Raw genomic sequence first — 72,089 nt, 5'->3', positions numbered from 1 at the left:
CTAAAAAGGGGCTATGCTTTTCAGCAACCAGAGCTGGGGAAGGGCCAAAATATTCAGAAACAGCAACAGCAAAGAGTAAAAGAAAAGAATTTGGAGCAAGGATGCTATAAGATCTTAAAAATAGTAAATTATCTTGCATCTAAATGACTGTAATATGTGTTTCTTATTGTGTCTACTGCTGTGCAAGCAAAGCTTAATGTGATGTTTAGATTACTTTAATAGCTTTTGTTAATAAGGCAGTTTTCCCTGCATTTTTTATTTCATTTTAGAATGAAAGCAGTCCAACCAGTGCAAAGGGGATAAAATCATCTCATGGTTGTATTTCTTATGTCTTTTATATAACTTACATATCTGTTCACTAGTAAATTGTGGAACATTTGTGCATGGAGCTGTAGATGGAACCTTAGAAATGAAGCACTTTAGTCTGACCTGGGCTGAAAATACTTTCCAAAACTTAGGCTTCACCCTAGCCTGGATTGCCTGGTCCATTGCAGAAAGAGCTTATTTTAGCCAGTGTTTTACAGCTTCTTGTCTCATTTTGTGGTGTTCTGCTGTATGTTTAATATCCCAGGCCCTAGTTACTTAAGTCTGCTAGAGAAAGAGTCTGTGGCTGCTGGTTTGGATGTCAAGAGTGAAACCTGTATGAAATGAGATAATGAGCATCACTTAAATATGCTTACAGACTTTCAGTTACATGAAGGAGGAGTATCTTTCTTCTTCTCCTTGAATATTCTATTGACTTAGCCCTTTTCTTCTTGTCAGTAGTATACTTACTAGAAGAGCTGATTTTCTACCCTGACCACAGGTCTGAGAAGTCAATTTGTTTCAGTAGCTTTGATTACTTCCAGCAACCTGCCTCATAGAAATTCACGGCATCCAGTGAATTTCGGTAAAACACATCCTGAGCTACGTTTATAGCGTGCAATGTTGTGAATCTAGAATTAAAGCGCTACAGACTATCTAAGAAGCATTTCCAGATAGGCAAAAGCATAAACTTAAAATGACACAGGTTTGATCATTTACTCAAACATAACTTGATAGTAAATGTAACATCTACTGATGTTCTGCTAACATGAAGACTGTGAATTGCCTTAGGAGGCAGAAGTTCAGGTTTCTATGTCTAGCCTGGAAGTCAATGAAAGTCCCTCTGCTAAAGCTCCCGGCAGGAGGCATATTTCCCCAGCTTTTCTGTTAACTTCTTGGTTTCCCTACCTGCAAAGGGAGTCTGAAGGTGCTCACCCATTTGTGCAACATGCTTTTGTGGGTGAAGGTGAAAAACGGGATGTGTTAGATAGTAGACACCACATAATGGTTTAAATTAGTATAAAATGTGAACTAGAAGAGCCACCACCCAGTCGTGGGAAAAGAGATGGAGCTTAACTTCTTTTCACACAGTTATGCTGGGTCCTTTGACCCACAGAAAAGTAATAGGTAGATGATCATTCCCAGCCAAAGGTGCATTATTAATAGTGATTTTATATTAATTTAGCTTTTGCTTGGAAAAATTAAGAAGCCATAGATTTGTCTGGAGGACAGAGGAAAGCAGGAGACATTGTAATGCCAGCTCTACATTGTGAAACTCGCTTGCCATTGTCTTAATGCCACCTTAGGTAAGCACAAGTCTCTTTTCTTTATTTTCTCTTTATTAGAGAAAGAAAAATCAGACTTTCTACACTACTGTGGGGCATACATGTGAGGGCTAATTAGTTAATATCGTGAAAATGTAAGCAACACTAAAACAAGTGATGGTAAGGAGCCTGAAAATGTTACCAAACAAACGTGTTATATCAGTGGCTGAAACAGTGAAATTCCAGAGACATTTTCTGGGCTCCTTCTGCTTTGAGTAACATGAACACAATCTTCCTAATCCGCCGCTCCTGCTCTGACATTCCAGCCTCATGCATAGCCATTGGCAAACTTGGAACGTGCATCCGGTGCATTTTTTTGGTTGAAATGCTACATCTGGCTTAGCTGGCAAGTGTTACTATGCCTCTAGAAAGTAAGCCAAAGTGAAGAAAAAAAAAAAAAATAAAGGAATCTTAACTACATGCAGGAAAGGATTACTGAAATATACTGTCCTCTTTGTTTCCTGGAAAACTGAAACTGCATTTATGGCCTCTGACCTTTGGAAAGATGGCCCCAGAAGAAAACCAGCTACCTAAGAGTTAATGTATGCAATGTACTGTAAGTATTTCATTAATTTGCTTATTAAAAACATGAAAAGCTTTTGCCTCTTTGACACCCAAACAAAAGGCAAGCAATTGGGAGACTTTTGACCTGAGCTTATCAGATGACTGGTGTAATGCTGTCAAACCTTCCCCACTGCATGCAAGTAAGGTCACATTTTAGAGGTGTTTATGACATTTTAAGGTTCATAACGCCTATCTTTGTCAACACGAGAATGATGCAGGTCAACCGGACGGGTTAATGAGGCCAAGCACATAAGGAAAAACATACAAAAGAGATGAATATCTAAATTAAAAATCACAATTTAAATAACCTGTAAAGCAAACATGTTCTACCAAAAGCTAGAAATTTCACGAGTTGCTTATACTTGATCTTAAGCTTTGGTGCCCACTGGCATAATATAGACTTGGGTGCTGACTATTTTCAATTGGGAGGCAATATTAGACAGCTTTGAAAACCAGAGGACAAGTGTTGTGAAAAACCTCTTTTAGTTCTTGCAATTTCCTTTCACTGTTTTTGAGAGCAGGAATGTATATCGTCTTCTAAAATATCTCCATAAAGAGCAATTTCAATGTAGGTTAGAAAAAATTTCCCCAAATCGTCCAAATGGTTTCACAGTGCAGCATGATCTTTTGGGGAGAAAAAAAAAAAAAAAAAACTAGGATGATCTTAAATTTTGAGACAAAAAATGGGCCCAAGCTCAGATCATTTAAAATTCATTTAAGAATATTTCCACCATATCCAAGCAACAGAGAAGTGAAAAATAACTAACATAACACAGAAAATATTTGTGAAATCTGGAGTACTTTCAAAATGTCATAGGCTACATCTACTTTCTCATGGCAGTTGCAGCCACAGAGGCAGATCAATAGGTTGGAGCAGGTGGTGCTGAGGCTTCTTTATCTGCACTACAGTGGAGATGGAGAGACAGGATTGTTTCAAACTTGATTTAGATCCCTGGATCCCTGAACTGAAACATCCCAGAGTGTGGTTCCAGGCTTTCAGGATGCCTACTCATTGGTTTGGCCTCTTATATCCCCAGTAGGAGTGGGAACGTTTTGCACATGCCTGGATCAAAGCCTCCAGTTCAGTTTTCTCCAAGCAAAATCCAGCTTATGTGCTGCAAAACCACTCCGCGAACTGAACCACTGCACAGTAGATGGGACAGTCTGGGGGATTTGCTTCAAAACTGCATCACTGCCCTGAATCACAGCACTGATGTGGATCTAGTCATAAAAGCCTCCCAAAAGGCAATTTAAAAACAAGCATCCCAGAGGAGGCATTACTGGCAATTCCTGATTCAGTGGTAAGCCTGTTTTTCAGGATGGAGAATTTTTCTCTAATAGCCTGATCTCCTGAATGCATATATTCTAAAACACTGGACAATGTCATTAGCATCTAGGCTAAGTAAATGGTCTACTCTTGTTTGACTTTTCATTCCAAATTTCAGTCCACTGTTTTTTTTTTCTTCCTGGTAAGCATCAGATAAAATATACAGGGAATAACAATATTCTTTGTGCAAACATTTTAGGGATTTTACATATATTAAACACACATGTATGTACATACACAGACTATACTGGAGGGCTAGGAAGTACACAGCGGTATGACATGCCAACATTTTCTCTGCCGAGAAAATGTAATGTAATAGGTGTATACAGGGAGTTTTCCCACTCTACTGTATCAGTGCTTCTAAATATTCAAGAAAGGAGCCCTGAATTTAAACTACTAAGCACAGCAATATTTTGTTCAATCCAAATGTGTAAAGCACTCTGACTGAGCGGTGAGACTTTTCAGAGAGCCTGGATGAAGTGTCTAGGATAGGAGAAAGCTAATGTGAAAAACAAGATGTCATGACAAAATCAAGACATATATTTTTGTAATCTTTTTTTTTTTCCTCAGAAAACACCAGTGCTTTATGACAATTGAAAATTCAGAGAGATTGTTGTAGTCCCAGATTCAGTGGTGGTTGCTTGGCTGATGATTTCTCTTCTTTTTTTTTTCTCAAGATAAAGGTGTTATTATGATGGTATTATTATAATGATTGTCTTAAAAGCTTTCTTATTCCCACCTAGCACTTTCACAAATTCCTTCCCTCTCCCCCCCAGCATTAGGGCTTCTTCGAATTTTTAGCATTATTTCAATTATTTGTAAGAAAAACACAATGTCATTACATTCAAGTTTTCCTTGACAGAAGTTGCAGAGATTTTGGGCTGCAATCATTGTTTAGCTGAATAAATGCCAAAAATAAAAACAGAGACCATCTTAAAAGATAATAATAATAACAACTTCTAGGTAGTCTGATCATATTGTACGAGCTATTTTTCAGCATCTTTTTGATGATGAAGGTGTCTGCATGATATCTTCTGAGATGACAATAGATCCACAAGGAAGGAAATTTAGCTTTGAGTTTAGGATTAGCACACATTGATCTAAATTTAGACATTCTACAGGTATCCACAGAAGAGTGCAGAAAAGCCCCCAAAAAGGAGGAAGACTCGCCCCTGCTTCAGCCTCTCCCATAGGTCCTCAAAGCCAACTGAGGAGATAAATGCTGGAAGTGTATATGGCTTTTAGAAAAGCTAAAAGTAAGATTTAATTTTGTCACCCTTATCTCCTGGCTCTACCATCTCCTGCCATAATATTCATCATAAGCATCTTTACATGTGCATTTTATTAGCAATTACCAGCATCCCAGGGATATCTTTGGGATCACGACTAATGACTAAGATGGATGGACACACCTTCACATGCCAAACAAATTGGTACCAATATGCTACACTATATTTCTAGTCAGGAAGCAGGGTCAAGCAGGTATCTATATTGATAAACTTAAGTATTCATATCTATATTTCTTAATTTCTGTCTTGGTTACTGAAAAAGTAAACTGTACCCATTTTTTTTTTAGTTTCTCTTTCGCAAAAAACAAGCTCAAGGAGGTGATTTTAGTTCTTTACTTTCATTAATTTTGCATGTGCATATTGGGCATTTTCAGAGCAAAGCCTGAATGATATCAAACAAAGCTGACCGTCACAAAGTGAGATTAATACGGACCAGTGGAAAGGTATGGAAATTCACTGAGTTAATGGTGAAAGAGACCATATGTCCTCTGACACCTTGACTTGATGGAATGCCTCTCCATAAATGCTTCCTTAATGCATCCCGTTGTGCTTAGGTGTGGGATGACGTATGGTCTGCCTCTGTCCTTTCATGAGCTTTCATCCCTTTCATTTACAAGCCGTGTGTTCTTATAATGAAGATTTTTCTGTTCACCAGAATATTAGAAGAGGGCAATTAGGGGTAATTGTTCAAAACCTTTGTTTGGTGCACATGCAAGCCTATGAGTAGTATTTGGATATTGGCAACTTTGGGAATGGTTTTGCCAGGGCCTTCTACAAATCAAAATATAACTCTTCTCCCTTCCCTTTTCTTACTGCTAAGGTTCAAAGCATTTGCAAAGATGATTACTACTCTACAACCTCTTTTAAGCACCCTACTCTCTGATATGTTCTGATAACAGAAGTTGCACATTTCTTCATCAGGACAAAAGAATTTCTAGCAGTCTTATTCTTATTATTACAATCACCCCCAGTCAGTTCGACATCCACAACAGTAGGGCCTAAATAAACAAGCAATATACAGGAAGACATGGTCCCTGCCTCAAAATGTTTATGATCTAATTTAAGACAAGACACAACAAGTGAGTATAACAAATGTTCAACACAGATTCAAAATGTAAACATACGGTAGATAGGAAAATGGCCATAAATTCCTCTATCAAAGATAACACCTCTCAAAGTCTCTCGCACAGTCTCTGTAACATGAAACATGTCAAGCAAGACACACACAGGGAGGGGAGTGCACATGTTGGTGTTGCTGCTGAAAATTCAAGTGAAAACTAATGCAAACTAAAAGCTTTTGTGTGTTATTTAGGAAATATATTCAGGCCTAAGAAAATAAAACATCCAAATGACTGGGATTTTTCTAGTGTGGACACTCATATAGAAACATTTTGCAGTTGTAGCTGATACTAAAACAATAAATAGAAAAATGTGTGTGTATGTGGCTGTTCTTTAGTTTTATGTTATCAAACATAGGAAAGACATCTGGAGTGTTGGTTTTATTGTTCCTTTATTGCTTTATTGTTTTGTTTAAAAAGGTAATATTGTCTCCTTTGGATCTGGTAGTGACTATAAGCATAACAAACTGTGATCGTGTGATTAGAACAGTGGGGCTGGATGTATGTGGCATCTGAGGAAGGGACACTTCTGGACTTATCCATATTCAGAGCTGTTTTGGGGCCACGCTCTGAGTCAGCCCCATGGACAATGCCAAGCGCAAGCATCTAAGCTCTCTCCAGCCACCCTCATGCAGGCTTTTGCACCCAGATATGCTCAGACGGTTGGTCCACAACCAGGTCCCTGTTTCATCCAGGACCTCTGAAAATGAGCATGACACACCTAATAAATGTTTTTAGCTTACCTCAAGTCGTCTGCTGCAACGAAACTCAAAGGTCGCATCCTAAATTGGCCTCAGTAAACAAGCTCAGGGGACGTTGCTGTAGATATGGCACTTTGCTCCAGCAGGGTATTTGGGCCATATGCTTTCTGTGTGAGTCACCTTTGAAGGACTTGGAATAGCTGGTTGTTCTGTGATCACCCTTCCCTCTCCCCCTTCCCCTTGTCTGGTGAACAATCATAAGCCTCAAAATCAATAATTACAGAGTTAGCTTTACCAACAGGTAATATTCAGGCACGCAGGTTCAAAATGTAAACATAATGTAGGAAGCAAAGCAGCTGTAAATTTATCTCCTGAAGATAACACCTCTCAAAGTCCCTTTTGCAGACTTAATAAAATAAAACACGCTGAACGCCAAAGGGATTGTGTAGCAGCCTAAACAGCGCATTGGAAATATCCAGGCTGACTGGGCTTAGCTCTGACGACCGGCAGGTTTTCCTTGGACCTCCCCACTCCCAAATTAGATAAAGCGAGCCCCGCTCCCTTTCCCGTGAGAGTTCACTTAGCCGAACCCTGAGATGCACGATCTTTGTTAGGCTGGATAGTGAGATTACAGATTCTGCAGCTTTTTTACTGCAGGGATTATTTCTGCTCTTGGGCTGGACTAAATTTCCCCTCTGCTGTTACCAGGCACTCCGCTGTGAGGCAATTCTTTGCTCAGCTTCCCTCGCCTGCCTGCGAGCAGCCTTTACCACACGGTGTTTCATATATAGATATAAAACCCCACTGTGCAAAATACTCTTATTCATCCAGGCACTTGCATGCTATTTGTTATTGATAAATATCAATATTATCATCATTAGAAGAGCAGAAAAATTACCATTATTATCCATCTAACTGGCTGCTCGTACAAAAGGGATTTGTTTGTTGGTTTGCTTTTTTTTTTTGCTTTTTTTTTTTTCTGGTTTTGAACTTTATTATAAAAAGACTGTGAAGGAAAAAAGGAAGAAAAAGGAGCATTCTACCATATGAAAAAATACATTCAGTGTCTACAAACAAATTAAAATCAGCTATGGAAAGACGTAGCTCCCAGAAGAGAGGATTAATGAACACACACACTGGCCCGAGTTCTGCCCTTAGGTGAAGTCAATGAAAAAACAGCAAGTGTGTATTTTTGGCCCATTACATCTTTTCTTACAATGTTTTCTTAATATAAACCCAAATCCAGGGACCAGATCCACTCCAAAAATCTCTCAAGTTTTCTCTTGAGCAATATGAAATCTTATGGAAAATGATTTCTAATATCACAGAAAACAGAACACATTCAGTACAACTGGGAACACACTTATTTCACACAAATGAAAGAAATAATCCCGCTTATTCTAATTGGAGAATATTTTTCTGGGGCAGTGATTTTGTCAGCTGTAAAAATGATTAATGCTGTAATTCAGCAGGATACTTAAGCACATGTTCAGTCAATTCCTATTCAGCAAAGCATTTAAGTACTTAACTTTACGCACATGCTCAGGAATTTCAGCATGTGCTTATGGGCCAGATATGGAAGCGTAGAGCATCAAATGACACAGAGTGGTACCGAGCAGGTTTCCAGCCATTGCCCAGCAGTCATGGGGTGTGATACACTGACTGCAGCAGGATTTTCACTGAATTTCACTGAATTTTTTAGAGTTGGAAGGGACCATAAAGATCATCTAGTCCAACTCCCCTGCCGAAGCCGTGGGATGCTCTAGGTGCCCTGTTAAATAAGGGTTGACCATGAAATGGACCCTAAGGCGATATTTTTGTTACAGACCTAATGCATGGCGTTTTCAAAACCAGTGACCAAAAAGACAACCCAGTCCCGTTGCTAAGGGGATATTTTCCCATCCAGCTGCATTCTATTTAAAGGCAGCATCAATGCGGGGACAGGAACAAGTTTGCCACCCTGCACCTCCCAGCCTCCCTCCCCTTAAACACACCTGGGCAGCCCCTCTCCCTCCTTGCACAATCCCATTTCCTTCCCACAGGGATTGCCTGGTCGGAGGCAGCTTTGGTTTGAGTCCTGCAGCCGGCAGAGCCCCAGCCGGCAGGATGGATGTGGTTGGGAGAGGCTGGGGGAGGCGAGTGAATCGCACGTGCTGCAAGCACAGGCATGAGGAAACACGTTTCCTTCTCTTGCTAGGGGACCTGTGCAGACACATGCCTGTGGCTGCAACGACAGTACGATGTAAAACAACAGAATTTGCACATCCCCTATGGAAAGACACTATTTGAGGAGAGCGTGGCGAGCAGTGAGAGCAGTACAAGGGTTGCCGTCACTGGAGGAGAGGAAAATCTCCGCTGGTGGTGATGGAGAGCGGGGGCAGAAAGCCAGAGCTGGAGAAGGATGACCAAGCATATTATTAGGCAAACAAAAAGCTCTGGATCATCCAGAAAGAGCTAGAGCAGGGGTAAATCTACTCTTTGCCAAACTGATTGATGGTGGTTACCATCTTATCCAGATGTCCAGATGATCATAACGTTCCACATCTAACCAGATGGGTCCAAATGTTTCTCTGTGGTTTTTTTCCCCGGTTTTCTGGGTTCAAAAACAGGTGTTCTCAGTGCAAAAAAGTAACTATTTTCAACTGAAAATCAGCCAATACTGAGAGGGCAGCAGCAAACTGCATAAGGGAAAAATGAAGCCTTTTTAAAAAGATAAGCAGTTTTTACAAAAGCATGAGAGAAAAAGACATACATGTTACCACTGACCACCATAAAAACTTTAGCATGGAAGCAGACTGTTTTATTACAGGGTGGGGGGGGGGTTGCCCAATTGTTCAGACATCTGTTGAAATCAGAGCTGGATAAATACTTTCAAATAAGTTATACAGTCTAAGCATTTCACCACATTTTTATGAATTTTTGAGGAACAATAATTCCAAACAGTACCCAGTTTTCTCTTAAACTGTGCATATCCACATGTATATGATTGGAAGTCATCTGATTTCTTTGAACATGTATGAAAACAGTTCACTGATGATGTCTCTAAACCTTGCTGTGAGCAGAATTGTAGAAATCTGAAAACACACAAATATATGTCAGTTTATCAATCAAAAATCAGCTCTGTAGGCAAATTTCTTACAACTGAAGCCACAACCTTTTAGTGAAGACACAAGAGCACTTCTCTGACATGATGGACTTATCTAAGAGTGGCCAACAGGTCCTTAAAAAAAAATGCTTTTGATTAGGAATACAGTTCAGCTTTCACTTTTTAATAGAAACACGTAAAATAGCACCTGTAAGTAACCCAGAGAAAACGCAGCATGAAATTTAACACAAGAGACTTTTGGCATGAAAAGCTGAGCTACATACTCAGGATGGGTGGCCCAAATACAGATGCACATAGAAATATTTGTCTTTGACATGCCTGATGGAACACCAGGAATGAATAATTTCCAGTACCTGAGAAAAAAAAAAAATAAAAAAGATGCAAACTGCCTGGTTTTAAGGGAGCAGCTACAGATTAATAAAGTGTGTCATTGTGATAGAAACTTTATGAAGTACCAAAACTCTATCCTATAAACGGTGTCTAATCTAAACCATGGAACAGCTCGGTTTGTCTCTTCCTTCCCCCAACAATGAAAATAAAATTACTTTTTCACAGGGGACAAAAGGGTTATAGCCATATTTTTAGTAGTTCTGGTCAAACTTTGCAAATAACTTCAGGAAACATTTTTTAATTTTATTTTCAAAGAAAACCTTTCAATATATTATCTGGAAACCCTATATCATCCAGAAATATACCTAAAATTTTTCAGGATGATAATCAAATAAATCAGAAAACATTGTAAATATATAAAAGTAGTCTTCTATAGGGAAGTTTTTCATCCTTTCACCAAAAAAATGTAATTAGGCACAAAACCCCAAAATATTTATTAAAGTCAATCACTAAACAGGAAAAAAAATTTTGAACCATTATATTAAACAGAGTACGAAGAAATGAAATGGGAAAAATATACAGTCCAAGTTATCTCAGGAGGGATGGGGTGGTCAGTACTGAGGGAAGCAACAAAGATCGTGGATACAAGAGGAGATAGCGGGGCACAGTAGGTGAGAAGGGAGGACGGTCTGTGGGACAAGAGTGGAGGAGACAGGGTATGATTTCCTAGAGGGAATATGGAAAAACCACAACAGGACTTCTTTGTTTTAATTCAATTTTAAACCCACCATCATGTCTGGGTCACAAGTTAGCACACCCTTACAACTCAAACTGGCTCTACAAGTTTTTCACTCCTTTAGACTGTGTTACTGTGTTGTACTTTAAAACCAGTTTTTCCTGTGGTCAACAAAAAGTCAATGAAAAAGAACAATACAGTTCCAATTGCATTTTCGGTCTGCAGTTGATAACATTGCCTGAATACATTTGCAGAAAATAATTTCTGGTACACTTCTCTGTTGATACATGCATTCAAGTTATTGATAAAAAACTGCATCATTAATTGACCTACTAGCAATAGTCCAGTTCTTCATGATTATTATTATATTATTATCCTTCCTAATTTAAATTTGGAATTAATTTGGTTTCTTTTAGAAATCAAGTCAGGACAATTTCAAGTATATCCCAAACCTACTTTAACTGGAGATATCTGCCTGAAGTCACATAGGCAAGAGGATTGCTAAAAAGAGATTTTTGCAGCAGAGCAATTCATGTCACAGGTTCATAGCACTAACTTCTTTTTCACGATGTTGATTGTACTTGTATTAACTAGTTTCTTAAGAAGACCAATAAGTTTTCTTGCCCCCTCCCATCCTGCAAGTTGACCCAGGTGAACCAACTTGAGGAGTTTGCACAGACTGTTTGCAGAAGTGTTTGTTTAATAGACTGATTAATGTACACAGGAACTTTCCAGAGCCCACAAAAACACATAAGTCTATAATAAGTTCCATTAAAACTTAGAAAACTTTTCCCCTTCTACTGGTTATCCCTGTGTGTCCATTATTCCTTTCTTTCTTGCCCAGTGCCAGGAATGCCTTTCACTCTCTCACTCTGCACTTCATGACTATATGCCAAAGTTACAAAGCTTCATACAGCACTTCTATTTTTAGCACTTAGCTGCTAGTTCTTATTGCATTTTCTGTGCAAGATAACATCTTTGTCTGGAGTTTTGATATGGGTTTGTTATTATTTCCAAACTGATGTACGTGGCTGGGATTGGTGGAATCACCTGTGAATAACATGGACTGTAATTTTTGGCATTTGCTGTAACAGAGCAGTTATTTACAGATATTTTTTCCATTATGAGCTAGCTGTGAGTACACCTGCAACATAAGCAGATATATGGTTTACTTTCTGTGCAAGTTACAGGAGGTAGTAGTTGAACAGTGAAACACAACGGTTTCAGCTTGTTTGTACTTATTTCCCCACTTATTTCCCACCAGTCCCAACTGGTTTAGTAGCCCTCCCACATTTAATATTCTTGCTATTAATTCCATTCCAGTCAAGCAATCCTTACAAAGCTACTGTCAAGGATCATTATCCCAGTTCTCCATATTTATATACAGATGGCGAACCAAATAGAAAGCTTAGGTTCTTTGCCTGAAACCCCAGCACAGTTTAGGGCCCCTTTGAACTCTAAGGCTGGCAGTGTCAGACTGTGTCCTGACCCAATGGGGTTAGGGGCACAAGGAGCCCTCTGAGGGTGCCGCCACAGCAGGGTGCCTCCAGCACAGGCAGGTCCTGCATCTCAATAGTGGGAGTGAAGAAGGGGCTCTTTCTCTTCTATACACCTCTCATGAAGACGTAGGGCTGTTCACGGTCAACCCAACGTGAAAACGGAAAGTGATGCAGAAACATCCTGCTCCCTAAGTTAGGATCAGGACACAGAGCCCTGTGGGATAATTCCCTTTAAGAAAATTGATTTGCTTGTTAATATGTGAATTTCGCCCTTCCACACTCCAAAGTTTGAAAAGTCCTATTAGCCACTCTGACAGCTATTTTTCCTTTCTACACATTAAAACTCAAGATCTCCCTCTCCTCCCTGCCCTCTCACCTGCCACTGTCCAAAACAATCTCCTGGAGGATAAATTCTTCAAGAATAATAGACTTTAAAAAGGCCATGAAGATAAAACTTTGTAAAGAAGGAAGGAAAACCAACAGTGGGAAACTGCCCTATCTAGGTTAAATACATATTTTGGTATACATACTATTTACGCAATAGAGCCTAATGGCTTCTTCAAAAGCCATTAAGGTGTATTAAGTAAATACATAATTTGGTACGTGAGCTAATTTTGAAAGCACACTATTCTGTTTACAATACATTCTTTCAGGTCTGAAATCTACTCTTCTGAAGTGCCTGAAGAGTGACTCACAAATGGATCCTTAATCCACAGCAAGGAAATCACCTCCTAAAACCAGACCGGCTGTCTAAAAGTTTACATAGATGGTTGGAAAGAAAAGAGAAAAGAATCCAAATGAAATATTAACCAGCTGAGTGCTCTCCAGTGGACTGAGTCTATGGGATAAAACACACCACCAGTGATACTCTATCCACCTAATATAGAACATGCCATCTGAAATACCACTGCATGTGAGATCCACATGTGAGGGCATGCGCTCAGATACAGCAGGAGAAGGGTTAGAGGAATGCTGCCTTTCACTGTGAAGTAAAATAAATGAAATGAAAAGTGATGTTTCAGGAAAGATCTCTTTTGTATTGCATAGTACGTGAATTGATGTAATAAATGACAACAGTAATTTCTTCTTAGGGATTCATCCAACTAAGACTGCAGATCCAAATACTCAGACTTTCAAAAAGTTTGGATCTAGGTCTGAATTTTTCAGTTTAGGTCATCTGTAGTAACAGTAAACATGCTGTCTCTTACACAGAGGATAGTGTACCGATGCAGAGATCTCCATGCACATCCTAACTGTTTTTTTGAAGGTGAGACACAGATATCCTTTCTTTTGTGGTGTGCATTTTGCAGCAGGAATTTTTTTTAGGTAATTTTTTTTAGGTAATTTACAGTTACCTAAAGGGTGGGTTGAAGGATGATGGAGCTGGACTCTTCTCAGTGGTTGCCAGTGATAGGACGAGGGGCAATGGGCACAAGCTGGAACATAGGAAGTTCCATTTAAATACGAGGCAAAACTTGTTTACAGTGAGGGTGACAGAGCCCTGGAACAGGCTGCCCAGGGAGGTTGTGGAGTCCCCTTCTCTGGAGATTTTCAAGACCCGCCTGGATGCAGTCCTGAGTGATGTGCTATAGGAAATCCTGCTTTAGCAGGGGAGTTGGACTAGATGATCTCTAGAGGTCCCTTACAACTCTGAAAATTCCGTGATTCCGTGATTCTCATTTCATGATGAATGTGCACATCATTACAAACTTACAACTTGGCCCAATCCCCAGCTGCGCCCAATGATTCAAATGTCAAATAAAAATAAGGATAATCCACATCCATTTCTGGGGAAGGTTATGGACCTCCTTCTACTGATGGCAGCACTCACAGCAGTAGATTGTAGACTGAAGAATGAGTAACTCATCAATCTCTATTTTATGACAGAGGGGAACAATATTTGTTTTTTAAAGTCGTAATGCGGACTAAGAGATAAAATTTTAATCTCCTGATCTGTCTGAGCACAGGTTTGGGAGCCAGGAAGTTCTGTGCTCCAAATCCAATTATCCAGAAATATTGACCTGTCCTCTTATACAGATGACTCTAGCTATCTATCCTAAAACTTATCACAGTAATGTCTGATATACAGAAATACTATTTTTTCCATTCTACAGATGGAGAACTCAAATAGAAAGAGATGAAATAACTTGCATCAGGTCACATAGGAAGTTGTTAGAGGATCTGGGGACCAGATTACCTCAATTTTGCCTCAATACTCTGATTACAGGGCATTCCTCAGAAAGGCCATGCTGGTAACAAAACAGCACATTAAACCAGATGTGATTAAACTCTATATAAATGATACATACTAATAAAACCGATTTCTTTGTCTGAAAAACAGGAGAAATTTAAGACAAGGAATGGGGTAGGAGGCCTAGATTGAAGGAATAATATTCAATGTTAAGAAAATGAAGTCGTAAAATCTTTGTCAAGCATTGCTCAACTCTTCAAACCATATGGAGCATGACTGCTGGGCTTCATATAATGCCCCAAATGTTTTTCATTTTCTATTCCACCGTTCACAGCAAAGGCATAGTGCTGTAATCCCGTCCTTCCGTTAACTACCAATTGTTTCTTTTGCCAACCTTTTTGCTTTAAAATATCATTTTTTATGAAGGATAATGTTATATAGTGGAAAACTGTAAAAATTTTATGGATAGCCTTGGTGCTGAGAAAATGCATTCTTTCAACAGTTTTATTATATATATATTTTTTTGTCCATTACACATTTACAGGGTTTTCTCCGTTGTATATATGTGTGTTTTATAGTTCGTTCTAGACAAAAGGCATTATGTTAACAGTCCTATCATTTAGAACTTTAATTCACTATTATGTTTTTACCTTTTTGTGGAAGAATGATATTTTTTTTTCCTTCTTGGTAGTGCTCGCTGTTGTTAATAAGAATAATGGGAGATCCTAAAAAGGGTTAGGTGTGAATAACCACTCAATGGTTCAAATATGTCTCTGAGCCACAAGAACAAGTGTGGAGATCCAGCTCCCAACGCATCAGATGGGGTGATTTAACTCCACTCTAAGGCAGGCTTACAAGTTATGTGCCCTCAGTCAAACATTAACTGGTCTCCCAGTCTCTGTGCTCTCCCCATGTCATTTCAAGCATCTGTTAACCAACTCTAGCTCTTGTGATGTTCATTCACAGGCAAATCAAGAAGAAACATGCTCATATCAAAGGAATGAAATACATTTACTTCAACTTTGAGAGATGCCTATAAACTCTCTTTTGACATTCCTTCCTACTAACTAGCCCAGTCCACTCTTTTAAAGATTGACATTTCTTTGCTCTACATCAGGCCTCAAGCCTTTAAATGTCAGCCGGGACTCCAAAGGTCTACTTATAATCTCTGCTAGGTTCACAACCACCCCACTGCAACCCCTACCTTTCTTTGAAACTGAACTCCAAGGCCCGGCTGAATGGCTGGTGCCACTTCTCTCTCCTGCGTGCTCTGTTGAACACTCGAGTCCAATGCAACATGAGCCCATGCAGGATTTCACACCGGTAACAGAGCAACCTAGCCCAGAGACAGCTACGTTACTACAGCTAGAGTGAAGCCAGGAGATGGGAAACTGAGACAACAGAGGGTCAAGAATGCCAATCAGAGAGCATGACCTCCTGAAAGCCTCCTGTTATCCGAGTTCTTCAGCCAAGTGGTTTTGAAACTTTTACAGTGATTAATGGGGTCCAATTTGAGAAGAAAATTAAGAGCAAGTTTCTTTTTATGGTATGGGATTTTGATATGATATGGTCCTTAAGTTTTCAAGCAGCTAATCACATTCACAAGTAATTAAATACTGCAACTTGTCTTCTTTCTTTTCACCATAAATTGGTATTTGCAGCAACACAGAACAACTGCTATACTTATATGGTTGTGCGTTATTTTTAGCTCCATTGTTCATTGTCTTTCATACGTGCTAGTTAATGTGCAGTCCCTGAGCACCTTCTTTCCCCCTTTAGCAGCAAAAGAGTCCATGCAAGATAGTCATGGCAGAGAAATCCTTTTTTTTCCTTTCCTACTTTTTTTTCATAAACACCTAAGGGAAGCAAAGAACTTTCTGATCATAAAAAACACAAAGCCTTAGAATCAAAATATGATGGAAGCCAAACAGTGCACTAATAAACATAAGAAGCATACATTCATAATAATGTTGATATACTTTATTTGAGACTAATTAGCTTGAAGTCTGAAGAAAAAAGTCTTCATCAGCCCAGAGTATGAATTCATACACATAACCTTAAAAATCACTCATGGAAGTCTGTGAAAACAATTTTTACTGTCTCACAGCTCAAAATATTGCACTATTTACCAGCAGCAACTCTTCTGCTACCAGACATTGAGGCAGGCAGAAGAGGCTTGTCCAGACTCATGGACAATCTTAGTGACCAGTTGCTATATTTTCCCTAATAGCCAGAATTACCTTTAACCACTTAAGTTATCTATGTCCTCCAGTAGTCATTCCTGCTACCTGCATCTGCAGCTCTGCTTTCACAAGTTGAGTCACTCCAGCCTTCTAGAGTGTTTCTGTTCTTTCAGAAAAGATGAAGGATGTAGAATGTCCTGAATCCACACAGGATCTTTTTCACAAGGGTATTCTCTTCCATCTTCCTCTTTCACCTAAGTGCTGAAGGCTTTATTAGGATGAGTGCCTCATTACTGACACACTGGGGCTCCTCACAAAAGGTCATGTGTCTTATCTTCACCACCTTTGTAACTTAGCAGGTTGGAACAGAAGGATGCAAAGATATTATGAAATGGATGTAAACCAAACTCAGCATGTTCCACTCCAGCTCTCTGGGTCTTCAAGAGAAGTCAACAGAGTGTTTCTGCACCTATGGACTGATGACCTTCCAGCCCTTGCAGAGGGAATCAGGCCCCTTCCTACATGAACGCACAATAGCACACTGTCAGACTCCACCAGAGCAAGCTCTGGGCTTGGAGAAGGCTAATGCAGCAACTCAGAAGGTTGTGTTAAATGCCTTTCTCATTTAAATACGCCCTCGGTGACAACTGTTCTACTTGGTTTGTGAAGGCAGGAGCTATACTTTATGATGATACGTGGAGACCATACTGTCTGATAAGAGTTTCAGAAAGCTTCAGCCTCTACTAGAATAAGTTGACCATACAAGACTCAAACACAGACGTGGGAGATGTCAGTCGGATTTCCTACCTAGAGGTGGCTAGATCTTCAAGAAAATTTTCACATAATAATTAAAGTAAATGTAGCAGGCTATTTGCAAAGGGAAAACCCTAAATTTCCATTTGCACAAGAAAAGACTTGCACTACTCAAGTTGGGCCCTAGTTATATGTTCGCATCATTGAAGTAAAAGGAGTTATAAATTATGAGTAGTCACAGCAAACTGTTCTCAAATAACCTACAAGCCAGATCAGAAATTATTTAACTAATAATTTGAAGTGACAAACAGAACAAAAAAAAAAAAAAAACAAAAAACAAAAACCCAGCAGAGTATTTGCACACCATTCATAAACAGGAGAAAGAGATTAAATGTCAGATAAATGATTCATTATGGATTATTCATTCAGTCTATGTGTGAACATGTGACTGGAGAAAACCAGTTATACCCATTCCTTACTTTTTTGCTTTAAATGAGCATGCTCAGTAAAGGCTATTGTTTAGTTGGGTTACAGAAGCATTTCATAAGAAGGGCTTCCCCATTTATCACTCAAAAAAAAAATTAGAATTGAAAAAAAAAATGAGGACAACGACCCTTCTGGAGTCTGAGTGCATATGTTCAAAGTAACTCTGCTGCATAAGCCAACAGAAAATTGGCCCCCAAAATGACTTATAAAGGGATTTTGTAAGACATGAACAGAACAGCATGGGCTCTGGCTAGGCAAAGAATTCAGAGTTGTAATAGAAAACATTTATTTGGCTACAGCTAAACATCCCAACACATGTTAGCATTTGCTGCCAATATGCTTCCTAATTAAGAACAACATAAAATCATAGGAAATCCTGTATCCCTGTCTTCATGCACTTTCCTTGTATCTTCAGTGTCCTGGCTCTGTTTCTCAAGTATAGCCTGCAAAAGAGAAAGGTTAATTCAAAAGTAATGTTTTGCCAGCCATTAACTGTGTTGTCATTAACAAGATTAATGTACATTCCACTATGCATCACCAAGTGCATTCCCCCTCCCGCCCCCACCCACCCTTTAAACAACTGCTCCTATTAAAACCTAATGAGCACAGCACAATTTAAAGAATAGCACCATTTCTGCTGGGCAAAGTGTCGTCTGTAAACCATATAAAGCTGCAGGATTATTATGGATCTAATTGAAGGGCAGCTGAAAAAAAAAATCTGTTCTCTCTTGGACTATGAAGTCTTGGCCATGTTTATATATTTTATCACAATGAACAGATTTCAAGACGAAGGACAGACAAGTATCTGTTTTATTTCCTAGCCCCCTCTTCCTTCAGTCTCTACTCTTCTACTTCATCTGAAACCATTCAGAGACTCCCGCTATGCAGAGTCCCACACCCAGGTTACCTCCAACTCATCATCCAGTGATTACTGCACACATAAACAGTTGACTGGATCCTTCTAAACAATCATGGGACATTTTTTTATAAGCTGCTCTTACAGGACCCTAATTCATCAGCATGGATGGAGCCTGGACTCTCTTGCCCAGCCAAACTCACTCTGTTTTTTTCCAGCGGAAGTAGCAAACAAATTGCCAGGCAATTATACACAGTGTTCCTCCTTCGTTTTCATATTGAAGTGGTCACCAGTTTGGAGAAGGAGAGATCAGCCATGAAACACTTCCAGTTTTTCATCATGTCCTTAAGAAATTTCAGAATTATTTATTTTATTTCCAGAAAATCCATACTCTCCGCCCTGCTCTTTTCCTAGTTGGTCGCTTTACATTTCTGTTCCCCCCCACCAACTCCTTTTTTTTTAAAATCTATTTATTGCCTGTTTTTCTTGGCTCATTCTCACTTTCCATTTTTCATTATTAGTTCTTTATGATCTTCTGTTTCCTTTTTTTTTTTTTTTTTCCCTCTGTCATGGCTGCTCTCCCAGTTGTTCTCCTCTGGGGCCCTGAGTTTCCCTTAGCTAATGAAACAAGAGCTGCCTACCTCCCTTGCTTTTGCAATCCAGCTGTTTCCTTTTTAAAATATAAACTCATCTTTATTCAGTGAAGTTCCTGTGCGGGGTCTGATCCTTTAAGAGGAGATTGCATTTTGTGACAGCAAGAGGGAGGGAAAAAATAAACTTTGCTGGAGGAAAAGCCCTTTGGGTAGAAATCCAACCAGCTTGCTCCCAAAAGGCAGAGCCTTCTCCAGTAAAACTGGGTCGTTATTTTACTTAGCACCTCTTGGCACCCTGACATTGCAAAAGTCTCCTTGACAGTCTCCCCTCCCTTTTCCTCCTTTAGCTCCTAAAACCTCCCACCTTGAAAGCTTAACGTTTCCTGGCCTCTGTGAAAGTGTAGTCTAACCAACACCACAAACCTGGATTTTATATGATTAGTTAGTGAAAACTTGCCAACTTTAGGTGCAGCCTGCCAAGTCAAGTCAATTTACTGTGATGCTTTGACTGTGCAAGTAGGCCTTAATCCCCCTTTAATCTCCAGTGTACCCTTGACATCATGGAAATTACTTACAAAGCTAATGTCATCAGATGATCCATGTTAGCTATTTCAGTGAATGTTCTTCTGCACAATAGAGCAAGTTTACCTTGTAAGACACAGGCCCCAAAATATTTTCGCTTAATGAGCCCAGCAGATATCATCTTACAAATGGGGAATGAAAACTCCTTCTTCTGCCCTATAACTCCCCAGGCCTCATGTGACTTGGAATTTACATGCTAGCCAAGCATCAGGTCAGTGTATTTTATTTCATGTCTGATTGATTGGATAAAGAGATTTACATAGTAGCCACAACAGCTATGAGTTATTAGGAAGGCAAGTTTCCCTTTTCAACTCTGCAAGTCCCCTCCTGTGCCGAAAACGTTTGGCCGACATAAAAATTTCTACAAGAATCACTTTTGATTGTGTGTTCAGCCATCAAGAGCATGAAGGAAATAGGAAAATAATGCCATGTTGTGCATATGGCAACTGAGGTGAGAATCAACATGTCTAACAGCAAGGAGCTAACTCTGTTATTATTTATTTATTTAATAATAAGGACTTCCATTTATAGAGTACACTTTATCTCAAAATGACCCAAAGTGCTTCACACGCCAAGAAAAAATGATATGCAAAAAAAATGATATGATGGTTTCACCCATTGCAGGAGAATTGTTAGTGCTGGAAGAGGGATGGGACACACAGCAATTTCTTGGGCAGCCTGTGCGAAGGTCAAGACCAGGGTTTAAGACAGGGAGTGAAAGAAATACTATATCCCCTTGCATCTATAGGATGAACTCATGATTTGGAGAGGAGCAAGGTCACTGGGGTCAGCTATCTCCTGTAAAAGAAAGAAAGCCTAGAGGACTTATTTTAAAGGTCTGCAGAGATGAAGCTTGCTCTTGTGTCAGGAGGGCAGTGCTCTGCATAGACAGTTTGTGATTAAGGAGTGACTCATTAGTGTCTTAGAGGGAAGAGGAGCACTTATGAATGCTCCTTCCTGGATCACTTAAAGAGGCTTTTAGGAGTGTCTCATCCCAGCACCGTTCTACCTCTTCCTCATTTAGGTTTGACATTGCCCTTTGGAAGCCAAGGAGATGTCTAACATTCATCTGTACTGGAACAGGACCAGATACTTCACTTGTGATACAAGATGAGAAAATAACACACAGCAGAACATCTATGAGCAGCCAGACCCTGAGAAAAAAATATGTACATACTATCAAAATTAAGCTGCAAAAGATTGTACATGCTCTGTAGCTGTCTACAAAGCTGCTGCTTCACTTGCAAAGCGCAAAATCAGATGTGTGGTACCAGTATTTACATATGGTCTTGGCCCATTTGAGAAAAAATGACAAAAATTGCAACCTTGCCTCGACATATGTCTCCAGTCAACTAAAACTTTCACCACGGTGAGAGGAGATCTCTCCTCTTCCCCAGATATGTGGCCGCTGAGACAGAAAGTGGCAGCTCAAAGGACATTACAATTTTTGAGGACAAGAGCAAGATATGAATCCAGATCCAAAGTTTACGTGGTGAATAGGTGTCTCTGTTGATAGCACTAATCCGTGTTGGCTTGTGAGAGAAAGGGGAAGTAAAAAATAACCCGAGCAACAAAAAGTAAGAGGGAGTTTAATTAGGAAGGTAAAGTGCAGCCACCTTATTTGAGATTCAGCTGAAACACTGAGCTAGCAGCCTCCCAGACTTTCACAGCAGTTTTTAACTAACAGATGCAGCCAGGCTTTCAGTTTTATATCGCCATCGTAACTCATGATACACAATCTTGGGCTGTTTTCAGAAAGTCCGCAGAACGAGGCCAGCTTGCGATTTCATACCAGGGGCTGCAGGGCTGCTCTGCTGCCAGCACCTGTGCCCGACATCTGATCTTAGGGCTGGAGCACATCCTCTCCCCCCTCTTCCCTCTGCGGGACCGCCTATGCCAAGCCAGCAAAGAAGCATTCCAGCAGATTATGAAGTACAACTATCTTGGCCCTCGTAGCTCAGAAGAAACTAGACCTAATAGGAATTTCGCACGCCATTCTCATGGATCTAAAGCAAGCTATATGGGTAGGTCTGTAAGGCAGTTCCTGCCCATGTGCTCATCTGTGACCATGAGACATGCGGATCCCTAAATGCTATGATTAGGTCAAGGATAATGGCAGGGACAACTGCTGCATTGAAACATGGGATCAATGAAATGAGCGCATTCTTAGAAAAGGTGGCAAAGACGTAAATGGGAGTCACTGATGCTTCCAGAGAATGTCTTGGATTACTGAATCCATATGAGGAGAAGTGTACCAAATATGACAGAGAGAGGCAATGTGAAAACACACCATCCCAAGTACTGCCTCGGGAATATTAAGGCCTCCTAAACAAAGACTGTTATCTCTGAGCCAGGCATTTGGAGAGAGGGAAGTATGAGCCTAACTCTAAGCTTCCGCAAGTCTAATCCTCCCGGGACAGTGACAGGAACGAAACAGTCTGTTCAGAAATCCCTCAACACTGTCGCTCTTTTTATAGAACCCAAAGCAATGGAATGAAGAATGGAAAACCACTTTGGTGTCACAAAGTGCACAGGAGGGGTCATGACAGATCAGATGATTGAAAAGAAAAATATGAAATTCGTCTTCTCCTGAACCGTAAAAAGGAAAAAAAAAAGTGATATTCACCACCCTCTCCAAACTGAAGGATCCAGAAAGGGTTCCCTTTAGCCAGAGCTTCTCCCAGGAAAATTTCATTACAGAGTCCCCACAAAAACAGCGACTGTTTTAAAGGGAATTAGTGGGCATTTCCCAGAAGTTTTGGTGCTCTGACTTCTGGTGTGCTAAATGCAGCTAGGGCCAGTCCCACGAAAGGTATTCAGGCACCTCACTCCTACTGAAGTGCCTAAATATCTTTGTGGATACGGCCTTTAATCTTTGCATGAGCTGTGATCCCAGCAGAGTAATCCAAGTCCTCTAGACGAGGTCTTCACTTCTGCCTGATCCAGCGTAATTCCAAGGATTACTACTCAGAATATTGGGAGAATGGTCTGTCATGCTGTTTCCACACAGACAGCACTTTAAAATACCCAGCTAACACTAAATGCACACCGGGCTCCAGTGCCAAGCTAAAGGATAGGAATTGCAGTGAAATCCTATTAACCAAGGGCATTACAGTCAGTAAGTGTCAGACACTGAAGCCATTTTTGTGTCGAGGAACAAGGGGAAAGAGATAAAAAAGGAAACTACATCTCATGAGGCAAGGGAATTCCCTGTCCTCTCAGAGGTAAACTTCAAGCTTCGGTGACACCTAGCAGATATTTCAGAAGCTAGACATAAAACTACACATGGTATTTTTTTTAATCTCTTTTTTTTTTTGGTTCAAGACTTCATGCTTGGTCTTGTTTGCAACCCTGATACTTTATGTTCCCCTGTGCCCTTTAATGCTAAGGGTACTGATAGGCGTTATTGCAATGCAAACAGAGAGCATTCCACCTGCATCAGTCAAAGCATTTAAAGATCCTATTAATCTGATGTCTTAATTGTTATTGAGATTATGAAACAGCAGAGCCCTTGTTCCCACAGCCTGGGTGCTCTCCTAGAGAAGTAGCTCAGGTTGTTTGGGTTTTGTAGATTGAGGTTGTTGATATGACATGGAAAGAAGTATGACTCAGTGCAGGTGATTCATAAAGGTCACCAACTAGAAGAAGCCAATTTCTTTGAAAGCTCACGACATTTTACAGATCAGGAATAAAAATGCTGTACTGGGTTGTCTCTGCACAGTAGCTCTTGGCCACAGTGCTCCTGTTCCACCCATCTATCTGCTGTTGTCAGCCAAAAGTAGATATTATGTTTGCTCAAAGATCAGGGCTGTTAACTTAAGAGCAAAGGACTTTCCCTCTCGGATCTTACACCAAGTGAAATAGGACATTATTTCGACCAATTGTGGCTCTTTCTTGATGTCAAGATAGGGTCAGAGTGGGATGAGAATGAAATTACCAGAGGGAACAAGAACAGAGGCATCAAAAAGAGAGAAAGAAACAGTGTTGAGAGGAAAATGGAAACCAAAGCAGGAAAAAGTAGGCTGCCAAATTGTCTCCAATGGGCTGTTCAGGCAAGAAGGCTACAAATTAGTGAACAAGATAGTCCATAGCCACTGTATAAGCAGTGTCCCTGCTATTCACCATAAATGTACTGAAGAAAGCAATAACAAGAAAAGGACTTGGTAAAAGCGTTACCCAACTTGGACTACGCCCTGCTCAAACTAGAAAAGAGGATGAAGGAGATAAGGAACTCCAAAGGGAAGCAATAATAAGATCTAAGCATCTGTAAAACATTTCATGGGGAGTTATCTAGCAGCATAGCCTGGATGAACTAGCAATGGTCTGGCCTTAAGTCTGAGGTGATAGAGGTGGGTCCTGGGTCAGAGTGAAGAAGCAGACTTTCCAGCTGCCACCTGGAAAGGTCAAATAGTACAAGTAAGATCAGATCTGGCTGTTGTACGGACGCCACCCGATTCATAAATATATCTGTGAGCTCCAGGATGGTCCCTCCTTTTCCCATCCTTGTCCTTTTTTTTTTTTTATGAAATCCAAGGTGAATTATTTCACATACAGGATAGTCCAAGCTAACAACATTTTGAGTGTCACTTACCATGTGTGCATGAGCACCTGCTGGGATTTGTTGTTAGAAATGCCTCTCAGCCAGTATCCCGCCACAAGGAGTTTTACAGCGGAGCGGACACTTTATGGAGTGGCATAGCTACCTCACCCTGTAGTCTTTCTCGTAGCAATAGATTTTTTTTCTTCGCTTGAAACGCCTATGAGCTTATTTACAGAGTCAATTAACAAAAGATAACCTCCCATTGTGCAATCATCAATAAATCAATTGTGTTAATACTATCTTGGAATGTCCTCTACTATTTACTTTAATATTGTTGACTCTCGGCACTTAAGAAAGCCAGCACCTTCAAGTTTCACTTGATTATGGGTAAATGGATTTTGTAGTAGCCATTAATAAATATAAATTGTTTTGGAAAATATTTAAGTTTGTCAAATTTAACCACTTGCTGAGCATTAAAAACTACCCTTTATTGACCGTGTTTGACAATTACTTCAAGAAAGACAGTCCCACATTGTAAGATTACTGCACCTACATATTTTGTTGACTTACTATTCTTACAGCTCCTTCCAGCTGTGATATGTGATTATTGACATAAATGTATAAGTTAAGACTTAATTAAACCATCCGGCTCAGTGAAGTGCTTTTCCACAATTTGACAGATTCCTATCCCAAATAGTTTACTTACCCATAGGTGATGTGTTGCTGCATTTACTCACAGTGAGTAGCACTGTACTCCATGAGCAGTTCCCCTGATTTCAGTTCTATGAGCATGTATGATGCCACATCCATTAATGTTCATCAGCACAGAAGGGTCCGTTAGTCACGCTGAATTGTGCCTGCTTCCACAGCAGAATGATTTATATCTACGGGACTGCTCAGCATGAGCAAGGACAGTGGAATGTTTCCCTAAATAGACAATATATAAGCATAGGAATGGGGCAGGGTCATGTTAAGGAAATCCGATGCCCTTAGCTCATTCTGCAAGGACCCCCACCCAAAACTTCAACAAGAACATGCTGGTTCGGGCATGGAATATAATTAATACCAAAGGGGAAGTTTAGATTTTGTTGCAGGCTGTTTGCAATCTCAGGCAGACAGCATCACCTGCTTTTTGGTAGGCGTATTTTAGGTTTTCATTTGCACCACTGATACACAAAGAAAGATTTTTTTTTCATGGTATGGCTCCAAGACAGCCTTAAGAACTTCTGCTTTTTCAAGGACTAAAATAGAAAAGTTGTTTTTAAAAAAAGACAGCTGAACATAGCTAGTGTAATTCTGATGCCATATTACCTTTGAGGTAAGAAATCAATTATTTCACTTATTCTCCTATTGCTTCAGAAGTCAGTAGCCTTGGCAGTAAATTGAATATTATGCTGCCACAGACAGCATCTTCCTTGTCAAGCATCTAGCTCCATTCTTCTCTTGATGATGATTGGTGACTTTAAAACTCACATGACTTCTAGGTAATAAATGAAAACTGTCATTGTTCTAGGGCTGCTTGGATTCATTTTTTTTCCCTTTCCTCTGCTTTGACCTCATTGTGATGTATTGTCTACTTCAGAGTGTTTGGAAAAGTAAGGGAAATACTAAGCAAGGACTTTTAAAGAAAAAACAGACCTCTAATTAGATCCCTCCAACAGACCCTGCAATGACCCTGTTTAGACAGACATTAATGGATGGATCTAACTTCCATCACTGTAGTGTGGTCCTGGCTAAAAGTGAGCCCAAATGGAGGCTTTTTTCTGGTGCCCAGGCTGCTGCCAGTCTCATCCTCATCTTCACCATGGGCTGCATGTCCTTGAAGTCCTCATTGTATCAGCACTGGCAATTGTGTGAATGCACACTCACCAGGGTCAGCTCATTGAACCACCTGAAAACAAACCTTATTGAGGGATAGAAAAGACAGTAGCTCTCAGTCAGGTTAATCCGGCCAGATAACTGGTGTAAATGCAAATTAGACTGCAAGAATATATGTAGCTAAGGCCAAAACCGCCTTTTATCTGCAGCCTACAGCTAGATTGACCATGTAACACCAACCATGTAACCACGACTGTAACTACCTGGAGTAAAATGAGAGTCACATCTCCACAACTTAAACATTTGACATTCATCCTTTCCTTTTTCAATCGGGAAAAACCTTTTCTTACGTACTTTTGTTCAGGGAATACCTTTGGCTCAAACCCCACACTAGACAGTCCCTGAACTTCAGGAAATTTCAGTTCTTGTAACTCAGTATAACTTCAAAACCCAAACTGTGTTTCACTGTTCATATGCTGTTTGAGTTGCTCATCTGGGATATAAATCAGAATGAGCTTTCTGGAAGAAAGAAAATATTTTGTGTTTTTGGAGGCCTGTAGTGGAGCTGGAACTGAACCAGCTGAATATGGGGAGGCATGAGCAAAACATGACAGAGGACTGGGAACTTGCTGACAGGGCATTTTCTTTGAAGCAAGGGGCTGTGAAAGAAAGGAGTCACAGAGCTTTCATACAATGTAACGTACAATGTGAAAAACAAGAAATCCAACAGTTTAGCCACCCTGCAGTTCAGCCATCACCAAGCGTAGGCAAAAAACACGGTCACCATGCAACATCTTTGGCTAACCTCTTACAGGAAGGAAACCATGGACACCATATATGGTCTTTACCTCTGCTTCTATGGCTGCATATTGACAGCTGTGAGGATGTACTGACTAAGGGAGACACAAAGTCTAGAAAAATAAGTTAGAGAAGGGAATAAACTGGTGGATTATATCTTTCATCACAAGTTAAAATAGGTTGTATATGTATTGCTCTCAGTTCTATAATGGTTACATTTGGCTGTCTGTATTCATTTATTATAAAACAAAAATATTAGAAGAAATTACACGAAGAATAAATCCTGTTCCAAAATAAGGGAATATGATGCAGATAAAATGTTTCTTTTAAATCTGGAAACAGATATTATGAATTAAGTGATATGAAAGGGCATGTAAAACTTATGTAAATGGCCATCGTTTAGCATCAGGGACCCTCAAGACAATGCCCACTGATGACACTGATAGTGGCTACTTTGCTTCAGGGAGTAAATCAATCCCCAGGTTTTTGAAAGTCTAAGGTAACATTGTCCACACATGAGGAAACCACTGCAGCAGTAACATCTCTGTTATACCACTAGGAATTGCTTCTGAACATGTATCTCCTCTGCTGCAGTCCATATGGTATCAAGCACTCTTTTGGCTCTCCACAAATAAATAACAAGATAGTGCATATCCCACAATGTGGATTTATGCTCCTGCCTTCTGCAGTCATACGAAAATAAAGCAGGAAAGTAATAATCATGGAAATTATTCTTGTGCTTTCATATATATATATACACACACACATATATATATGTATACAGCAAAATCATGCCCTAACCACTCACCTTGTCAGCATATAGGCATTTAAAATATCTCCCACCCACAATGCACAGAACACATGGCTGAGTAACCCACTCTCCCACTGAACTAGATGGAGAACTGAACAATACATTATAAATAAAAATAGTCGTGGAAGCTATCAGTTCTTAATCTCTTCCTATTATATCTAGATCTCTTTCTATTATATCTAGTGTTTCAGAAGATGATGGGATGTATGAGACAACCCCTGCCCCTTTTACTCATTCACCCAAGTGATCATCCACTTGGGTACAAAATAAGTAATGCAAGCAGAATCTGTATTTAAATAATTGTGGCATAATAGAGGGAGTAAAGGCTAAGAAGGATCAGTTCTGGTCCATTGGGTAAATATTATGATCTTTATAGTGGAAAATAAATGCCCAGCTATCTATGAAACCAATAGAGCTGTTCCAGTCTATCAAATTATAATTTGTGTTTTTAAAAAACAATTTTAAATGGAGTTGCTCTGATCTATAGAGCACATTATATAGCTTGGAAGAACTCTGAATACATATTTATCTGGAAAATTTAAACAGCTCCCGATAAATAATAAGCATTTGGGGGCGGGGGGGGGGGCAAAAGCCCTGATTAAATATGTCATTGCTTTGCACATAAAAGTAGATGAACGCAGAACACCACTTCCCACAGGAATATTACATCTGAGTCTTGTCCCGTGTCTTACAAGCTAAGATGTGTCAAGCTGGGTCAGTCTTAGATAAGAGACCTCCAAGGAAGACCTAGTTATTGCAAGGAATGGTGCTGACGATTCTAGTTTATGCACCGTCCTCTACAGCAGCACTGAATTCATTCTCTAGCTTGATGCTGAGGTGTGCTGAGTTGTTGTCTTTCAATGATATCTAAAAGCAAGCCTACCCTCTACAACTGCAGCTCATTAAAGTTTCCACGGCATGCTTTGCCAGGCTGGGGTGCCAAGCCAATGTTCTGAAGAAGTTCCAACAGAAATAATTAAATTGTCTCTCAGGTTTCCCTGCAGTTTCAATCGGATGTGGTATGCTTCTTTGGTTTCTACCCTGGTGTGTAGTGCCACTATACACCATTAGACAGCTGTTGTGCTTGAACCTTGGGATAGCTCCGTATCAGTGGTGGGTGACGCTAATTCAATATACCACTTATCCAACTCACAAGGCTTTTGGAGGCTTAATTAAAGTGCTGGCTGAAAAATTCTCAAGAAAGTGTAGAGTATTATGTTTTTCCCTTTTAGTCATATATTTACAAGTTTATCAAATAAACTGTGGGATTATCTCAATAAAAAGCAAGAACACAGCATGGACTAATGGCTGCGGCACCGCTTGTCCACATCTCTAGGCTAAGATGGATTTGACCAAGTCCTGCCCCTCAGTCTGTCAAGATAATAATGCACGTTTTAAAGAGTATTTTTCTTTGTTTCCACAGTGCTGTAACTTCAGGTCAAAATGTCAGAAGAGCTTGATATTCTTGCCTTTTCTCAGGTTTTGTCATACCATTATTTAAACATAGGTTTTTGGATTTAATTTGACAATCTTTATGTAGTTGCTGGCATGGTAATTGAGTCTACTTGTCTTTTTCAGGACACCAGAAGATCTAACTAAGTCAGAATGTCTCAGTTACAGTCCAGATTTCTATTTATTACCTACCTCACCGGGAAAGACAAGGTGAGTTATCATTCAGTACAGAAAACCTGAAAGGCATTTATATGCTTGAAGTACTGTATAACCATCCTGTACAGAAGCACAGCGTTTAAGTAAATGTGTTACAGCCCAGACAAATCCCTTTGAAACAACACTATTGAGCCCAAATGGTCTATGCAACTGAGGACAGAAATCTAGGAAGCTTACCTCCCACCCAGGACCAAAACAAACCCCTTCAGAGATTATTGATACAATGGCTTATGACAGATTGCTCCTCAGCCTTACAACTTACATTCTGTATGATAAATTCAACATGAAGTGACAGTCACAGCAAGTGTTCAAGGCTGTAACTAAAAAAAAAAAACCTAATTTTTACTGAAGTTAGAACTCCAGCGAACGAGAAAATGTGAACATATACCTACGTATATATCAAAGCTGCAATCTCTGTAAATGCCATCACCATTACTTATGGCTGGGATGATGCTAATATTTGAAAATATTTCAATAGGAAGCCAATTTCAGACCTGCAAATTGTAATCACAAAGATAATATTTCAAGGCTCTTCTTAGGAAAGGATGTTAGTGGACCAAGGAAGAAGAAAACTGCCTGTTCCACTTATCTCTGTAGCAGAGGCCATCCCACACATCAATTTGAGTGGGAAGTGCCCTCAAATTCTTTTTCATCCTGGGCTACTGCTTGTCTTTTTAAATTAGGCACATTTAGTGAGCAAAAATATACATTGAGTTTGTAATCATGGGTAAAAATTAATGTCACCACTTTCAGCTTCAATCCAATTGTGTCCCCAGTGTAGCCTTTAGCTATTAGTAGAATACATGGAAGAGATATCTTATTTGTGCTCAGGTTAATACAGAAAATCTGAAGGAAAAAAAATGAAGATTTACATACAGTAATTCTTTTTTAAAAGCATCGTATTATGCCTGTATGATGGACCTATATTTTCTCCTGTTGTTATATATTTTCAACAAAAACCAGAAGCAAAGAATATCAGTGATTATTTTTTTTCTTTTACTTTCACTGTGTCATTTGGCAGAAATAGCCTTGTACAAACATTTGTGAATTATAATTGGTATCTAATTTTTGTTTTTCATGTCAAAAAAATTTTAGGTAGATAATCTTAAGCTATGAAGAGTATTTTTAGGTTATTAAAAAATGTTGACATTTACTGGCCAAGAGCCTGGCATGTAGTTGCAAAGGTCATCAATGAGTAAACAGACATTAATGGTTAGCTGGATAACTGGTACATAAACAGGTCATATTAATAATTAACACAGAGGAAAACTGGCAGTTTACAGCAAGCTTAGGAAAATAGCTAATAGAAATAACTTTGGAAAGGGCAAGGACCAGTATTTAAAAAGCATCTAAAAATTAAACCTAGAGGAGCCTAATTTTAAGGCATTCATTTCTCATTCTTTCTTCTCTCTCTCAGCTTATGAACAAATTATTTTTTAATTCATGGAGAGTAAAGTTATTTGAATCGCTGAAAAAAGTATTGCACAGCTGTTCATTCTGCAATTGATTCTCAGACTGGTGCTGTCTTGTTGACAACTCTGCAGAATATAAAATATTTAAAGAATTGATTTAATTCCTAAATATATCTGGTTAAAAAAAAAAAGAAAAAAGATTGCTCCTCCCTTTGTTCATTTGTTCATTACTGGAAAGATATTAAAATGTATGAATATTTGGATTTAACATTCCATCAACGCTCACTAGAGCTGCCTATTGATTCTAGGCAAAATATACTTTAAATTGCCAACGGTAAAAGTTTCACCAACACCTTTTTTCTAAAATATAAAGTCTCAGCATTTCTCTCCCTCATCCTAAAAAGTGAGATTTTTTTCTTAATTCCTTTTGGCTTGTCAGCTCAGCAGGAGCTTTCCTGTGCAGCCCTATCTATTTATTCCAGACCAATACCAAAATTACCATGAAGCCAGGCCTCAATCTTAGGTCCACAATTAGTCCTAGTTGACTTGACTGTAAATATGTCCCTGGTCATTCAGGCTAGGAAATAAAGGCAGCCAGATCTGAGACTAATTGCATCTCTCCTGGCATGTTTTCATAATGCAAACTTCAATGGACAGAAATCAGTTGGCTTCTTATTTTTAATTATTATTTTAACTGAAAATGGGACAAAGCATATAGAACTGCATATTAGAAGGGAGTGGAATTTCCAAATACTTCACCAATAAATGCTGCTGTTGAATATTAAGTAAAATAGTGCTACCTGAATATTGAGTAAAGTTGTAGAAACAATCAAGATGGTTTTGAGATCATTTGGAAGGTACAGGTACCCGAGCAATAGGAGAGAGGACATATTAGGAAAACCAAAAAAATACATTAAATATTTCATGATGCAACAGAAAGGATTTGTGACTTAGAGAATCAGGAGTCTTCTGTGGACCTGCAGATGTAACACCAAATTCATGCTATACCAGCATTTCTCCCTGACATTTACCAAAATGTATTTTATTGAAGTTTTCTTAATGATATGCAGAAGTCACCATCTCTGTGTGCCAGCATATGGATTTTACAAATGCAGAAGGATTTATGTGTGCATACAGTTATAGGCAGTCTCAGACTTACAATGCAACTCAGCTAATAGCTGGACCAGAGAACTGAGAATTAAGAACATTTCTATCATCTCATAACCAGGTGACCATTTTATTTTGTGGTTCCTGTTTCCTGTTTGTCAAATAAGATTTACTTCATGATACTGAAGTCTAGTTAATGATAGTCAGCTATTAGTTAATACCTGTTTTATTTCCCACGGTACAAATATTTCTAGTTACAGTAGGGTAAGAGGAAACAATCTGTAGATACACCCTTGTTCTTAATGTTTTTAAGACGTGGACAACTGTATGCCAAATATGCCTCATCTTTTGGCATCCTGTTTGGTATGACCTGAGGCTCAATCCCACCTAAAGCACTTTGCTCCCTCCCTCCCCCTATACCATGAACTCTAGTTCTCTCTGAAGACCAACACAGGCAAAGCTGGTACGAAAGGCGTCTGTTTGATCTAGATTTGAAAATACATATTCACACAGTAGAAATCTCTGTGAAGGATGAAGAGCTCTCCATTTGGAGTGGGTGTTTGATTTGTTAACCGCTTGTTTCTGTGGCTCAGAAGATTCATGGTCGCAAAAGGTCAATAGTTATTGGTACGCACTGCAACAAAAGTCTGCTTAACGTTTTCAGAAATGGGCCACCTTCTAGTTATCCAAATTCCTTATTCAATACAGTTAAGGTTCTCAAGACATTTAATGAGTACTCTTTAATATACAACCTATTCTTATGCTTGGACAGCTGTATTTCTTCACTCCCTTCTTTCTTAACGTGTATCTTTTTCTCATAACTTTACCTTAAAAAAATCTATCTTTAATTAACTATGCCATTCTTTAATCCTTTTAATGCCACTAAAATATATACTGAAGAACTTTACAGTTTGTGTCAAAAGGGCATTTTGGCAAAAGAATATTGCAGCTGTGTTGTCTGAAACATCTTAGAAGGTAGTGTCCATAGGGAGCGGGAGAGCTTGGTACTGACAGATGTAAATAACAGTGTCACATTTTGGGATGAAAACCAGTTCATGGTCGTGCTCATTAAGAGCAATTTCTCTGTCTCTGCAAGGCTCCACGGAAATGGGGAGGTCTGCACCCCAGGCAGCAGATACCGCTGCAGCAGAGAAAGGAGACTCGCTTTGCACTGCTAATCCAGTTAATCCCAGTTATTTCAGGGTTCCTTCTGCAGCAATGCAGAGAGTGATGTGGCTGGGAGGAAGGAATGAGCCTGAAAGAGATAGTGGGCAACGGCAGAGGAAGCAGATCCCCCCAGGTCCTCCCATTTTTTCTAGGGGAGAGCTGCTGAGCCGGGGTGACTCCAGCCATCGGGCCAGAACAACTAACACAAAGCGACATTTTTGTCCTCTGAAAATTTTACTGCTCAGCAGAAATAACGAAGTGGTGCTTGGTGGACACGATTTCCCCCCTAGGCCCTCATTTGGCAATCCTTCCTCTGCTAAACCCACCAAGGAGATCCAAAATAGACACTCTGGGGAGGATGGGGCGAAGGAGCACATGCGTGGGTTCAGCTCCACCACCCAAGCTCCAGCCTGCCGTCCCTGACAGCAGGGCAGGAAACTGCAGCACGGACTGGAAACGTCTGGAGAAAAATGCATTCAAGATTTCAAGGAAGAAAAATAAAAAATAATAATAAAAAAAAAAATTAAAAAAAACCCACCAAGAAAATAAACTGAGATATAAAAATGTGAAAGCCATTAAAAAACGCGGTTTAAACTTAAGAATAAATGCAATGGCATAGTCACATTCTTTAAAAGCTTTGCTCCGCGCGGAATGGCTTTGTTATTAGTGATTCTTAATGCATGAGATAGTGGTTTGGAATAAATCTTTAAGTAATTCAAAACAAGGACTCTTCAGTAAATAGTTGAAATTAAAGGGGGAGTTAGAGTCATCTGGTTTCCATTAGGATGATAAAATAGTTCACTTGAAACCTTTTACAAGATGCTTTGTTACTGGGAGGTGTCTGTGCATCTCACTCCATCACTAGCCATTTGACACAACATAAAAGGCTTCAAAAGCCATGCTAGGCCTCTTAATCAAAAACTAATTGTAATAGATATTGGGGAGTGTTAACACTGTGACCGCTAGGTTGTATCTTCAGTATATAAGCAGGAGTGAACATTAAACACAACCCTGAGTTGATAGGGCTTATCAGAATTTCAGAGTTAAGTGCTAAGTACTGCAGCCCGGTATCTGCGCGCTGTTGCTTTGTACCACTTTTGGAGTTAATTGCACTGTAGGCCTTCATCTTCCCAGCAAAATTTATAGCATCGTCAGAGAAATTGGAAGCCCGCTGAAGAAACTGCTGCAGTTTACAGGAGTTCAGTGAAACCACAGGGACAAAAAAAATGTGGTTTCTACTTCAGCGCCTATGACATTTGCTGAGGAAGAGGGGCTCCCCCCTCTACCCTCTCCAGTTTGCCCCGTCATAAAAATGAGCTGTTCCTCCCTCTTGAAGCTTTACTTGCTGCTAATGCTGTGGCAGAAGAATTTCGGTACCAGCTCCCCAAAATCACGCCGCCCCTAAAATTGTCGCTAAATTGGCATACGTGCTTGCTTTACACTCCCGTATGCTTTATTATGGTTGTTGACATGAATATTCACAGTGCTCATGGAAACAGCTTTATTGATTTTACTGATACAGGGTGGGATGGGAGTTACTGATTTTAACTTAATTCATGCATTTTTCCAGATAACAGATGACCTTAATATTTACACACGATTGCACCATAATAAACCCGGGCCAGATCCTCTTCTGCTATATGAACTGTTGAAAATAAGAATTCAAATTTTTTAAGCAAGGAGCTCAGAACCAGACTGTCGTACAGTGAGGAAATCAGAGATATGCCAATTTACTCCAGCTGAGAATGTAGCCCACAGTGTAAAATTCCTTGTTCAGTGCAGTAAAGTGCATTAAAAAGACTGCTGCTGTTATTTCTCATGAGTTCATTATAACCTGTATGCTACCAAAATCTCTAGACAGCTGTGTTCCTTTTTACTCCAATTTCAAACAATATAATTAAAAAAGCATTTGGTGAAACGTAGACACTTCTACCACTTACACTGGAATGCTGGCACCATCCAAAATCAGCTAGTCTGTAAATACCAGATTAGGATCTGTGTAGCCAAGGTTTTTATTCTAGGAAAGCATATTCAAAAGAAAGCCTCAACGTTTCTTGGTGAAGAATAAGCTTTATTTGTAAAACCCATAATTATCTCAAATGTTCTGAGAAGCCGGGAGAGCTGCAAATGTTAAAACAAAACATAAGGAAACAGTTTTGGACATTTAAGTGGAGGCAAATAAGGATGATGTACTTTTCCCCTATTAGTTTACTATATAAATGAGAAGACATTACAGAGCAAAATTTAATTAAAGTAATTGGCCAAATTGCATTTTGTAGTAGTTATTGTCGTTAGCAGCCCTGACTCCTCTGTCAAAAGGATTTGCTGAAGATTATTTCTAAGGGGTATTTATTATGAATATTAATCTCTCCAGCAAGTACCATCAACATATTAAAATTCATTTGAAGCACTTTATGGAAGACTGCAAACAGAAATGACTGGTGAAAAACAAGGTGTCTAATCATGTTAGCTTGGTTCACACATGGTTAAACTAGAAGTAGAACAGGGAGAGGAAATGTAATAAAAGGTATATTGGTTATATTATGATGAAAATGTGCTTAAAGGGTACCTGATTTCCAAAGAAATTCAGGCTGCACTACCAGGAACGCTGATGACGCTGCTGTTTAAGGCAGGTTTTTAAGTAGCCTTCCGCTGTCTCACTGGAAAAGTCTGATTCTTCAGCCCGTGTATTAATTCCTGTTTGATCTTTTCAGTGATTGTTTGCAGGAAGTATATAATTAAGGAGGGCCAGAATTCCTACAGAGAACTTGGTTCGCAGGTGCTACCCACGCTGCTTATACCGAACACAGACAACTTGGGCTCAGTATTCGATACCCCAAATTGTATCTGTCAAACCTCTCTCTTCAGTATGGGGAAGGACACACTTTTTAATTACAGTGCATGCATGAAGGGCTGTATAGAGGTGCATCCCTGCCTCTTCCAGCAGCTTAGATGGTGTAGTTTCTTTTCTTCAATTCTGCTTGATCTTCTTGTTGAGAAAAGAAAAACGTGGAGGTGAGATGAGAATGCAGGGACTGGCAATGAAAGAAAAATACAAAAGGGAGGAAAAATAAGAATTCTTGACCCACTTTTTTCAATTTTTCATGCTCTGGAGATAGGGTTTGAAGATTGAAGGCTCTATGTCAGAGGAAGAAAAGGTGTTTATGAGACTGCCAGGGTTGCAAGTTGCATGTTGGGTCAGTCTCAGTCCTCCTCAACCTCACCTCATCCTTCCTCTCCTCCACCTTTTTGCTTTGAACGTTTTTTCCTTCCCTTTCAACACCACCATCTGCAACTTTAATACCACCTGTGTTTAAAAGAAACACCTGACAGCAAATAAGCCCTAAGTATACACAAGTTGGGCATCCCAAGTTATGTTGCAGGTCCAGATGTCAGCTTCTCTTGTCCTTTTAATAAAGGCTCCAATCCCTATCATCTTAGCGCTCTGCCTCCGTTTTGCCAGGAGGCATTCCTTTCCCTTCCTTATGAAACAGACTGAACATTTTCCCCGTGTAAACATTGTTCCACATCTGTTCATGCTGAAGAACATCAGAGCACCATTTCCCAGAAACCGTTCTGGCTATGTGTGACCAAATGTACTGCAGAAGAACCAGTGCAAGGTCAGGAACTTCCTCAAAGTCGAGGTTGGGAAGAGTCACTTCACCCCATTGCTGCAGTTCCTACAATAGCCTTTTCATAGGCTTTATTAGCACCAGTCAGTGTGACCGTGGCTGCGCAATCCCTCTGTGCCGTGGCAGCCACTGAACTACTGACCTGGAAGTGAAAACTCCAAACTAACTCTACTCCTGAGCAGAGTAAAAAAGAGAAACCATTTCCATTGCTGAATATGGCAAAAATCCTTAAGGGAGTCCACTGATTACACTACTGAGATTTGTATGAACTAACTAGGGTAAATAATTAGACTATATTTTAATTAATATATCAGTGCCTGCTAGCACAATATAGTTAAATTTGTGCCACTAGTAGAGCTGAATGAAAGAAAATTGTCCTATTTGTGGTGAAATTATAATCATGACCTTTCCAAGAAAAAGATAAGGCAAGAAAAACCCTGCCAATCTTTTTTGGGCTGAAAGAAGTCAAGAGGTGTCTTTAGTTCACCAAATGCCCATGTGCTGCTTCTCTAGGTAGCAAACCTGAATATGGCAAAAGCGTCTCTGGTGAACAGGGAAATGAGCCACACATACACATATATATATGTGACACAGATCACAAAATGAGGGCTAAAAATACAGCTCAATTATTCAAAGTATATAATTTTTTTTTCAAGCTTGACCTTGTTATTACTTTGAAGCACCTGTGTCACTCAAAAGGGCCCTTCTTGCACAAACAAGAAAAAAATATTTGTGCATCGCAACACAGGTTTTCCCCAAAACTTTTCTCCCTGGATAACACTGCAGTTTGGGGGAACAGACTACTCCCTCCCCATGGAGCATTGGCAGTGGTTTTGCAGGACTAAAAGCAATCAAGCTGCAGTGTGGGGTTTTTTCTTGCCTCCGCTACGAATGAGACTTTCTCCCTCACTGCCCAAGGAGGCAACTCCTCACCATCTTTCCATGAGGAGCAAGGAATGCAGGGATAATTAATCCTTTGGCCCTCTCTATGCAAAAGAGGTGGCCTTTGCAACAGCAAAGCGGTACCAGCCTGCAGCATTCTGCCCACGGTGAGGCAGGGATGCAGAGCTCTTATCAGAAGGTGAAGTCTGCATGAACTCACTTATCTGGGGATCAGCAGGAGCCAAGGGTGAAGGATGTGGAGGGAGAGCTTGCCACCAGAGAGGTGTGATGGTGAGCCCTTTGCAGCCACCGCTCTAGTGGCACCTGAGGACCATGGTGGCCCACATCAGGGCTCCAAGGAGATCATGGAGGTGCACCAACGGGTGAGCCTGGAGTAGGGAACTGATTTCCAGCAGCCAAGAGCCCAGCTCTGCAAAGAAAGATTCCTTGCACTGGGTTTGCGGGAGAAGAGGCTTTCTGAGCCTATACTTCCCAAGGTGGCAGCTGATCTCCACTCTGTGGCAGCCAGCGTGAAACACGAGGGCTTGATTTTCAGAAGGTGGGAGGCTTAGCACTTGCTGAAAATAAGACCCATTTAAGTTGTCACGACAGCAGTCACCTTGAAAGATTTAGGCCACGCTGTCTGGTTAGCTGGCCGTTCCCCTAGCACTGTCGCATTTATCAACCCCCCACATCAATTCCCTCCCCTTCAAATAGCTGTTTATTTTTTGATCTCCCCATGAAAGTTAAGGTGTCACATTGGTTAATATTATTGCTTCTCCAAACTTCTCCCACTTTTGGCCCACACAAGGCAGAGGATAACCCCTTCCCCTCTGCCCCAGCATCACTTATCAAAAACACAGAGTGAAGGAGGTACCACACAATTCAGCTTTAACATTAATCTTCCCACTGGCTTCTCATTACTTTGCCAATAAGATGATCTTCCTCACACCACATTTCGATATATTTGACATCTGTCATAAAACTCAAGTCACACATATCTGTCTTCTGGTAAAATGAGTCATCCTACAGAGACCTATACTATACTGTTCGGGTCTTGCCAGAAATAATTATTGACATATTGTCAACACATCCAGCCTACTGTATTAATAGGAGTCATAAATTACCAGCCTTTTTTCTTCCCTCTACCTAGCAAGGAAATAAGGGGACATACAGCAGGGAAGCAGGTGCATGGCATTCAGGGGATGGATCCAGGCATGGCCATTCACTGCTCTGTAGAAGCTTTGCATGTTTAAATTGTATTTAAGAGAGTAAGTAGTTTCAGAAACCATTCAAAACTAGTAACGACTTCCCCTTTGTTTTGGTACCTTCTGGTACCATACAGGCCATGATCTCTCATCAAAACAAAAACCAGCTACTAACTCCCCCAAACTTGTAGCTGATAAACAGTAGCTATTTTGGAGAGAGGGGTTACAGATAGAAGTTGGACTATCCTCAGCATAATCTCAGGCTACATTGAAGAGAGACGTTTAACCTGTTCTTGGTACTTGCGGCACAAGAAAGATGAAACTTTTCTGTTTTATCATGTATATCCGGTGCTCCCCAATTGGTTTCATTAACAACCTAGGTTATTCTCCTGCTTTCTTTTCTATTAAAGTGTAAGCTTCCATAGCCAAAGGAGAAAGACCAGAGATTGCAGCCATAGCTAGAGGAGATGAATAGCCTTTCCAATAAGCAGTATGCTCCTGCAGAACAGTCACTGGGTTTAAACACTGCTGCAGGCCCTTCCTGGGGTTGCTAAAGTGGATTCAGTTACCACCTACTTGCAGCTTAGGGTATCCCAGGCTCCCCTTGCTGCACATATTGGTATCAGCGGCACAAGGTGGAGATGATTAAAGCATCTTCTTGCAGACCCAGAGAGAGAAGAGCAAGCTCTGCTTCAGAGCTGTAAGCAGCACCTGGGACGCCAGTTATAGACATCACATGATGTTCTGCTCCATTGGCTACAGAAAAAGGCCATTAGGCTTGTGTGATTAAGGTATGCCAATCTACAGCCAGGCAGGCTTTAACCTTGAACTTTAGCAGGTGAATACTACGGTTTTCAGCACTCTACCTTTGCTCTCTGGAGTAAGGGCTATGATTGTCTTGTTAGAGACCAGGGAGAACAGGGACCACCTTGGGGAGGACATTCTTTTTGCACCAGCAAGCCTTCAAAGGCTGCTATTCTAGAAAATATAACGTACCCCCTGCAAGAAGGCTTTGGCATAAGGTTTTGCTGAGGAATAGGGAAAAGGGAGGGTAAAGCCACTGAACATAACCTGCACATAGCAGACGTGTTGTGGGAGAATACTCATTCTTGCACAAATCCAGCACAAATCCCCAGTCTCAGTGCCAAAATATCAAATTTCTTTGTGCAACCTTCATTTGTTTTTGTCTGACCCCAAGTGGGATGACACCAAGAGTGAGTTACCCAGGCATAGAGGGTACGCACATCTCAGTGATGTTCCACAGGCCCAGCAGTGGCAAAAATGTCACCTCGGTATTTTACGTTTTTAGCCCTTCCATAAATACAGGAGCATTGAGAGCACCTCAAACTAATTAATAAGCTGCTCTGTATCTTTGTGCATTACCTTTCTTTTCCCCCTTTGATTCACTCACAAATTATTTTTAGAAAAGGGAAAAAAGTTTCATTTAAAAAAAAGAAAAAGCAATGAACTGGCACTGCTCATCTGCTCTGCTCATCACCTCAGCAGTATATTAGGTTTGTGGGAAGGTGGAGGAGACAGAAAATGTGGAGGCTGTCCTCACTCCTGTCACGCCCTTCACCCCAAAACCTCCCAGGTCCTCAACAAGCACCAGCTCCCTTCCTTCCTCCCCCTCAAAAAGCCTTCATGGTTATATTCACAAAATCTGGGTATGTATCACTGACCTGTACTCTGTCCACTTTCCATCACTTTCTATAAGGGGAAGATGTTTTTTCAGGGCAGTTCATTTTCATGGGGTACCTGTGGGTGGCATATACCTGGATTAACCGACTTGTTGGCAGTTCTAGCCTTACATTGTAGGCACCATGTGATGGCAGAGGCACATCGGATACTTGGTTCAGATGTTGAGTTCTCGGGCAATTCTGGGCCAAGTGAGCTAAAGAGACCATTTTAAATCCTGCTAATTACAATATCCCTGAATCTGCTCTAGTTTTTTTCCAGGTTAGCAAAGGTAAGAAGAGTGCAGAAAGCCACTCAAGCTTTTCTGCTTGGGCACTGAGCTCTGACACACTGGAGGATGTTGTCTTTCATTATTAACTTTGGCAGCATTTAAATTAAGTAATATCTTGACAGGGGAAAGGAAAGGAATGAAGGGCCCTGGGAATATTTTTTTCTCTTGTTTAATTGTACTGCATTTGACGTATTCCAAAAAACACTAGAAGATCTGCTCTTCAGAGACCAAAAAAAAAGTTTATAAACCCCTGCTATTTGAGGTAGTTTGGCAGCACATAGCAGGATAGAGAATTATCATCTGTCCAGGGAAATCCACCCCCCGCTTCTCTCAATCTTCTTTCAGCTGGTGCATGCAAGATGTTCCTGCTCACTTCATCCTCAAACATTTAAACACTTTGAGGACCACACACCTACAGTGCGTTATTTGCAGGGCTTCCTAAGCTGAAATCCAGTGTGCGCGCATGTGTATCTGTGGGTGGGAATGGCTGGATAATGTTACCGTGATAGCTGATGATAATATTTCTACCAATTGTTAAGCTTCCTAAGTCTCCACTTTGTGAATGCTTCAGCGTATCGTTTTCTGAAAAACACAGCCTTCCTTGCCTAGGGAAAGGTACGAGTCAATAATGTGTTCATGCGAGATTATCTAGGAACCTCTGATTTACTCCAGAGAAAAAAAAGTCTCCGTTACACAAATGCACCTTTCTAAACACTTCAGGGGTCGCATGGTTCACTGCAGGATTGTGTCAGTACAGCCATAAAATAAGACGGCAGTTCAAGCTGTCTTGGACTAGCAGCGTAGCAGGTACTGCAGAAACACAGATGTGGTGTAGTCGGAGCCGTTTCAAAGCGGCTGCTTGCTTGTGAGCACTCTGGTTTTAGCCCAAATAGACATTAGGAAAATGTGTGAGGGACAAAGGAGTGTGTTTCTCCAGCGTTTCAGGAAAAAAAATGTGGGAGGAGAGATAATTTTGATGAGTCAAAAACCTAATTCCCTTTAGACCTGTAAAGTCAGTAGGAGTTGCTTTACTTTCATCTTAACATGCAAAGATGGGTAAAGCAGAACAAAGGGAGGTGGGAAAAAATAAATAAGCTTTTTAAAAAAGTTTAAGGAAGACCGAAAGAAACAGCAGTGTTCCTGGTGTAAGGACAAAAGCAAAAGAAAACTATTATTCTGTATAACATACTATTCATCTCAGAATACTTATTCAGACGGTGGCTTGTGGGAAGTCCTCTGCCCATCTTTTTTCCATTTCCTTTCATGGTGACTCTTCTGGGCTGTAGCATGCCTCAAACAAAACACAATATCCTCCTGGACTTTGTTAAAAATACTGTTTAAGAGCAACTTATGGCCCAATTCTTCTGAGTATATTTTGAGTATATCATGCTTTGCTTTGTATTTTCCATCAGTTTCTTCTCTTCGTCCACTACATCACGGCAAAAAATTCTTGTTTTAATCCAAAACATTTACAAGTTAGACCCCCATAACCATTCTCTCCTCTCAGTTATTTTTGTTTCGAATCAACCAAACCTGACTGTTCACTTCTCCCTCAAGCGGTATCAGTATCAAATCTTCTCAAACTCCATCAGTTAACCACGATTTCACCCCTCGAAACACTCCATCACACTCTTATTCTGCAGCACATAGAAAATCTCCATCTTAGACTTCTTGCTTGTGACCGGCTCATTACATTTACAAAATTGTACACACAATAGCATTTGCTAAAACATTCTGTTAATCCTGCTAGTTTTCCATATCTTTCTTATACAATGCCTTGTGCTTTCTTACCCCTTTAGATCTGCTCCAAAATCCTGGAAGTTACAGGGTAGGGGACAAAATTCTGATTTCCAAGGCTTTATGGATCAAGCTTTTATCCCACTGATTCTTTTGGGGCAGGGATTCATTTACTACCATTATCAATTTACCTTAAATTTAATCCTCAACTTTCCCTGACTATAGTTATGATACTCAGCTGCTTTGCACCTCAAGCTTTGCATGAGTGATCTGGGTAGTCCTGGAGCAAAGGACTTCCTTTTAGAGATCTGAGAGAGGTAGTTTAGAAATATAAACCTGTTGTTAGGGTGTTTAAATTTACCATAGAAGAGAAAATTCCTATGGATTCACAGTTCAAAACAAGTTGAAAAATCACAGTTGTAGGTATTTGTAGATTGCCTGATACTAAAAGGTTCTGACTTTAATAAAACTATCTGGATTCTACTGTAAAATAAACAGTAAAAATTATACTGTTCCCATCGTCGTATTAGTCTCCCATACTCATATCCTGAGAGCTCCCCTGGCTTGAAGGAGCACTCTTTCTTCTGGAGAGTGCTGAAGAAATAGCTTATACAAAAAGTCAGTCTATACACAAGAGGAAAAAAAAAAACACCACTATGGAAAAGCTAAGCAATAGCAATGAATCATGCGCCTCATTCAGAAAGCAGAGATCTTGAGTTTTGTTTATCTTCTGTGCGAACAAGTTCCCTGGTCTGGGTTCCTATTTTTTTTAAAAGTCCCATCCCCCATCACAGCAAACCTCCTGCCCCAGCTGACAGTCTTCTTGTCCCCATGGCTGTCGTGGGAAGTCATGATAGATGGCTACACCATGACCCTTTTAGGAGGTGTGTGTTCATATTATGCTCACAGACCTTTTTTGATCAATAGTCAATTCAAACCTTTCCACTTGTGTATACACACAAATATATTTATGTTTATATTACATGTATGTAAAAATAAGTGGCTGGAGAATTGTTAAGATGAGCAAAACTTCTTTGATAGGTTTCAGCATTTTGGAACTCAAAGCAGCAGTATCTCATGAGTAAACGTGGTCATTTGCAGCATGTACAATATTTTTTTAATATTTTAGTCAAAGGGAGAACAGCCAGAATATTTTCATTGTGGGGAGCACAGAGACTTGAAATAACTAGGTTTTGATACTAGCCATATTGCACTTCACTTTTCCTCAGCACAGAATGCCAGCTTGTTTCTTCAAATTAAGACAATATGCTTATAGTGATGAACCTTATTGGCCATCTATCTTCCTTTTGTAATCTGGCTCTCATCAAGCTGAAATGAAGCCATTTCTTCTGACTGTGGCTGATTAAACACAGAGTAAACCTAGATCTCTGAGGAGGCTCTAATGATTCTCCACAGGCCTAGTGTCAGCCCGGCACCTGCAGCATTCAGCTTCCCCATTTCCATCATAAAATGAAGCATCTGTTACAGAGAAGTGTTATCTTTTTATCATCGATGGTATCTTTCTGTTTGAATTCACCTACCCCATTTGGTATAAATTACAGCCATTTCATATGTAATGAATGGTCACACAGGATGCACTCTGGTTATTGGGGGTTAAAAGGGCACAAAATCCTTTTACTAAACCTTTATTTAACTTGGTGAAAGTTAAGACTACATGGCTTGTGTAAAACCTTCTTTCTTACAACAAACAGGAGGAAATACTTATCACAGCTTAATGCTGAAGCATTTTGATATTGCTTATCTAAATACTGGCCTTTGAGTTTTTTTGGAAGCAATTTCTGGGGAAACATTATTAGTTGCAGAGAAAAGAAACAGAGAAACACGTTCGTGCCAAAGACATTTCTGTCTCAGTAACTTGATTAACTATAAGCCTGAAATGTAAAAGTAGACAAGATTTGTTTGCTAGAAAGGGTAGTTGCCAACTTAGAACCTGCTGTAAATCCCACAGAAGTCAATTGGCATATTTTCAATTATTTCAACAGCATTTGTTTGGATCAAGCCAAAGATCAGCTAGCTGTTTACATTTTGTGTGGTCCACATGCTCCTCTACGTTTTACCTTCGTCAGTTTTCCATCTGAGCCAAAATATGCAATTTCGTCTTAGAAACAATTTCTTTTCAGTTGATGGGGATTTGGGGCATAACTTTGCCAAGCATTTCATTGTCTCCCACTTACAATATGGATAGTCTGGACAACTTCACATCTCAAAGAATAAACTTTTAAAGATGCTAACTCAAAAGTAAAATTTTGCTCATTGCTCCTTAAAGTATTAGTATGTCTGATGGGAAAAAAAAAAAAATTGTAAAACAGCTGTAATTCCACGTGTTAATATGCAGCTATAAGAGGTGGGGGCAACAACTGCACAGCAGTCTTCCTGGTGACATCAATCTGATAGACGCTGTTGTAACAACCACTTCAATAACATCTAAAGATTGCAAATAAGAGTTCGCCTTCTTAGTTTGATGTTGTAAATGTAGATAGTATTCAGTGACCTAAAGAACAGCATAGAGACACTCTCAAGTAGCTTGCACAGGTGTTGGTATGAGACCACTTGGAGGAGACCAGAGACCAACACCACCTATTTCTTGGCAAATTCTTGGAGTGTTGAATCATTGCGATGTTGGATTAAACTGGGTTAGGAAAGGCAGTTACAGTCCAAAGCATTTCACTCCACTCATCATCCTATGCCATGCTCTGAACAGGACATGGCACCACTGAACTCACTATGATCTACAGTCCAGCACACTCCAGTAGTCTCCCCAGGTTTCACATGTCCCCTGTATGATGAGTGTCAATATGTTCTCCATCACACCAGGATTGCCTGAGATTTCTTTTCCTCATTTTTGTTAACAGGTATAGAAAATTCAATGGACATAAAGTAGAATTGTCCATGTTCTATTGAACTACAGGTGTTGAATGATCAAAAAGGAAATTGTAATCACCAAAAAAAATTATAAACACGGCCCCTTTGGTGGATCATTGACCTAGCTATTTTTCATAGCACATTACAAGTGAAATAATTCTACAGCATAAAAGTAACTTAAAAGCATGTACTTTATTGTCAGGTTTAAACTGTCAAGTACCTGTTATCTACAGAGAGCCAGGGGTTGCTTAATGGATCCATGGGGGAATGGTAAGGGGGAATCATCCTTGTGAAAATAAGGAAGAGTGAACAATTTTGTACCAACATGCATTTTCATGATCATTTTGGAAGCCTGCATTATGTAGCCACTTTCTGCTGATCCATTTTGTAACAAGCAAAATCATATTGTCTTACCACAAGAGCACACTTGTTATTCAAAATAATTAGGACATGAGTCATCTTAGTATCAAAGTTGGCATTAGTGATATATGGGGCTGATGACTGATGAGTCCAATGAACGTTTGACTCATGTAAACTTAAAATATGCAGCTGAAAAGCTCAGTTAATTCAGAAGAGACACAGCACAGCAGCGATAGCATCTTGTAAAAGCAAGATCCAAGACAAGTAGAAATGCAGTAACACTAGTGATGAAAACAGTTGAGGTCTTTGGATTTCTCAGAGCAGCTGAAAAATGGACGAACTTTTTCATTAAAAAATTCAAAACTCAAGTGTTTTCCCCTTAACAAGGTACAAAATGTAACTTCTTTTTTTCCTACTGTTTACATGGTATTTTGGTAAGTGCTGGAATTGGTTTTGTTCCCTGTGCTTTTCCTTTCATTTTTCCTTTTTGTTGCTTTACTTGAATAAGTGAATGATATCCAAAATTTCAGTTTGGTTTGGAAAAGTTATAACAGCAGAAAGAAAAATTAAACTAGTTCAACCACTTTAGAGAGTTTAAATTTTCCTTTGTTCCCTTCTGTAACTTCTCCAGAATTAAAGATTTGGAAGAGTTAGTCCAAAAATAGGAAAAATATGGAGAAGGATGAGGAGTGCAAAAGGAGAAAAAAAAAATGATGGAAAAAATCCAAAACACTACTTACTCTCTTAGAGGAAAAGAAAAAAAAAAAAAGAAAGAAAAATAAGGAAATAGGTGTTTAATATATATTTCAAACAAAAGAGAGAAATAGGAAAATCTGAAAAGAAGCTTTTGCTTTATTCTCTTCTCACGGATACCAACCATCTCCCTGTCAGCAACTGTCTAATTGACTATTACAGTTAACATGTGGCAACTATTTTCAACTGTAGTTAGCTAAGTCTGCTGCTGTGTTTCAGACATAAGGAAGGCTTCCAATGCCCAAGAGCTGTCTGTTTTTTCCAGCTTTACTATGGGATCTAACAAAAGTCATTGCACCTAATAGCCTTTGACTTAGTTTAAAAAGTAGCAATGTTTCCATCTAAATATGTTTTAGGACAGTATCAAGGTATAAATCTGCATCAGATGCAATTTATTTTGAATGCCAGCCTCTGTAAGGACTTACACTTGGTACCCCAGTCCAAAAGGTGCCCCAAAATCAACTATCTTCAAAGCTGATTCATAGAGTGGTAAAACTAATAAGAGCTTGTGTTTCAGCAGCTGGACACCCTGAGGGCAAACAGAAAGCAATCAGAGCCAAAAATTCCAGTTAGTGTTTTCTTCCTCCACGGGACAGCTTTGGGTGACTCGAGGATGTTCCCCACCTTTATGTTAGATCCAAATGTTGACTGTCATTTGAGTTAACAGGCTATAAAGCAGTGGAGACCAGCACAAGCTGCATGTTACTGGTGACTACCAAATTTGGCGGACCTTGTTTCTATCTGACACCTCAAATAGAAACCTAATTTGCAATGGGTCAAAAATAAACATTTAAGAATTGGGAGAAGAATACCTGATTATCTCCCCAACAATTCCAAACACCAAGGCATCTAATCACAAGCTTAATGTTAAAGGATTTGAAATCTCTTGAACCAGTCTAAGGTTTTTAATTAGGCATATAGTGCAGTGCTCTCCTAGAAAAATCTGACCATTTCACTCCTTTTATTCTTTTTTTTTTAAAGAGCTGCTCTTTCTAAGTTTAAAATCTAATAGTGACACAATCATATTGGTGATCAAATATCTTCTTGTCATAAGATTTTTTTCTTCACTGATTCAAATGCTGTAATATATATAGCCCACATATAATAGTGTGTGTAGAGACTCCATTAATGGACTGAGGCCATTCAAACCTTTTTTCCAAGCCATCAAATCATTCTGTACTTATTCTGAGGAAGAAAAAAAAAAAAAAAAAGCCCAGCTAGAATGAAATATCAGAGGTGGGCACCAAGTTACATGATTGTGAAGAACAATATGTGAAAAATGTTGTGATCACCACAGATGAAAAAACTTTGAGATGAAATTGGTCTTTCACAGTAATATCAGTTCTCGTCATCAACAACAATGTATCTGGACAATGCGCCAATGTCATTGACTTTCACCATTTTAAAGGCCTTTAATACTGATTACTCCACAGTGAACAAAAGCTTTTCTTGTGAGAAGTCTGAAAAGGTTGATTATATGTACATTACAGCTGAAAATGGATCAGACAAGTAGTAAGTTATGAAAGTATGAACACAAGAGAATAAAACCATTCACTGGGCTTGAATTACTTTAGTTTATCTTCTTGGGCTGAATTGTGGCTGTGGTCTTTTGCAACTCAAATAAAAAGCATAGATCAAGATGAGATAAAGATAACTGAGTATTGCCAGCATTAGGCAATAAAATCAGTAGCTGCAATGGAAGAAAACTTTGATAACCACACAGAAAAATTTCTAAAAGTTGCAGTAATACAGGAAAAAGTCATCTGTAGCTACTACAGTCAAGTAAATCAGGCACCAAGACAATAAAAAGATACAAGCATCTGCTCTTGCATTTCTTAATAAAGATATTTGGAACTGAAATTATTCCGGCCAGCTGAAGGGATTGTCTCTGATGTTTCAGTTAAATATGGTTTGAAAGCTTCTGAGAGATGAGAGTGGGTAACAACTTCCATACTAGGGCCCACACAGGAGGGTAAACTTCATTCAAAATTCAAAGTTCTGCTTTACGCTGGGGAAAAAGAAAACCAAACTCTTTTAAAAAAAATTGGTTTGTTTCTCAAAAGAATTTTCCAAGGTGCTTCAGAAACCTGTTTCTTTCCATACCTTGCAAAGACAATTAAGTTTTAATTACTTTACGCTTGTTTTAGCATGAAAGAGGCAACACAGCCATCACTGGAAGGATGTGATATCAGAATTCCTGTTGGTAGCAAGAGCTCACACCTCAGGAGCAACACAGCCTGGTCTGCAAGGCTTGAGTAGCGTCTGCAGATTGAGCAGTCAGGAAAAATATCTGATCATTTTCTTTAAAAACTGCATTTTTGCTTTAAAAGTCACAATAAAAAAAACCCACGGAAGCCCCAGTATTATTCCTATGAAACAAAGCTCACACTTTTTAGAACAAAATATCCTAAATTAAATTTTAGGCACTACATTAAAGGGTCATTTCCAAAAGATGAAAGTACATTCTGTGGCAATGTAAAAGGATAATAGAGGGCAAAAAAAGAATTACAACATACTGGTATTACTGAAAAAAGAGCGTGAGTTGTGATATCCATGAAATGTTAAATTTTCCGCTATTCAGAAGGCTCTGCTTTCTTAATATCTGTAAAGAATGGTCATCTCAGTTGCTAAAATATAACCCAAACATCGAGCCACAGGGCTAAAATACTCTAAAGTAGCCACTACATCCAGCTGATTCTGCCATTTAGCACCTCTCCTGTAACATCAGTGGTGTAACCTTAGTCCCCAAAAATTGGAGGGCGAGTTATGCCATTGACCTCAATCTGATCTGGCTCTAGGACAAGCAACCATGCAGTCCCTTGGGGCTACGAGGCATGGGGAAACTCCGGGGCTCTGGGAGGGGGAAATAGCCCCAGACACCTCAGCTGGAGGATAAAGTCAGGGCTATAAGCTCTCCCTGAGGCTGTCAGGAGCCTGAAGCAGTGGGGCCAGGTTTTCACCCAGTTTGTCTTAGCTTAGGCACACAAAAATGGAGAAAACCCAAATGGGTGCCCACCTGGTGAACCACCGAAACATGCTAGATGCAGCCTCGTGTACAAATAGATGGTGTTAGCCACTGGCCTTTTGGTGCTTATGTATTCCAAGTGCATCCTGTCTTACTAAGAAATTCATGCATGCTTGTGTTTAGACACATTGCTTAGACATCAGACGACCTTGTATTAAATATTACGGGTTATGTGAAAACCCTCATGCTTTTTCGCTAGACGTCACACACTCCTACGTGCACATTTATCCATACACAGGCACACACGCTTGCATGCAACAACTATCTTCTCAGCAACAAGACAAAAATTTGCTAATGGATGTTTGTTAAAATTAATATTTTTGCCAGTCAGAATTAGTCACACATGAAGCATCCTAAGCCTCAAGTAGGCTGTCTTAATTAAGTTTTATCTGTCACTTAATGGAAGAATTATTATCAATTTTGATCACTTTCTTTTTCTTTCGGCTAACCGTAGTGTTATATCAGTCTGTGTATCCCTGTGTATGAAGCAAAATTTCTTTCTGATCTCAAATGCAGGCTGATTTATTTTACAATACGTTTACTGCATCCTAGGCTATCTCGTACACAATACTCTCACTCCGCATAGCACAGAAGCCACGCAAACAGGTGAACCCACAAAAGGAAAGGACCCTTCACATGCCAGATATTTTCATGAAATGTAACACCGGTTGCACAGCTTCGCTTTCACCTGCTTCAGACATTTTCAGCTGCGAAAGGGCATAAGAGTACTGCTTCTAGGGACAAAAGAAGGTTGTACTGTGAGTTTTTTTAAGCAAATAATAGCTCAGTAACACTGATTTCTCTAAAGCATGATCTATTGCCCTTATGCAAATCTGGAATAACAGCACTGACATGAATGGAATTAAATCTGGAGTCATTCAGGAGCAGCTGAAATCCAAATTCCCCAATCAGTAACATTTTGTTCCAGATTGCAAAACTTCTTGTTAGAACACAAACGCTCTTTTTATGAGAGGAGTTTAAATGAGTTGTTAGTGACGTCTTCACAGACAGAGCTGGAGAATTTATTTGTACTTTACAAAGAACCTCTTCCTCTCTTTAAAAGCACAAGTTGTTTTAATTTAAACTAATATTAAAAGTTTCTTGCCCCAAGTCTGGTGTCAGCTGTATAACTGTACAGCGTCTCTTTATCAATGTAGGAGTGCAATGGCATAAAGACCATGCACTCAAGTGAGAAGTATAAGTATCCTTGTGTTGCTTCCCTCACATTGCTAGAATTAATCCAGATTTACACGCCACTCATCAGTGAGGGACAGTTAGTGCCCAACTCTTTCCTTATAACTCTGGAGTCGATTCAAACTGAATGGAAGACAAGCAGCTCTGTATAGTTTAATAGAAAATAATGGATTGGTAAATCAAAATCTTCCTTTTTCCGAACAGTCACAGATTCAGAAAGCTGAATCAAGTGACAATATGTCCCAGAAACTGCATCGTCACCAATACAGCAGCATAAATCAGGAATGCTTCAGTGGCTCTTCTAGGCAGTTCTTTCTATCTTAAAGAAAAAAAAACCCACATAGCAGCCAATTTTTGTCTTGTGCCACACTGACGTCAGTAAACACAGAAATCTACACAATTCTCTTTAAAGTATTTTGGCTGCATGCAGTGGAGCTTTAATAGGATCCGTCCTTTTCTGACAGGTCACAGTATGCTGACTAAGTTCAGTTACACTTTATGATTTCAAAGGCTTCTTCCCAAAAGATACTCCCCTCCTTTATTGTTGTTTTTTAAGGAGTGCAATGATCAAAGTGCTTTTAAAAATGCTATTCATGACTACTTTGAGTTAAAAAATGAAACCCAAAGTGATTCCAAGCAGCACTTCATTTTAATTTAAGTGATGCATAAATTTTGCACTAATGTTCATCTTCCACCATTCAACCACTAAAGGTAATAAACGATTAAAATATTTACCGTTACCTATCAAACTGCAGTTAAATATGTGAATAGTCCTATCACTGTGAAATGATCCCACATGCATGTCAAAAGCTGACGAGGTGCTCGAGAAGTTTCAACCAGCACAAGAGTGCTGGGTACCACGCAGAATTAAGCCAGGAAGATACAAGTGAAACAGAGTAGCCTTCTTCGGTTTAACTGTTATCATTTTATTCAAGCTTTGAGTTGTATGGAGCAAAGTTTTTAAAAACTGGTGAGTTTAATCACTGCAAATGAAAGGGAGAAAGAGGAATGTTTCCGCCACTTCCACGGAGCATCTCAAGTGTGTAAGACTAAATGCAGCCTCGTGCAGGAATTCAGCATAGGCGACAAGCACTTTAGTCTCCAAACCAAGTTTATATTTTTATGGTGTTACCTGACATACCTACTCAATGCAAACTGCATATTTACCTTGGAAGGAAAAGCCAAGCTGTTTCTGCCAGGATTTAAACATATTGTTCCTGGGGAGTGTGTGTTTTCCACGCTTTACGCTCAGCCTACCAAACATCCTGCACCAGCACTCATTACATGGTCCAGTGAGAGTTAGGAGCAATCTACCTCCCCCCAAAAAAAACAGATCTTTGTTCATTTCACCACTTTTTCCTGAAATATAGGGTTTCTCCAAGAAAACAACTTCAGTTTGTAAGTAGGTAGTATATAATGGCATAACGTTCTGGGCATAGTGACTGCAAAGGTACACACATCACATATGAAAGGTTGTTGCCAGAAAGTATTGTCATTCCTTTGCTATCCTTGGAAAAATGAAGAGAAAAACCACATGAACTGTTTTGGCAGAGAGGGAAGAGCCCCTCGCATTTGTGCCCTTGGTTCTCTCCAGTTTGGAGGCTGAGAAGTTAATGTATTCAACTCCTCTTTAACACCAGCCTTCCCTCGCATTATTCATACAACTTAACTCCGGCTGCCTCCTCCTCATCCCTCCTGCTTTGCCTCATGCTTCTCAAAAGGCATTTCTCTGCACGGCACATCACAAACTAAAAATCTAAGTTGCTATCTTACTTCCAAACCGAGCTGTTGTCAGCATTAAACCTACACAATGCTTTACAATATAATCCATTTACAAGGTGTCTTATCATGCAAATAACTCAAGGTGCCTCACAATAAAATAAAAAGGACGAGAGGAATAAACCTCGGCCATTGGAACACACAAAAAGGAAACCTTGAAATTTACTTTTAAACACACTAATGGCTCTTTTCTCCCAGTGAGGCATGAAGAGGGACAGGGGAGAGGATTTGACCAAGGAATTCCTATTAGCATTTGATGGGACTTAAATGTGCAAATCCACCCCAAGATCACTGGGAGAATAGACTCCTTCAAAGGAGAAACTTCCTTGATATCTTGGAGAGAGAAGATTCATAAGGCAGAAGCATTAGAGAAAAGCTTGGTCACCAGAACATCATCTTGTTGGCTTAGATCTAAAGAAGTGCAAGGCCTGAATGATCTGGGTTAGGGGCAGGAGCAGTAAAAGCTCCCTGCACACAGAAGCAGAAATACTGTGTAAAAGTAAGAATGGTTTTGGCCGGGACTTACTTCTTACTCATTTCCAGAAAGGGTCCTGGTTTAAATTAATGGAACATTATCAGTGTAGAAATAGCAAATAAAAGGCACTTTTCCCCTTCCCATTTAATTTGTTTTCATTTTCCATAGTTCTTCCTTAGACTGTTATAAACTGCTCTTTGGAAGGGATGGATGGGAAGCTCCCTCCCTCTCCATTGCTCCCCTGGGTTGGAGCATGAAGCAGTCAGAGGCACCGAGCAGATCGGCTGTCCCAGGAGAGAGCAAGGAAGGAAGGAGGACCAAACCACGCTTTGGACTGTTGTTCTTTCTCTCTCCATAAAGGCAGTGCCAGCTCACATCACAGCCCACATTTATTCCCCCAGTCAAGCCAAACAAGTTTTGCCAAAATGACAACCAGAGGATGGGGCAAAGCAAATATGCCTGTTCCTCACTTGGGCACAGGAGCAGCAATAGACGCCACACGCCTCATATGGCACCCAGAAATAAAACCACCGTAGGAGAGGCGACAATTTGAGTCACTATTTTCTTGCTCCTAGGAGCCCAAATTTTAATATAGTAAAAATGTCAAATACTAGAGATATAACCCAGCACTAGGAATAAACGTGTGAAGGTGCTGGCTCTTCTAGCAGGTTGTCTAATGCAGCCACATCAAATTCAACCAATTAGCCCACTGGCTACCACCCAACTGGAGACTGGCTGAATTCAGACTGAGGCACGGAAAGACTCATTGCAGCAAATTCAGGCTGTTGAAGAATTTCTAACTGACTTACAGTAATAGAGTACAGGTTTAAAATGATCAGAGGTGGAGCTTTATTAGTCAAATATTAGCTGATATTAGCCAAACACTTTACCAGGACTCAGCACTGGCCTGCTGCTCTTTGATCTAAATAGTCACATTCAGCGTATTTCCTTTATTTTCTCTTCACTGTTGACCAGATGTATGTGCAGGTTCAAATTCAAAATATTTAGTGAGTGTTCAGCTGTGGGACACTCAGGAATGGAATAAAGAGGACTGAAGCACCTCAAGCATCAGTAGATAACCACCACCATAGAATTGAAAGCCTGTGGGTATCCTGGCAGAGTTGAACACTTCTCTCTGCTCCCAAAAAAACCCATTTCCAGTATCCAAAATCTGCTGTATTTTTTTTTAATTAGTGGGTATTATCCCAACAGCAGAACCATAATACAGCTAGCATTCATCTATCACATTCTAATTTTACTGTAGAATGTATAACCTATTTCCAAATCTGTACTAGTTGCCATTATAGGATATTATTATTATGCACCAACACTTGCTCTACTTCTGGAGCTCATTGCAACAAGCTGGGTTAAGTCTACAGTCAAATAAGCAGAAATCTGAATTGTAATTTTACATTTTCAAGACCGCTTCCTTTATTTCAGGGTCACAATAGCCAAGGTGTCTATGTTGCTCTGAACATGGCTCTACTCAGATTTGATTGATCTTTTTCTTCAGGATACCCACTACTACATCCATTTCCACTGATTTAAATCCAAAGCAATACTTAAATAGTGAATGATATTCCACATTTCTAAATGCCACCAGATTGTTGCCAGTGGCCCAGGCTAAGAAGTAATGAACTCCTAAAGTTACTTTAAGAAATAAAAGACTAAAGTAAAAATGCAATTTAAATTGGAAAGCACTGTGTTGTTTGACTCCTCTTGCTTCAAAGTGAAAAGACCAATTTATTTGCCATTTGAAGAGGATGAAAGCCTTTCTAAGACACTACTTCCCCTTCATCTATCATATATTGCTGGACACGTCTGGCACCCATGGTTTGTGAGAGCCCTTCCTTGGGGATCATAGCTAATTTCAGAAGAGACAGAGGGATATGTATCATCTGCCTTTCCAAGATCAGAATCAGGTCTTCCTTGGTAAGCTAAGCTTTAGCTTGGAGAGAATTTTTACGGCTGAGTTATAAAAACCCTGGAAACAGGGGAGTTTATGATAGAACCGGTGACAGACCCTTAACTATAGCAGTATTCATGGTTACCACTACAAGACAGGCATTATGTTGGAGGGCAGTAAAGTTAAACCTGCCCATAGGGCATTCTGAAATGTTAACTGCCGGTGCATATAGTAAGATTTTTAGCACAGGTGTACTCTCCAAATAAACTTGGCTTCCAGAAATCTCCTCCTTTTCAAAAAAGGAAAGAAAAGGAAAAAAAAAAAAAAAAGGTTTTCATCTATGACACTGGAAACATTTCTGTAGTTGTGAACAACTACATTTGATTAAAATCTGTCAGATTTATCTTCTTAGCAGGAGGGAAGAAATATGTGTTTTCCTCCGAAAGGAAATCAATGTGTCTTTATGATAGATGCAGAGTGAAAATGGGGATGGTGTCACTTTAAATGGTGAGGGAGGAAGGACGGGTAACCCACTGGATATTACCATTAGCTGCTGGCATAATTGTTGAGAAGCAATGCTGCTGTTCAGACCTTATATTCTGCATTTATAGGACTGTTTTATGGTCACTGACCCAACAGTTATTACTCAGACTCTTAAAGAACAACATCTTCAGAGCAGAGGCACTGTGGTTTTTTGTTCTCTTCACATTTATTAATTATCACACCCTCGTGAAATCTCAGGAAAAAAGTCCTCGGCTTTTTTGCTGACATTATTAGTGCTGGACCCCAAATAGCTTCTTTAAACCAGCAGAATAACAGCGAAATAATTTTGCTTGAAATAACACAGAATTTGAAAACTGATTGGAGCATGCTGGTTGATTTAGTGGCCAAAACAAATACTCCCATTGAGATAATGTATCCCCAAAATTTGAAAAAATATATTCATTGAAAGAGTGAAATCAAGCCTGATCAAAAGCAGTAACCTAATGCCCTTATCAAACTATTTGACCTTAATAAATGCACTATCAGCTTGGATTACAACCTTATCCAGAGTTACCAAACAACATGGTTTAAAGAAATGTACATATAAATATGCTGCTCCTACCCTGGAAAGCTTAGAAGATAAATAGAGGAGAAGGAAGAAATAAGTAGTGATTGCACCCCCAAGCAACTGCCCCACAGCACCAATTTGCTCAGTTAGACAGATTTTTGGCAGCGAAAGAGTATAACCTGTATATACTGAATGCCAGATCACGGTCCTAAGTACAGAACCATGCTCTCCTTTTGAAATTATCTTAAATTTAACTAAGCAAAACCACCACAGTTTTTAAGTGATATTCAGCACCATTTCTTGGTGTGCAAAAATGCCTTATAATAAAGTTCTGTCGGAGGAATCAACAAATGCACGTGCATCTCCAGAAGGGTACACAGATTTTTAGAAAGACTTTGAGAAAGTTTCACAGCAAAGACGAGAGCTATCATAAGATGAGATGATTAGAAGAATAAATACCCAGTTTTCAGACTGGGGAGAGGTTTTGAGCAGGGTCCCCCCTCAGTAATCTGTTACCAACTATGCTGATCATATATGGACAAATGATAGAGAATTATCCAAGACTATCCAAAGCTAAAAGATCTCACTGTGCTGAGTGCCAGGGTATTAGAAAAACAGGAGAAATTCAGTGTCATTGGATGGAGAGCAATGCAAGTACAATACAGACACAGGCTCTAGACACTTCTATGCCAGAAAGATCTCAGTGATTTTGAATAAATCACTTTAAAGCATCAATTCAGTCCTCCACAAAAGGGAAAATAAGGTACAGGAATATGAATAGAGAATGAAAACCCAGAAAATATCCTCTTGCCATGTAAAAAAATATGGTAGGTCTGGTCATTCTGACTCAAAATAGATACAGAAGATTATAACACTTTGCTGTCTTTTTTTACGTAACGAACACCTGAAAAAAAGAAAGAGAGGACATGATATCTGGCCTAAAAACTGGAATAGAGTAGAGAAGGTAAGTAGAGAATGATTATTCACTATTTTTCATGGTACAATATGGGGCACCCATTACAAGAAAGTATTTTTTTCAGCACAAATTAAATGATGGAACCCATTTTCATAGATGTTGCAGAGAACAAAAGTATATATGGATTTAAAAAAAAAAACATAAAACTTCACCGAGTAATATTAAACGTAATCTTTGGATGTCTTTTAACTTCTGATTATGAAAACAGGAGGGTACAGAGTTCTCCCTTTAATAATCTTTCCCTAAGAATCTGTCACAGACTATGCTTGGGTCACGTTTTGCTTTGGTTTGACCCAACTTGTAGTTTACAGTATAATGAAATGTATTATGAAATTTTCACATAAAATTGTGCTAATGAAATCTGTAGATGACAGGAAGAATTATTATGTTAGCAAATGATGGGAGAGGACAAGATTCTGACTAAGAGCAGTCCGTTATTCTGTATTTACTGTAATGTAGCTAAATACAGCAAAAGTCAAGGAAGACGACTTCTTTTATAGAATGGGAAACTGTCTCAAAACAGTTGAACCTAAAGGATTTAATCTCCACCTCTACCCAATGCTATAGCATAAAGAGGCCAAAATCCTCTGGAGTCCAGAGCTAGAATTTCTAAAAAAAAAAAAAAAAAAAAAAAAAAAAGAGCCAAGTAGAAACAAGGAATTTATCTTGTCTCTGAAAAAAAAAGCCCTTGTAAGATCGTTCATTAGACAGCTGTGTACAACTCTACTTTCAAAAGGGAGACAAATACAAAAGCAAGACCATAGGAGATGAAAATAATCTAGGTACTAGAAACAAGCACTACGGTGCAACATATACATTCAATTTCTGCAGTTTAACAAACAGAAAGGAGGAGGACTTGGTTTCTAAGTGGTGGTACCTATGCGCAAGGAGAATATTGGATAACATGGGGCATTTGACCTTGCTGCCAACAACATGACAAGATGCAAAAGTGGAAACAGAAGTTACAGAAACTCAGCTTTGAAGTAAGATGCAGTTTCCCAGAACTGAAAACTGCTAAACTCTGAGACCAGTGGGCTTGAAGTGTTTAAGACAAAATTTGCTCTCTAAAAAGGAAAAAAAAAAAAAAGGTTCTGCTGTAGCTCTTAGAAATTCTTCAATCTGTAGATACAACGGTACAGCTGAAGATAAACATAGGTAAAGAGTGTTTATCCACTTTAATTGAGGCAACATAGAATTTATCTTCTTCATGGTCTGACTTGGAACACCCAGTGATTTATACACACTTGTAATTGAGAGGATATGGGGAAAGAAGGAGGATGCTTATGCAAGTGAGAGAAGTGCATTGCCAGCCTCAGCATCCATAGACCAAAGTCTTCCTCTTACTACTCTGAATTTGGGGCCTTGCCTTCTTTTATTACCCTTGTGATTCAATATTAAGACAATATTTATGTTTCAGAGTCCTAGGCATTAGACAAGTACTTGCAACATCAAGAATAACTCTCATGCTTTGGTGATATAATTCAGCTTCGGGTCTTACTTTATTCCAGTATTTTTTCCCTTGGCTACATCAAAGATTTTGAAATTATAGGGATGAGATACTGAAAAAGTGGTCAAAAATTTCAGGGGCAATGGAGAGACCTCACAGGTAGTAGCTGGTGTCTGTTCTTTTCATGGTCAGGACCACACTGATCACCAGCTTCAGATCCAAGAGGGAAATTAACCCCAGATCAGATTATCAGGGACAGTGAGGGAATTCTTACAGAGTGGGATTACCTGGATATATTTCAGCCAGTTTCTCTAGACCCTGGTGACACCTTGCTATGACCTATTCTCTGCCTACACTTAATATTTGGGCAACAAGAAAGGGTAGAGCAGAGGGAAAAATTGTACAGAATTTTAAATAGGTTGCAATCTCTGGTCTTATCATAGGTAATTTGTAGTGTTTAAAAGGCCTGATAGGTCACATGAAATCATTTAGAAGTCCTGTCTGGATTCAATTTCTAAGAATGTATTAATCTCTGCCTGGCACGGGAAAGATAATGGCATTTCCTTCAGTAGAGCCTCTGTCAGTGCCAAGAGCAGGAGTCTGACTGTCATCAGATCAGCCAGTGAAAACAAGAGGGGTATTTGGTTGTTTATTTATTGAGTCATTCCAGCTTGATATTGGCTTTATGCCAATGCATATAAGTTCAGAGATAAAGAGTTATTCCTAACGATAGCGGGACAAACCATTTCTCCCCATTACAGCACAGAAATCTAGTGCTAAATTAAATCCCATCCCAGATATGCAGGTAACCTGAACCTTGACTTTCACAAGGGAGAAAAGGTTCAGGAGACAAGCTGGGACAAATCCAGAGAAGGGTCATAAAGGTGCAACGAGCCAGATCGCTGCCTAAAAAAAAGTTTTGCTGTCTTTCAACAGGCTAGTGCAGATTTGAACTTGGAAAGGTCCAAAGGAAACTATTTAAACCCAGGTCCCAGAATGCAAAGTGAGATAGTGGGATTGCTCAGGAGCCTGAAGTGGCATTTTTTTATAGAGCAAACAATATAAAGTAAATAAGGGAGAACGACAACCTTCCGTGTACTCGAAAAGAAAACTAAAAGTCCCACTGGTGTGGTCTGCATGTCAGAGAATACAGGAGCAAAATGCGAGCGTGTTAAAAGGCCCTAGCCTGGAAGAACTTTTTTTTTCCTTCTTCTTTAAAGCAATGAAATGGTTCAACAACCTTCTGAGAAGGTGAAAAATCTTGCCTGTCTACATTTGTAAGAGAAGCCTGAATTACCTGCCTTTCCCTTTAAGCATTTGCAGATACAAATCAAACACAGATGGCCCATTATGTTTATGACCTCACTGTCAATTGCTCTAGATAGTGCATGCATTAATTATTGAAATATTTTCATAGTATACAACTTTTTAGTGTTCACATTGTCACAGATAATTTCAACTTTCTGATTAGGAGATATAAACAGTGTTATTTATGAGAATTAATCTCTCGAATGCCATAAAAGCCACAAATATACTGGACTTTTTCTTAATAATGAACCCAGACTAAAGAAAAAAAAAAAAACAACAACCAAAAAAACCTGGCCCCAGTCCTGAAAGTCAACATTATGTTAACATTCCCTGCAATACATAAACGATGCCAAAACCTATTACAATTGTAGTAAATTTTGATTACCGGAGTTGTTTGTTATTTATGTCTAGAAGATAAAGATAATATTGGGAATAGCCCTCTTCTTTTCTGTCTATAAATTACATCCATAAAATATTGTGTTTTTTAAACAGTAAAAAAAAATTGTTTGAGGTTTTCAAATTGTTGTGTCTATTCTGCTTCAAGCAAACCACCTTTGCAGAGTGAGCAGGCAGTGGCATTTCTTCAGTTCTCATTTACTTTCATTAGTAAAAATTGAGCAACTCTAGACCGAGTCCAGAAAAGTCCAAAAAGTAGCAAACAGCTCCTAGGAGCAGTGAAGGAATCATTTTCACAATAGGGTCATCAAAAACACCAGTTTCCCCAGAAGCAGCTCATTCACTGAGAGTTAAGGCACTCTCCTAGAGGTAAGACTTAAGTTTACGCTCTCATGTGCAAAAAAACAGGAATAAATCCAAACTTCCACTTCCTTGGGGATATGAAGACAAAAGGTGGGGAATGGTCTTTCTGCCAGCTGAGTTTTTGGGGAGTATCTTGAGAGCGTTAGTCAACTGCAGATCCCTTGACATCAAACGGGATGTCCCGCACACGAACAGCATCAGCCCCAGGCACAAGCTCTGCACTGCCCGCTCATCACTGGATCCACATGCTGGCTTCTTTAAAAAAAAAAAAAAAAAAAAAAAAACACCACCTTTGAGTTCCCATAATATCTTTGTCCTCCCAAAAATGTAGATTCATATTGTGAGAAACTTTTCCAAGAAGGAAATGTATTCTTCCAGCAGAAAAGCATAGATAATTTTATTTCAGTTACTATTCTTAAAAAAAACCCTGCAGTTCACCTGGTGATTAAGATTGCAAGAGGTGTATCTCTATCTAGAAAAAAGAAAAACAACTCTGCAGCTTCTTTTACTTATATTTTTATTGCCTTAACATTTCTGCGAGACAAAACTAGAAAGGGAACCCCAAATTTATGGGGTGAAGAATTAAATGAGTTAATCCATCCTAGAATATTCCAGATGAGCAAACAGAAAACATGCCTTTTTAATATTACTATTTTCAGCAAACCCTTCTGATAAGTTGATGCCATCCAAAGCAGCAAAGGTAGAACAAGGGGGGAAAGGAAGAGAAAGAAACATCTCATGGAAGTAGCCCAAGGGAGAAATAAGTTCATGACTAGCACATTTACACCTTTCTTGATTTATTTAAGGTACAAGAATAGTGTAATATGACCTGTTTGCTTCCCTAACAAGCTTTTATATTTGCAGCAGATCAAGTCCAGACCCACTTCTTGTGGTACAGGCACCTCTCACAGCCCTACAGAAAACCAACAGCAAAGACCTAAGACCTTTCCAGCTTCCCATAAGGACTGGGGAGAAGAGCAACTAAAGAAAAAAGAAGGGGAAAAAAAAAAATCTATCTAATTTTTCTAGTTAAGTGGGGTTTGGCTTTTTATTAAGCCCAGATTTATTCTCCCTGCCCCAAGGAAGAACCACAACAAACAGGGGAGTGCTTTTGGGTACCTCCATGAAACCCTCCAAAGCAAATATTTTCTATCCCCTCGTGTCACTCAAAAGCTCACTATCTGCTGCAGGTGCTCTGATAGTTGAAATAACCACCAAAAAAAAGAGTAACAGCTGGCAAATAAAAGCTAAATTTTCCAACACACCCCTCGTCTCATGAAATGGAGAATTCTAAGTCCTCCGGGGTCCCAGCATTCCTTTGGGCGAATTTACATGTCAGGTCCCAACTGGCTATAAATTTGGTGCAGCCACAGGTGTGCTCCCTTCAATGTATCTTCTTCCATGGGGGAGTGGTATGTGTTGTTAGAAGGGAGATGGGAAGAAAAGGAGAGGTCATCTTCTAGGTGGAAACTGCTCTGACCCTTAAAGAAGGGAAGATGGTGTCTTGTAGGCTTTCAATGTCTCTGTTTCTCTGCAAAACTGCTCTTAATCCATCCTGCGTATTTTATTTATTCCAAAATTGTTAGCACTACATTCTGCTAAATCTAAGAAATAGAACTAGGAAGATGAGGTTTCTTAATTTGTTGGGGTTTTTTTTCTTTAGAGGTTTGTGTAAGGTTTTTCTACAACTTGAAGAGCTGAAGCTCACACTTGTGACCATTTCAAATCTCTCTCCACTCTTCCAGGACTAGTGCTTATGAGAGATAGTAAATATTAACTCTTCCTTTTTTCTTTACTCTTTTTCTCTGCTTTTATATAGAAAGCAAGGGCCGGTTAAACTTCTGTTCTCCTAGATAAATGGGAACTGTATTGTTTAATTGCAGCAAACCTTTACTGCTTTTTTTCCTATGAAGAAAAGTGGATGTTCAGGAAAGGACATATCCTACTGAAACATGTTTGGGGCTGGTGGAGGCGGGCTGGCTGTGCAAACAGATCTTTAGGGATTTATGATGATCAGTTTTTCAAGCATTAGGAAAGCCTGAGAGCACATTATTTTTAAATGAGTTATATATTTAGCGCTACACCCACCATTCTTTCAGTTCTAATTTTAGAGGGCAGGGGACAACTCTGGCACTATTGTAGCCTTGTCTAAATTTAATATAGTTGAGCAGCTGATGATTATCAGAGAGATTGCCTTTTTGCTCCTTCAGGAATTTTTTACTCAGGAAGAAAAGTCACTGTGTAGTACTCGGAGTATTGTACAAGATGTTGTAGTACACGAGGAAAAAGTGTGCTCTGAAATAGTCTTTTAAGCCCTACCTCATACTCCAGGTAGGGATTTCAGGTACAGGAGAAGTGGATGAGGTTGGTTTGGACAATATTTCCTTTCACCTCCTGTAGAAAGCATAGTAACTTGTGCTGGCATATACTGGTAGACCAGTCCTATCCCATGTCCTTATGAGTACAGATGCCACTAGGTAAAGAACAGAGATAAGGATCTTCCATTGCACCAATTGCCTTGTGGAAGAGAAATGTTATTCCCATCTGTTTGCCCAATGCCAAGGGTCAGGTGGTCCATCCAGAGCCATGGTTTGAAGACCAGAAGAGGAACTCTTCTAATCCTCCAGTTCAGTCTCTTGCAAGATAAAGCTCCCAGATGGTTCCCCTAGTTACAGTCATGGGTAAGTGTGATTTTTTTAACTCTTACATAGGCTTCAAGGCAGCCTAGACTCAATGTGTTGTTTATCTTATTATGGCCGTAGTGAGCAGTATAGTCTCAAGCAATGTCTCTCTGCATTAAATGATATGCTATTCATATTTTATGGAAACAGGGATGTGTGATGCAGGGAGGTTTTTTAAGTGTAAATGATTAAAGGCAACATACACAAACACTTTAGTATTAGAGGCAAGCTTAATCTGCGTAACTCTACACAGTGTCAAAGACTCATTCTAGACAAAGGGTGTTTAATGAAAAACTCTCTAAAAAGATGCCTTGCAACTTCCTATAAATATTAGGCTTTCTGCCTTCCTTCTGAAAAATATTAACAGCCTCAAGAGGGATTATTGATGCTGGCAAGTAAGTTTAGGCAGCCCTCAGAAGTTCCTGACACTGTGTACAGCATTACATTTTTGCATATGGTTCCCCCCACACGCACTTAAGTGTTTTGAGGTTGGGGTGACTGCAGGTCCCTGAGAAAGCAAGATTGATAAAGCAAAGCAATCGGAGTTATTTCCTATGCATGAAATTGATTAAATGCTTCACTAAATGGCTTATAAATTTGGCTCTCATATTTCTGTCACCCACTGCAAAGATTACAGAAACTCCGTCTATAACCATGTTGTATACAATACCAAATTACAAAAGGTTGTAAAAACTAATGTTTTGTTTAAAGTTTTGAGCAGGACCATATGCTTTCGGTGACCTTGAGTAAGCTATTTTAATTCAAAACATTTTAAAGAGTAGAAGAGAAGGAAAAAAATCCATATGCATAACAAAACTGAACACAATTTAATACTTACTACACTGTATATAATAATCTACTTCTTGCCAGAAAAAAATGTTTAATCCCCTTCTACCAGAGCATTCTAATTATATTGCTACTAAGTGTATGTGGCATGAAACCTAGAAGCTCAGGTTTCCCCAGATCGAGTTTGCTTTTCTTATTTTATGAACTCTGTTATCAAATCTACCTGGGAGCTTACATGGTCCCCTTCACTCTAGAATCCATGTGCATCAGGCACTAGTGGTTTTGACCTCATCAGACCCTTTAAAGTGAAGCTTTATTGATTTCTACCTTAGCATAGAGTGTCATTACCTCCCAAAATAGAATGAGAAACTGAGGCACAAAGATACTGAGCATCTCAAGATGCCATAAGGAGATGTGAGCACAATTTTCACCCAGATCTGCTTGCTTCCCTTTCACACAGGACAGCCAAAGGACTCCCTGCAGGTTGGGCACTGGGATATAGCTGTACGAGCATAGTCAGCTGCTGGAGATCTACTGGTACAATATTAATTTCCTGACTATGCTTAGTCACAGGCAGTGTCCTTCACACATTTAATAACAGCTGCTGGATATACCCAGTGCTGCTCTCAATCCACAGCAGAATAAACTTTGGGCCAACTGAGTCTTCTGTTATTTTATAATCTTGTGTTGGCTTATGCCTTGACTGTCCTGCTGTAAACACCTGACCTGGAAACTTGAGCTTGTCCAAAGCTGTCTAATTGTAGGAAAGGACATTACTTATAAAGTCACAGATATATAGTTAGCCACACTAAAATAGGTAGGTTGCTTTATAAATCCAATAAACACTATTCTTCTGACAGTAAAATTTTACAGGATCCTTTTTACATGCAGGTCCATTTTACAGATGGGAAAACTAAGGTTCAGCAAGTAAACAGGCTTTGCCCAGTGTCAGAGTAAGTTCTCTGGCAAAGCTTGAGGCTGAGCTTTTGCTCTTCTGCTCCCCAGCGTTTTAAGAACTCAACCATACTCTCCTTAGCTATACAAATAACGATCTTAAGCGATTAAATGTAAGTACTGAAGCGAAGCTCCTAGCAAGCAAGAGTGAATTGGCATGAAATGCAAACGTAAGCATGAGAAAATAATCCCTGTGTTTTAACCATAAATGCCTGTTTTCTACAGGAAAAACTATGTTCTCCTATAACATTTACAAGCCATCTTGTCCCCAGCAAGGATTAACATTTGGCATCGAAGTACTGATCTGGCAAAGGGCTGCCAGTAATGTAATCTTTTTTACAACCAACGACATGCTTAAAGTCTTGACAGACTTGACCTCTGCCCACTGCTAATCCCTAACTTTCTTGCCCATTCAGATGTACATCTTTAAAGAGATGGCACCGAATGTATAGCAAACAGCTAAACTTTAACCGAAGGTGAAACAAGAGCTGCCCAGAGAAAAGCATTGGGTGGAGAGAAATCTGAGTGTTCCTTACCCAGCCTCGTGCTGGGTTTTTGACCCCATTGTGGGGGAAGAGGTGCTTGCTCAGTTACACATGTGCAGTGACTTTGTTTCTGCCCAGGTAGGAGAACACACCTTTTGGCAAGAGAGGATGTAATATGTTTGCTTGGATTACAGGAGCACTGAAGAGCCCTAACTATAATCAGACTCTTTATGCTCAGACTGTCTGAACAGTCCTCGATCCCAAAGGATAAAGCTAAACAAAGTAGATGAAGCTCACACAGAAAAATGAGGTATAAAGAGACCTTATATTTTACTGAATCAGTTTCTCAAGTCCCAGTTCAGGTGTTTGGTTGAAAAACCAAAGTGATAGATTTACACTACATTCAGAGAAAATAACAGTCAATCCAAAAAGATTCCAGCTGTCTTTTCTTTAACTTGTGTGACAACCAGTCCTGGGACACACGCCAGCTCCTCAGACATTGCCGCTCCACAGTCTAGTTATTCTAACTTCTGGCAACTGGTTATTTGACCTCTTGGTGGCTTGGTGTTTTAATATCACTTTCTCTATGTGGATAATCTAGTGGGAATCCCTCCTTTATAATGCAACAGTCTATACATGGTAATTGGCCAGAACACTGAAGTATTGTGCTGTTAAGTCCAGCCTTGAGCTACAGCTGAGGAGCACTTACTGTGGTTGGGAAGCATAAAAATACGGTTTAGTCTCCTGTTTGTGAATTAGTGGTCCCCAGGCATTGGGAGAAAAGTCTCATCTTTTCTATGCCATGTGTTATATACCAGTTTTGGATGACTCTCTAAAGCCATGTGATAGCAATCTCCTCCTCCCAGATGAGCACAGCCCTGGCTCCAAAGGACTTACAAGGAGATCAGCTGAGTAGCATGAGCCCTCAGAGCTTCTGCTGGCTTGTGGGTGATGAGCTACACCGCCTTTGTGTGAGAAACCATCCAGGTGTAAAAATTTATCAATATTCCTCTGTCCCATTACCAGTGATTACAAAGTAGCATAAAAGCCTGCAGAGTGCTCTGTATCCCATAGAGATCCTCCAGTGAGTGGCCAGCACTGTTGGATGAGGGTTGCTTTTCATTAGTTTCCAAAGCAGCCTAAAAGCATCTCAGAAGAGCCTGGTGTCTCTAGACAGTCTAATCTTTTGATGCTGTACTCAGTGAAAAAGCATGCAAGCAATCCAAACAAAAGAAGCAACCGTATATCTTTAATTTAAGGTGATATTCCATTGTAAGCCCTTTATCCACCTTGACCACTCAGAGCACAGCCATAGATTATTCCAGTAGTCTGGGAATGGGATCCTAGAAAATGGTGTACTCGGTCTGACATGGACTTAAATAGGTTTCAGAATAATCCATTATGCATCAAGTGTTTAATCGACATAATTAATATTTTTAAGGGGAACCATTTACATTGTAAGTCCTATACACATTATTTACAATTTTAACAGTAACAGTTAATGCTCTGTGACAAACTATATTGTTTCCAGCTTGTTATCCATTCATAACAAGGTCAATCTATTACCATTATTTTTTGTGAATGTAGCTGTTACCTTGAGGCAAAAAGTTAATTGTAAATTACAGAGGAGGGATTATTGAGTTGTTTTTTTAACTGTAGTCACTGTAATGTATGGTAATAGTGCTATTTTATGAAACATTTACATTTAAAAGCTTTTTGTTATTCATATCAGACATGCTGGACAAATTCACTTCCAAACTTTTCAAGAACTTCCTCAATGAGAAGGGAAGAGCCATTTGAAAGGATCCAGCTGAACATTTCATAACCATTGCAGTTAAAACCAGATGCAGTCGCGTCTGGTTTTCCACTTTGTCTGAGACTGGTCCATCTGCCATTAGGGTCCATCACAACTTTGAGAAGTGCTTAGTGCTCTGAGAATCGGGAGCGGATTTGATTGTAGTTTAGAGTAATACATTACCCCTTACATCACAAAAGTGATCTATAAGAGATCCTAAGATTTTGTTCGGCCCCTGATCCACACTAAGTACATGATGCCAGTCTGATATCTGAACTCTTCTACCTCCCTATTCTTGCACAATTTCTACTGCATTGGCTGATGCCGTGGTAGACACAGTTAAATTTTATATTTGTTTGCTCCCATCTGAGCAAAAGTCAAAGTGTATGTAGCATTGCTGCTTCCCAGATCACAGTAAAAGTTGTTATTCATAGGCTACACAGAAAAGGAAGGAGAACCATCATAAAATCTGTCTTTCCTACATCATTTTACTGAGGTATTCAGCACAAAAACCCATGGGCTTGTCCATCTTCATGGACAATGGAGAGCCCACACCATTTAGCTTCAATCTAGACATTTCTGCTGCACCCCCAGATACAGCAAGTCTGCCTGCCACATTGATCTCCACCTCAGTTGTCTCCCATATTTGTACTTCAAATTAGGTGACTTGTTTAACTGCATTTTATTCTGGCTTCAATTATAGCACTGGCATTGAATTTTCACGATCACTTCCAGAATAACAGAAGACAAACTCATAAACACTGAATATTTTGAGCTGACTAAAGGAAGTAAGAGGATGATCACTGAGCAGATGCAGAAATGCATTTCTAGTACCACAGAAATAAGAGAAAAGAACATTAGAGTTTTCTCTTCCTTTCTCTATTGCAGAACAGGCAGGTGAAAGCTATTGGGATATTTGCCTAATCATCCTATAAAAGATATGTTCTAACTTCTTGGTGGTGAAGTTTGTGTAGTATGCTAGTGGTGTTTGGGAGAAAAGAAATGGATTTCCTCTGAAATTTTATGGAGAACAATTTAAATTTGTTAGAATCCGTTGTTCCAACATCCAACTGCTCACTTGAAAAATCTATTCCTTTATTCCTTCAGGTCCTAATGAAAAAGAAATTTGTGAGGCTTATGTCTTCTATTTGAAAGGCTTAATATGATAAATCAGACCAGGTTTTCTTTTACCACATGGTCTCATAAACTTCAAGGCATCATCAGGTATTAGCATATCTAGCCTGTGAAGGGTTAAGTAACATTATTTCTGTGGTCTCCATCACTGGTAGTATGTTCAAAGTGAACAAAGCTCAAGACATGTGCATTCTTCGTCCAATAACTTGTCCGGTAATTGGTATATTGATTGCTAATGTCATCATGTTTTAGTATATATAAACCCTCTCACTCTATCATACAGCCGCCAACAATCCAAGAAGTCATTGTTTATTCATTGTAACTCCCAAACTGGCCGTGTCAGATTCTGCTTGAGGCCTTGCTGATAAAAATCAGCAGATGATTGGGCACACACATTCTTGACATGGCTGACCCATGACATCTTAGGGCCAGCAGGGAGCCTGTCATTATGTGTACAATACTCTTCTTTCTTTCCCCTTATCTATTCCCAGATGACTTTGAGATTTTTATTAACTCATTAATGACTGAAGATGTCATTAAAGAAAGTGGGGAGGAGGGGGCAGAAGGACATTTTGTTTGTTTGTTTAAAAGTGGGGAGCGGCAAACCATTGGCTCCGCATAGAGAAAGGCGGAGGAAGCTTAAAGGCAATGCTAAGTCTATCCAGAGGAAAAGAATGTCAGTTCATTAGGATGACTAAAGCTAAGCATTGGAGGGAGAAAAAAAATGTCAGGCCATATTTCAAACACAATTGAGGAAGGAGGGAAGGATTTCTCCACAGAAAGAAACAGCAAAAAAAGACTAATGGGGTTTATATAGTACAAGCGGTGGTCTTTACAAGCATAGAAGGATATCTTCCTGGCACTGCCTTGGTGTTCAGACACTTACATATTCACTCAGAATGAGTTTTGTGTTTAGGGTTAGCGTTTTATCATGTTTTCAAAAGTGTGTTACTTTATACAGGGAAATAGTTTCTGATTTTTTCGTTATTTCTTGTAAATATGTCAATTGAACATCCCCAACTTATAGGCTTGTCTTCCATTTTAAAATCTTGTCTACATTTAATTTCTCTTTGAAACAATCTCATTTTTATTGAAAGCTGGATTCATGTGACAAAGTCGCCTTTTTCCTCTTGAAATTTGGGTGTTTCCTATCGTTAGAGGCCTGTTGGTTTAGAACCAAGGACTTGATATTTTAAGGATTGCTATTATTTTATTTTAATGATTGCCATTTGTGGATTGACTGAAGAATAGTGAATGCTTTTCTGCATGCTTAGGCAGCTGCCCTCCATATGGTTGTTGATCTCAACCTAGAAATCTCTGACGTGATTGTAGTGGTACTGGATGTTAAAGTGACATAGAGCTAGATGTCATCTGCATTGGCTGGCCTTTAATAATCTTTGTTTCAACGTCTATCTTTTTGATGAGGTGAGTGGAAAAAAAGATGAGCCTGGTTCCCTACGGGACCTGCAAGTATTGGTATAAAATAATAGGATAATGTCCCTGAATGGGACCTGTGAATTACTAAAAACCACTCAAACAGGAATCTGCTTATACTATCACATAAACTGCAGACAATGGCTCAGCAATCAGGCATATCGATCTGACCTTATGGACTGACTATAGTAAGTTTTAGAACTCCTAATAGGAGTTTAGAAAGTACAACTTAATTATGCCATATTGTTTCTGACAGCTTTCCATTCTCTCCATTCTACAGAGGATCCAGATCACTCGGGTCATAGTGCAAACATTTATTCTTAGGAATAATTATAATATTTGCTGTGTCCTGAGTCTCTGTGAAGGCAGTGGACATTTTCTGCAATGTTAGCAGTCATTTCTGGTTTGCTTCTTTAAGAGAGATTTCTTTTCCTCTTTTGTCTCCTGATAATTAACAGAACATCATTTTTACTGCAGTGGGAGATGAGGTTCTCCGTCAAAGGTCAAGGACTTGAGCAAGGTGCTGTCTGGGGCTTTAAAAAACTACCTATATGTGTATATTCCAAAGGAACATGGATGGGTTTGAAAAAGAAAAAATAATATAAATGGCAAGAACACATCAGCATGCACTGGCCTAATCATCTATTCCCAGCTTAATCAAGGTGTGCCATTTACCTAATGCACCTTTTTGAGAGGAGGCTTTCTTCTCACTTTCTGGCATCCACACTCTCTTCCATCGCGTACTGAAGTGGAAACCTGTGATGAATCTTTGGATAATGGACTGTTGCTTTGACAAACTACTCTAGTGAAGCACGTGCCTGTCTTGGCGACAATAATAGCAAAGTGCGGATTTCGTGGAAGAAATAGAGGCTTTGAGGGCTACAGCACCAGACTCTGAGTCTATAAATTGCTGGACTGGGATGTTAGATGCCTTTTAATATTTTCAAACATCCAGTAGAGTAATGAAAGAACTGTAGGACTATCCTGATGTAAGACCTCGGGAGAGTTGTTTTCAGAGATCATTGGAGCTCACAACTTGTTTAAGAACATGAAGTCCTATCCAAGTAATAGCTGGAAATAAGTTGCTTGATTTTTCTCTCCCCAAAGACAAATTCTTGTAATAGCAAAAGTGTAAAATCCAACAAAGAGAGGCTTGATACTTTCAGATACTCCAGCCACTTCGTAGTGGAAAAAAGGCATACTGACAGTGAAACTATTTGGGGTAAATAATGAGGACAGGCTTCTCAGAAATAAACTGGCATGGATTTGGCCATGAGATGTCAGATTCATAACTTGGGAAATGAAAGCCTCTATATACTAGAGAGCAGGCCTTAGCCCAGCAGTGGCAATTCAGCCTTCTGAGCCACAGGGATTTCTTTATAAGCAGTGGTATATTAAATGTGGAATCGGGTAGGCCAAAGGGACAGCAGTAAAACAGAGACAACGTGCAGTGACCAAAAATGAGCTGAAGCCAGACACTAATTACTTTGCAGTAATTTTGTTTTCCTTTAGAGCTGACGAATATCACTCACTCCTGGAAGGTGAATGCTTTTCCTATCACTTAGGTTTTACATCTAGTACATTTTTTTTTCTTTTTAGTTTAACTGAAGCTGGGGAGAAAGCAGCTTTTGTCTATTCATCCAATTTAGTACTTTTATCAACATAAAGATGAGAGGTGGATTTTTATACTGTGCACATTGCTGGAGCGGGCTGAAGAAGAGCACTTTTAGACAGGCCTAGGTCAACAAAACAGATTCATCCATCACATCTGCCAGAATGGAAAGATACTTGTCTCGATGCTCGGTCAATCCGAGACCTTTCTGCTGAGTCAACTGACAAGATTGCAGATATTTGTGACAATGAGGACACTTATCCACTAGTAAGTGGACTGAAGACCACCTATACATTTGGCGGTGGGTCTTCAGTTTAGGAAGCTCTAAGCTCTTGAACACCAGCGTATTGCTATTTGCAGTCCTCTTCTCCTTATCAGTTGAGAATCATTACCAAAACCAAAAGCTAGAATAAGGTAAAATAACAAAAGGAAGGGATTCTGAGGTGATAATGGTGGAAGGTGTGAGAGTCAGTAGGAAGTACAGTAAAGAAACCCATGACAAGTCATGATAAATGGGTCGTTATAAAATTCATGTTTAGGCTGCACCAGTCTGGGGATAATGCCATTCGTCATGGCAACACTGGGGCACTAATGAGCCCTC

This window comes from Numenius arquata, chromosome 11, assembly GCF_964106895.1.
Source record: "Numenius arquata chromosome 11, bNumArq3.hap1.1, whole genome shotgun sequence".
Taxonomy (NCBI): domain Eukaryota; kingdom Metazoa; phylum Chordata; class Aves; order Charadriiformes; family Scolopacidae; genus Numenius; species Numenius arquata.
The sequence above is the reverse complement of the archived record's forward strand: the minus strand, read 5'-3'. Positions refer to the sequence as shown.